Below are 66,945 nucleotides of genomic sequence, written 5' to 3'. Positions count from 1 at the left end.
GGATCCTCACGAGGGGAGAAGAAGTAGGGGCCATAGGGCGGAGTGCACTCGGGACGGTGGTACGCGATTTACCCAGCTTCGGAACACCCGCACGATGACAGGGGCCTACTGCTGCTTGTCTGGAATTATCTGGGCGCTTTCGCGTTGTTACAATGAGTTGTGGTTGTGCCTCTAGGGCTCCCGGGATCCGGCTTATATAGGCGCACGGATCTAGGGTTTACATGGAGAGTCCTAGCCGGAATACAAGTTACCTAACTACGGTACAATATCTTGCCGTGTACGTCAAGGATCCGCCTTCCTTCTAGGCCGTGCTGGATCCGGATACTTTATGGGCCTCCACGGATCCGGCCTCCTTCGTAGGTCGGTTAAGATCCGGCTCCTCGTTCCTGGACTGGACTTCATCCTTCACGATCAACAGCAACTGGGCCGCCCGATGGGCCACATGCCACCATCACCATCGGTGGGCCACCCGGGCTTGCCGGATCCAGGCCATGTCGTCGATATACCCATAAAGTATACCCACAACACCCTCAATGATATTCTTATTTCCTCCATGTTTAAAGAGGTTCATATTGAACAATTGGCACTAATATTGGAAAGTTTTGAGAACCATCCTTGTGTCATCACGAAGTATGTGTTCTGGATGTTGGAAGTGACCTTCTCTGGTTCACGTGCATTTGCTGAAAGATGTCGCCGTGGATCTGAGTTGAGTTCCCTTTGTTTTCCTCGGGAAGCATCGCAAGTCGGTTAGGCATGTGCGAAGTATTCTTTAGATGGAAGGTTGTTACCTCCATTCCTTGAAACGTTCATCTATGCACCCTAAGCCACTTACTGGTTTGTTCAAGAAGGATACGAAGCTTAAGAACTTCAAAATCTTCTTTGGTGTCCCCATAAGGACTAACTTGTGTTACGCTGCAAGTTCATGTGCAAGCAATTGCCTTTTCAGTCGCAACCACATGTATTACGCAATCTAGCTCAATCCTTCAGAGCTTGACATTGTAGGCCATATCTTGAGAATCCATCGACTCTACCTTGGTTGTAACTGTTGAAAATTACTAAGTGGACATGCTGAGTCTGAAATATGTTTACACCTAACCTAAGCTGATTCTCAAGCGGCAATGATGGGTTAGTGTTTCTCAAGGATTATCGACATAGGTCTCTTTGGAAATTCGGCAAGATTGATGTCGTGGTTAACACAATTAGTCGGAATGCCTAATGTCATAATCTCTTGAATTAACAAGAATAACCACTCTCCATAAGGATTTTGTGCGACTTATTCTAGGAGTTCCCCTTATGATGTCTTCTCATTTCAGAAGTCTGACCTTCACTTGATAACCTATTGAAGGCTATTCAATAGCCTAATATTGGTGTCTAGAACATCAAGGAGAACACCATAAGCAGTGTTGCTAAATGTCTTTTGGTCAATCCCTCGAAATCATTTCTCCGGTGACAGGAACTTCGTTCGGAGAAATTTCAGTCCCCACAGCTGATCTTTGGCACCTCCCTAGACGGTACCCTTCTCTTTCCTTTGGTTAGTACCTGAAGTTCCAATCAATTCACATGTTGTGTGAATTCATCAGCCATCTATGGTCCCCACCCTTTTGAATATACTTCAATCGTTTCATGTACCCATACAAAAAGAGTGACTATGATTTTGAAATCCAAAGTTTCTCTCGTTGGGTAACCATTTGTGCTTCTACGAGTTACCCTCTCTAAGAGTGCCTCGTCATGATATCAAAGGCAGTTTAACCTCGCTACCTTGTCCCTTCGTAATCTTCCCAAGCATGGAGAAATTGCCTACCAAATTTAAAACTTCTTCGGTCTCCTCCATTACCTTGACGTGTTTCATGATTGTCAGCTCAAACGTTGTTTCTGAACACTCCTTCCATGAGTTGACCATGAGATACTCGGTCTTTGTGAAGATCCACCGTCCAGTGTCATTCCCTCTTTCCTTTATGGTAAAGAAAGCAAAGTGAAGAGTTCTTCATGGTGTTGGGGATCAACTTCTTCATGGTGTCGTGGATCAACTTCTTCAAGAAGATTATCATAGTATCGACAAGCTCGTTGAAGACCGGTGTAGTCCTTGTTACTTTCTCTTTTCCTACCTTAGGAATCTCGGGGACGAGATTCTTGTAAGGGGGATAGAGCTGTAACAGCCCTGTTTTAGCCAACCCTAATTAGGAGTTGTTTTGTGCATCATGAGCATCATGTAAATTGCATTAAAAAAAATTGCACCTTAATTTAAAGTGGAAACCCTAATATATGCATCTCTTCCTCTATTTGAAATATTTCAAACTTAATAAAACCTGAATATGTGGATCCTCAAACATTATTGCGAAGGCCACTAAATATTTTCCCTAAAGTTTCAGAGACATTTTGAATATTTAAAAGTTTCAAAACACCAAAATAGAGTTGTTTTTTCCCCTGTTTTATTTCTTCCGGGGAAACACCAAAGCCGCGGGGGTTTTGGCCAAAATGGCCTGTCTTCTTCGACGGGCGGACAGAGAGCTGCCTGGCTCTCGTCCGGCCGCTCGATCGACGGCCTCGCCGTCGAGATCCTCGCCGCCGCCCCTGGACGGGGATAAGACCTCCACGACGCCCTCTCTCCCGTCCCTATCTTCTCTTCCTCCCGTGCCTCTCTTCCTCTCTCTCTCTGTGACCGCGCGCAGGGAACCCTGGCCGGCTGCAGACCTCGCCGGCGCCGCTGTTCCGGCCACCCCCTCGCCCAACGGCCACCGCCATCGGCTCCGCCTCGCCTCCCCGAGCTACCCCGTCGAAGGAATCGACCGGGGAAGGCTCGAATCGCCCCCAGCGACTCCATCTTCTCCGAGGTCGGCGCAGTTTCCGGCGACCACCGTGGCGCCTCCCTGCCTCCTTCGCCCTCGCCGGCCACCCCGACAGCATCGTGGTGAGCTCCCGGTGCCCCGGCGCCCGCTCCCTTCCTCGCTCCCCCTCCCATACGCCGCCGCGTCGCGCGCGCGTCTCGGGCCGCCGCGGCGCTGCTCGCCGCCACGGTCGCTCCGGCGACCCAAACGGGGCGGCGCGCCTCCCCAGAGGTCGCCCGCGTCAGCGCGCGTCCAACGCGCCCAACCGCGCGTCCAGGCGTGGCCGGGAGCCCCCGCGCCGCTCCTCACCTGCGGCGGCCTGCCGTGGTCAACCACCGGCGGTTGACTCCGGTGGGACCCGTCCCTTTTTTGTTTTTCTTTTTATTTTGTTTTATCGTTTCTGTAAAAGATTAAAATCATGACAGGTGGGTCCCGGCGTGAGAAATTTAATCATTTCCAGTATTCTAGATAAAGAATAAAACTATGACAGTGGGCCCCTATGTCAGAATTTTAATAATTACTAGAATTTCAGAAAATGACTAAAACTTGTAAATTCAATAACTAATTCATTTTAATTCAGAAAAATGTGTATAATATATCAAAATCTTCAGAAAAATGAGATCTACACTTTGATATCAAAAGCATGCATTGTTAAACAACTTTAATCCTTGTCCTTAATAGAAGAAAAATATGAACCCTTTTCTTTATTTATGTGGGTTATGGAAATGCTAACCATAGGGCATTCCAAACCCATTTAAATTGCCTTTCATGTTTAGGGATGATTTCAATACCTATTAACGTGTCATATCATCATCCTTGTACGCGCATTGCATCGATGCCATGTATTGAATGTTATTTCTCTATTTCTAGTGTTTGCTTCTTCGCGATCGATAGAGCACGAGTCTGAGACGATGAAGATCGACAGCACCGAAGGTCAATACTTGTCCACCGACAAACAAGTCAAGTACAAATTTATCGAAGCTCCACTTCGGTTTGTCGAGGACAAAGGCAAGCCCTAACCTGGTTCATATATGATTTCGAAATGCTTTTACTTCTGGTTCCTACATATTGCACACGATTCAACTATCTTTTATCGATAGGTAGAGTTATGCTATCCTTTGCATGTTCCACCCTTGTAGCCTCAAATACCCGATCCACTGCTCCTAGCATACCTAGGTTTGGCATGTGTGCATCGCTAGGGCCTTTATATCTTTATGCTTAGCCATGCTTAGTTTCTTACGCTATTTACTCCGGTCTTCGGACTGGAGCCTTACAATGAAATGAATCTAGCATGACAGGTTGACGTGGTAAGTATAGAGATGTTGTTAAACATGATTAAAGGCTCAGACGAGAGGCCACATTGGGATGTGGTGGGTTGTTTCGTTTACGCCGACCCTAGGAACCGAGTTCTCGCCTCTTGAACCAAGACCGAGCGTACAACCACACGAGGCCCTATTATGGTACCCTCTCGACTCACTAACTTGCCTAGTAGATTCCATGAGTCACATAGTTTGCGCGTTACCTGGTCATATGCATTGCATTTTTGCTTGGGGGTAAAGGTACATAACAGGTAGGTAAGCGTGGCCGTGGTGGCTGGGGGTTGCTGTAGGATAACGTTGCATAGAAAACAAAAATTTTCCTACCGCGAACACGCAATCCAAGCCAAGATGCAATCTAGAAGACGGTAGCAACGAGGGGGTATCGAGTCTCACCCTTGAAGAGATTCCAAAGCCTACAAGATGAGGCTCTTGTTGCTGCGGTAGACGTTCACTTGCCGCTTGCAAAAGCGCGTAGAAGATCTTGATCACGATCGGTTCCGGCGCCACGAACGGGCAGCACCTCCGTACTCGGTCACACGTTCGGTTGTTGATGAAGACGACGTCCACCTCCCGTTCCAGCGGGCAGCGGAAGTAGTAGCTCCTCTTGAATCCGACAGCACGACGGCGTGGTGTCGGTGGTGGTGGAGAACTCCGGCGGAGCTTCGCTAAAGCTACGCGGAAGATATGGAGGAGAAGGGGCGGCTAGGGTTTGGGAGGGGGTGGCCGGCCACTTCAAGGGGGTGGCCGGCCCCCTCCCTTGGCCCCTCATTATATAGGTGGATCCCCAAGAGTTGGTGTCCAAGTCTTCGAATAAGACCCGAACCAAAAACCTTCCAAAGGGAAGGGAAACCTAGCCAAGCTAGGACTCCCACCAAAGGTGGGAGTTCCACCTCCCATATGGGGGGGTGGCCGGCCCCTAAGGGGGAGTCCACTTGGGACTCCTCCCCCACTAGGGTTGGCCGGCCATGGAGGTGGAGTCCCATGTGGACTCCACCTTCCTTGGTGGTTTCTTCCGGACTTTTCTAGAACCTTCTAGAACCTTCCATAGAACCTTCCGCGACATTTTAATTCACATAAAATGACATCCTATATATGAATCTTATTCTCCGGACCATTCCGGAACTCCTCGTGATGTCCGGGATCTCATCCGGGACTCCGAACAAATATTCGAACTCCATTCCATATTCAAGTACTACCATTTCAACATCCAACTTTAAGTGTGTCACCCTACGGTTCGTGAACTATGCGGACATGGTTGAGTACTCACTCCGACCAATAACCAATAGCGGGATCTCGGAGATCCATAATGGCTCCCACATATTCAACGATGACTTTAGTGATCGAATGAACCATTCACATACAATACCAATTCCCTTTGTCTCGCGATATTTTACTTGTCCGAGGTTTGATCTTCGGTATCACACTATACCTTGTTCAACCTCGTCTCCCGACAAGTACTCTTTACTCGTACCGTGGTATGTGGTCTCTTATGAACTTATTCATATGCTTGCAAGACATTAGACGACATTCCACCGAGAGGGCCCAGAGTATATCTATCCGTCATCGGGATGGACAAATCCCACTTGTTGATCCATATGCCTCAACTCATACTTTCCGGATACTTAATCCCACCTTTATAACCACCCATTTACGCAGATGGCGTTTGGTGTAATCAAAGTACCTTTCCGGTATAAGTGATTTACATGATCTCATGGTCATAAGGACTAGGTAACTATGTATTGAAAGCTTATAGCAAATAACTTAATGACGAGATCTTATGCTACGCTTAATTGGGTGTGTCCATTTACATCATTCATATAATGATATAACCTTGTTATTAATAACATCCAATGTTCATGATTATGAAACTAATCATCCATTAATCAACAAGCTAGTTAAGAGGCATACTAGGGACTCTTTGTTGTTTACATATCACACATGTATCAATGTTTGGGTTAATACAATTATAGCATGGTATATAAACATTTATCATAAACATAAAGATATATAATAACCACTTTTATTATTGCCTCTTGGGCATATCTCCAACAATCTCCCATTTGCACTAGAGTCAATAATCTAGATTACATTGTAAGGAACCTAACACCCATGGCATTCTGGTGTTGGTCATGCTTTGCCCTAGGGAGAGCTTTAGTCAACGGATCTGCTACATTCAGATCAGTGTGTACTTTGCAAATCTTTACTTCTCCATCTTCGATGTACTCGCGAATAGGGCTGGAATTCGAGCCGAGCCGAGCCAGCTCGGCTTGACTCGCTAAAGCTCGGTCAACAATCGAGTTAGCTCGACTCGACTCGTTTAACAATCGAGTCCGGATTTGAAACTCGGCTCGACTCGCAAAGCTCGCGAGTAACTCACGAGTAGCTCGTTTAAAACTGTCAAATAGAACATGTAAAATGTACAATGCATTTTCCCCGAATATTTGAGCATAAAATATGAACAACAAGCATTAGGACTATGGTACCACAAAAATATAAACTACAACGATCAATATATCATCGGCATAAGATTGCCAAGTTGAGAAACCACAAATATACATGCGCATTTTAGTGGGCTTATGCCGACTTCATTTTTATCGAGCTAAACGAGCTACTCACGAGTTCGATGAACTCGGCTCGTTTAGCTTGAACTCGTTTAACGATAAAATATGAAACTCGGCTTGGCTCGTTATACACCGAGTTCGAGTTGAGGCGAGTCGAGTCACGAGTTACTCGTTTAGCTCACGAGTTTCGAGTTTTATTTCCAGGCCTACTCGCGAATCGAGTGGTAACGCAGCTTGATATGCTTCAGCCTCTTGTGTGACCTTGGTTCTTGTGCATTGGCGATGGCACCCATGTTGTCACAGTATATGACTAATGGGTCCAATGCACTAGGAACCACACCGAGCTCTACAATGAACCTCTTCATCCATACCGCTTCTGATGAAGCCTCTGAAGCCGCTATGTACTCCGATTCTGTTGAAGACTTCGCCACCGTGCACTGCTTCGAGCTTGCCCGGCTTACTGCAGCACCATTCAATATAAACACGTACCCCGACCGTGACTTAGAGTCATCGGGATCAGTGTTCCAACTTGCATCGGTGTAACTTGTTACAACGAGCTCTTGGTCACCTCCATAACAAAGAAACATATCCTTAGTTCTTTTCAAGTACTTCAGGATATTCTTGACCGCTGTCCAGTGTTCCATTCCTGGATCACTTTGATATCTCGCTAGTCAAACTAACGGCATGCGCTATATCCGGTCTTGTACATAGCATGGCATACATAATAGAGCCTCATCTGCCGAAGCATAGGGGATCCGATTCATCCTTTCTCTTTCTTCTGCCGTAGCCGGTCCTTGAGTCTTACTCAAGACCTTGCCTCGGTAACATAGGTAAAAACCCTTTCTTACTTTCGTCCATTCTAAACTTCTTTAGAATCTTGTCCAGGTATGTACTACTGTGATAGCCCTATTAGGTGTCTTGATCTATCTCTATAAATCTTGATGCCTAATATATACGATGCTTCACCAAGGTCTTTCATTGAAAAGCTGTTATTCAAATAACCTTTTACATCTGGTTAATAGTTCTATATCATTCCCAATCAATAATATGTCATCTACATATAATATCGGGAATGCTACGAGCTCCCACTCACTTTCTTGTAAATACGAGCCTCTCCATGACACTCGTATAAAACCGAAGTCTTTGATCACCTTATCAAAGCGTCGGTTCCAACTTCTTGATGCTTGCTTTAGTCCATAGATTGAACGCTGAAGTTTGCATACTTTGTCGGCATTTTTAGGATCGACAAAACCTTTGGGTTGTACCATATACAACTCTTCCTCAATGTCTCCATTAAGGAACGCCGTTTTGACATCCATCTCGCCAAATCTCATAATCGAAAAATGCAGCTATTGCTAACAAAATCCTCACAGATTTTAGCTTCGCTACGGGTGAGAAAGTCTCATCGTAGTCAACTCCTTGAATTTGTCGGAAACCCTTTGCGACAAGTCGAGCTTTATAGACAGTAATATTACCATCAGCATCTGTTTTTCTCTTGAAGATCCATTTATTCTCGACGGCCTTTCGGCTATCAGGTAAGTCTACCAAAGTCCATACTTTGTTATCATACATGGATCCCATTTCGGATTTCATGGCTTCTTGCCATTTGTTGGAATCTGGGCTCATCATCGCTTATTCATACGTCGCGGGGTCCTCATCATTGTTATCCACAATCATGACATTTAGACAAGGATCATACCAATCAGGAGTGGCACGTTCCCTTGTCGATCCGCGAGGTTCGATAGTTTCCTCGTTCGAAGTTTCATGATCATTATCATTAGCTTCCTCTGTTGCCGGTGTAGACGGTACAGGTACAACTTCCGATGCTTGCGCTACTGCGATCAACGAGTATAGATTCATTAATCTCATCGAGTTCTACTTTTCTTCCAATCACTTCTTTAGTGAGAAATTCTTTCTCAAGAAAGGTTCCGTTCTTAGCAACAAAGATTTTGCCTTCGGATCTGTGATAGAAAGTATACCCTATAGTTTCCTTAGGGTATCCTATGAAGACGCATTTCTCCGCTTTGGGTTCTAGCTTGTCCGGTTGTAACTTTTTTACATAGGCTTCGCAACCCCAAACTTTAAGGAACGACAGCTTAGGTTTCTTATTAAACCATAATTCATACGGTGTCGTTTCTACGGATTTTGATGGTGCTCTATTTAAAGTGAATGCGGATGTCTCTAATGCATAACTCCAAAATGATAACGGCAAATCAGTAAGAGACATCATAGAACGAACCATATCTAAGAGAGTTCGATTACGACGTTCGGACACACCGTTTCGTTGTGGTGTTCCCGGCGGTGTCAATTGTGAAAGTATTCCGCATTTCTTTAAATGCATGCCAAACTCATAACTCAGATATTCACCTCCACGATCAGATCGTAGAAATTTGATCTTCTTGTTACGTTGATTTTCTACTTCACTTTGGAATTCCTTAAACTTCTCGAAAGTTTCGGATTTATGTTTCATGAAATAGATATACCCATATCTACTCAGATCATCTGTGAAGGTTAGAACATAACGATAACCACCGCGTGATGCTACGCTCATTGGTCCGCACACATCGGTATGTATGATTTCCAATAATTCATTAGCTCGCTCCATCATACCAGAAAATGGAGTCTTAGTCATTTTTCCATCAGACATGCTTCGCATCTATCAAGTGAGTCAAAGTCAAGTGATTCAAGTAATCCATCAGTATGGAGTTTCTTCATGCGTTTCACTCCAATATGACCAAGACGACAGTGCCACATATAAGTAGAATTATCATTCAATTTAATTCGCTTAGCATCAATGTTATGTATATGCGTATCACTACTATCGAGATCTAATAGAAATAAGCCATTCTTTTCAGGTGCTCGACCATAAAAGATATTATTCATAAAAATAGAACAACCATTATTCTCAGACTTGAATGAATAACCGTCTTGCATTAAACAAGATCCGGATATAATGTTCATGCTCAACGCAGGTACATAATAACAATTATTTAGGCTTAAAACTAATCCCGAAGGTAGATGTAGAGGAAGTGTGCCGACTGCGATCACATTGACCTTGGATCCGTTTCCAACGCGCATCGTCACTTCATCTTTCAACAGTTGTCGTTTATTCTTTAGTTCCTGTTTCGAGTTACAAATATGAGCAACCGAACCAGTATCAAATACCCGAGTACTAGAACGAGAACCGGTGAAATGAACATCTATAACATGTATATCGGATATACCTTCTTTCTTCTTCTTGACAAGGCCGCTCTTCGGATCTGCCAAATACTTGGAGCAATTACGCTTCCAGGTGTCCCTTCTCCTTGCGGTAATAGCACTCGAGCATCGGGCTTAGGGCCGTTCTTAGGTTTCATAGGAGGCGTGGCAGCTTTCTTGCCACCCTTCTTGAATTTTCCCTTAGACTTGCCTCTGTTTCTTGAAACCGGTGGTCTTGTTGACCATCAACACTTGGTGCTCTTTCTTGATCTCAATCTCAGCAGCTTTTAGCATGCCAAAGAGTTCGAGGTAACTCCTTGTTCATGTTCTGCATATTGTAGTTCATCACAAAGTTCTTGTAACTTGGTGGCAGTGATTGAAGGACACGATTAATCCCCGATCCGTTAGGAATCACTATTCCCAAGTCACTGAGTTTCTTCGCATGCCCGGTCATGGCGAGCATGTGCTCACTAATGGAGATGCCTTCTTCCATCATACAGCTGAAGAAATGTTTCGATGCTTCATAGCATTCCACGGCCGCATGAGTCTCAAAAATAGCCTTCAGCTCATTCATCAACTCATGAGGATCGTGGTGCTCAAAACGTTTTTGAAGATCGGATTCCGGACTGCACAGGATGGCACACTGAACTTGAGAGTACCGAGTTTTCCGAGTCTCGTAAACAGCTTTTACTTCATCGGTTTCAGTTTCTGCAGGAGGGTCACCTAGCGGTGCATCAAGCACATATTGCAGATTTCCGCCGGAGAGGAAGATCCTCACATGACGGAACCGGTCGGTGAAGTTGCTACCGTTGCTCTTAAGCTTTTCTTTCTCTAGGAACTGGTTAAAATTGATTGGGGACGCCATCTCTACAACATATATTTGCAATAGTTTAGACTAAGTTTATGACAAAATGAGTTCAAATTTTAATTCAACATAATTAAAAATCTAGGTGAACTCCCACTCAAAACAATATCCCTCGCATTGTCTTAGTGATCACACGAACCAAATCTACCGCACCTAAACCCGATCATCACGAGAAAAGGTGTGATTTCAATGGCGAACACTCAAAGTGTTCATCATATCAATCATATGATTCATGCTCTACCTTTCGGTATCATGTGTTCCGAGACCATGACTGTACATGCTAGGCTCGTCAAGGCCACCTTAGTATCCGCATGTGCAAAACTGTCTTGCACCCGTTGTATGTACTTATTGAATCTATCACACCCGATCATCACGAGATGCTTCGAAACGACAAGACTTGATAACGGTGCTACTAAGGATGAACACTTTATTATCTTGAGATTTTAGTGAGGGATCATCTTATAATGCTACCGTCGCGATCTAAGCAAAATAAGATGCATAAAAGGATTAACATCACATGCAGTTCATATGTGATATGATATGGCCCTTTTGTCTTTGCGCCTTTGATCTTCATCTCCAAAGCACGGACATGATCTCCATCATCTTCGGGCATGATCTCCATCATCGTCGGCGTAGCGTCAAGGTCAATGGCGCCGTCTCCATGATTGTCCTCCATGTAGCAACTATTACAACTACTTTGAAATACTACTCAACATGAAATATAAAGACAACCATAAGGCTCCTGCCGGTTGCCACAATACAATAATGATCATCTCATACATATTCATCATCACATTATGGCCATATCACATCACCAAACCACTGCAAAAACAAGTTAGACGCTCTCTAATTTGGTTTGCATATTTTACGTGGTTTAGGGTTTTCGATATAGATCTAATCTACCTACGAACATGAACCACAACGTTGATACTAATGTTGTCAATAGAAGAGTAAATTGAATCTTTACTATAGTAGGAGAGACCAGACACCCGCAAATCCTCTTATGCAATACAAGTTGCATGTCGAACGAGGAACAAGTCTCATGAACGCGGTCATGTAAAGTTAGTCCGAGCCGCTTCATCCCACTATGCCATAAAGATGCAAAGTACTCAACTAAAGATAACAAGAGCATCAACGCCCACAAAACCATTGTGGTCTACTCGTGCAACCATCTATGCATAGACACGGCTCCGATACCACTTGTAGGATAACGTTGCATAGAAAACAAAAATTTTCCTACCGCAAACACGCAATCCAAGCCAAGATGCAATCTAGAAGACGGTAGCAACGAGGGGGTATCGAGTCTCACCCTTGAAGAGATTCCAAAGCCTACAAGATGAGGCTCTTGTTGCTGCGGTAGACGTTCACTTGCCGCTTGCAAAAGCGCGTAGAAGATCTTGATCACGATCGGTTCGGCGCCACGAACGGGCAGCACCTCCGTACTCGGTCACACGTTCGGTTGTTGATGAAGACGACGTCCACCTCCCGTTCCAGCGGGCAGCGGAAGTAGTAGCTCCTCTTGAATCCGACGAGCACGACGGCGTGGTGTCGGTGGTGGTGGAGAACTCCGGCGGAGCTTCGCTAAAGCTACGCGGAAGATATGGAGGAGAAGGGGCGGCTAGGGTTTGGGAGGGGTGGCCGGCCACTTCAAGGGGGCGGCCAGCTTGTGGTCTTGGGGTGGCCGGCCCCCTCCCTTGGCCCCTCATTATATAGGTGGATCCCCAAGAGTTGGTGTCCAAGTCTTCGAATAAGACCCGAACCAAAAACCTTCCAAAGGGAAGGGAAACCTAGCCAAGCTAGGACTCCCACCAAAGGTGGGAGTTCCACCTCCCATATGGGGGGGTGGCCGGCCCCTTAAGGGGGAGTCCACTTGGGACTCCTCCCCCACTAGGGTTGGCCGGCCATGGAGGTGGAGTCCCATGTGGACTCCACCTTCCTTGGTGGTTTCTTCCGGACTTTTCTAGAACCTTCTAGAACCTTCCATAGAACCTTCCGCGACATTTTAATTCACATAAAATGACGTCCTATATATGAATCTTATTCTCCGGACCATTCCGGAACTCCTCGTGATGTCCGGGATCTCATCCGGGACTCCGAACAAATATTCGAACTCCATTCCATATTCAAGTACTACCATTTCAACATCCAACTTTAAGTGTGTCACCCTACGGTTCGTGAACTATGCGGACATGGTTGAGTACTCACTCCGACCAATAACCAATAGCGGGATCTGGAGATCCATAATGGCTCCCACATATTCAACGATGACTTTAGTGATCGAATGAACCATTCACATACAATACCAATTCCCTTTGTCTCGCGATATTTTACTTGTCCGAGGGTTGGATCTTCGGTATCACACTATACCTTGTTCAACCTCGTCTCCCGACAAGTACTCTTTACTCGTACCGTGGTATGTGGTCTCTTATGAACTTATTCATATGCTTGCAAGACATTAGACGACATTCCACCGAGAGGGCCCAGAGTATATCTATCCGTCATCGGGATGGACAAATCCCACTGTTGATCCATATGCCTCAACTCATACTTTCCGGATACTTAATCCCACCTTTATAACCACCCATTTACGCAGTGGCGTTTGGTGTAATCAAAGTACCTTTCCGGTATAAGTGATTTACATGATCTCATGGTCATAAGGACTAGGTAACTATGTATTGAAAGCTTATAGCAAATAACTTAATGACGAGATCTTATGCTACGCTTAATTGGGTGTGTCCATTTACATCATTCATATAATGATATAACCTTGTTATTAATAACATCCAATGTTCATGATTATGAAACTAATCATCCATTAATCAACAAGCTAGTTAAGAGGCATACTAGGGACTCTTTGTTGTTTACATATCACACATGTATCAATGTTTCGGTTAATACAATTATAGCATGGTATATAAACATTTATCATAAACATAAAGATATATAATAACCACTTTTATTATTGCCTCTTGGGCATATCTCCAACAGTTGCGGCCTCTGGGGAAACCCACCTCGCCTCACATCGTTAAGGACCGACTTCGGGACTTGACCCGTTACGGCGGAACAATCCTTAGCGCGTGACTCATGGTCTCGGTGACAACAAGGTAAAGGTCGTGGTCAACCACTCTCTGCCGGCTTTCCAAGGAAGAGAGCTAATGTACTGGCACTAAGAATCGGTTGGCACGTGTGGGTAAAGTTGTGCACCCCTGCAGGGTTAAATCTTTTCGAAAAGCCGTGTCCACGGTTACGGACGACTTGGGAATGGATTCTGTGATCATAGACAACTTGAACTTGATCGTAAAACTTGGCAACCAATGTGTGTTTACGGATACCTTCTCCGGGTGTTGAGGGGGTAATCCGAGGATAGTGGTTCGAGATGATGAAGATTGGTGGATACAATATGATGATCAATAGAGTTAGAGATGTCGCTCTCTTATCCCCTTTTAAAGGTTCTGAGTAGTCGAGCTTCTCCTCTCTCTTGTCTTACAAAGGAAAACTGACTTTACGCAAAAGAAGCTCCACAGAAAGCCCGCATACCCGCTTTGCTAAAAGGTTGTACTAAGTCTTGCTGAGTCCCTGTACTCAGCTTTGCATGCTTTTGTTTCAGAAGAAGTCGCTCCAACAGATGGTGGTTTCTAGGTCGACATCGACGAGTAGCTTGGGGTTCCCAGGTGGCAGCCTGGAATCTATGGGCTGGGACGTCGCCGTTATGCTCCTGGCCTCTTAGGCCTTTTTGATATCTTGCTATGTCTAATAGCATAACTTCGCTTCCGTTGATTGATGTTTGCCAGGTCAGTGACCTCTGCTTGTAATACTTTGGTTCTTCGCTCAGTTATGAGCTTGTATTACTTTTTGAGTCGTAGAGTCACTGTTGTGTTATCGATTCTCTCACTGTAGTCTCTCGAGCTCTAGGTTAGGCTTATGTCAGACGAAGATCTGGTATCTGTCTAACCCTGATCCCGGGGGTGCCACACTATATCTCGCTTAGTTGCTTATCTTGTCATATAGGTAAATTCACGTAGTTGTATATCTAGAGAATTAACTTTGTGTCAAGCCTAAATCGAAAAAAAACTAAAAATTGGTTAGCACCTATTCACCCCACATGTCAACACCGTGCCACGTTTGCATATACGTACATGTATCGTAGCCAGTGACCGTACGCGAGCGGACAACGCATATTCCATGACTGTAAATTAATTTTTTTTTAATACAGTGATTAAACTGATTTATACAGACAAGTTCCATAATGTACCATGTATTTTACTCGCCAAGTAATACAACCCAATTCTGTAGCCACGAAAGCATCGCTCTGGCTGTCTCGTAGATTCGCATGGAGACAAGAACAGACGCACAGCGCACAGGCGGGTGGCGGCAACCCTACGCAAGGCGACCCGACGAGAAGCAGAGCATGCAAGCGGCGGCCGGCGGGAAGTTGCGGAGCACCGGCGAGCGACAGCAAAGAAGGCTGCAACTTGCAGCCTGCAGGGACCGCGAAGGAGCATCATCAACGGCCAGGACAGCAGGACCTAGGACGCCAGTCGCCAGGTGACCTATTCCCCTGATCCCCTATTCCCCATTTTCCTTCAGATTTTTTTATTTGCATACCCGCATCAGATCAGCACTTAGCGATACAGCAGTACCATATTAGCTGTTTGCAAGTTTGTAAGTTGTAAATATCAGATTAGCACTTAGCAGTACTGCAGTACCATATTAGCTGTTTGTAAATTTGCAAGTTTGTAAGCTGTAAACATCTAGCCCATGGTCTTAACTATTATGTACTGTTACTTGATTGAAATTTTTTATAGTCTAACTGAAATTATTATGGCCATATGTCGTGTATATGGTGGTCATTTTTGTTCTCATATTGCTTCGAGATTTTTGTTTACAATGAATAACCGGTCCCTAATTCCTGGCTTCACCACTGAGTCGTGTGAATCAGACTGTGTAACACTTTCAGCATATCGTGCGATTCGGACAGTGTAACGGTTCCATCATACTGGGTAATGATGGACGTTTCTTTTACATGTAAAGTGTCAGGACCGGCTGACGTTTCCGAGATCCCCATTTACCTCTCTATTTTCTTAGTTATAATTTTTGGTAAAATGATGATGACTTGGCCTAGATTGAACGGGTATATGTTGATTGGGGCTACAAAATGTGATCTACATAGTGTTTTGCTCAATTATTAAATTGCTTCTCCATGACAAAACTTGAAAGAACACTGATTTGGTTATATTAGCAGTTGTTTCGGGTCATGTCCCTTTGGAGAAGTGAGCAATGCTATAACACTCTATGAGCCAATGCTGAAACATCGCACAAGTGTTGATCTGAAGAAAGCCCTTCTGCATCTGATGATTCAAGCAATCATTTTTGTAAAGCATGGCAGGAAGGCCAGCAGGTAAATGCCCATATCCTGCTAAGTGTTAACTACGATTGTGTGTTCTAATTGTAGTTAGCTCCCCCGCTCCGTGCTTCTTACATTTTTTGTGAATTTATGCAGCTATCATGGTCCTGCTTTCCGTGATTGGATGGATGCTATCAACGCTCGCTCCATTGAGGATCACCTGGCAGATGAGTTCTCAACCATGATGCTCCATTTGATGTGTTCATATTTTACTTGTGCCACCCGGCGACAAAGTGTTGGCTACTGTATCACCACCACCTCTGATTTTAGTCGTGAAAAGTTTTCCTCAGGACCATTCTGTAGAAGTACTACTTTTCATAGTTATCTTATTCCGTTCTCCTTTTCACTAAGTTACTTTCAGTAAAAACAGTTGCGTGGAGCTACTTATAGTTAGAATCAGTTAATATGTATACAGTGTGGTCGTGTAACTCAGATAATTAATATCAAGCACAGGCGTAAAAGAAATAACTTGAATATAGCAGTACAATTATTACAAAAATGTCACATGGACCGTGCATATTACACAAGGTTAAAAAGCTGAGTGGACAATAAACTTTTTATTTTGTAGAGACATAATTCAGACTAATAGGACACCCGAAGTCAGGTTCGGACCACCAGAGCAATCTGAGAGGCTTTACAGCCTCCCGAGCCGAAGGTTCGTGTAGTACCGTATGGTCAGCCATTGTCGTAGAAACGTCATGACACGGGTTAGTATAGATAGACGAGTTGGGCCAAGTGTTAGACGATAAGCTGCTAGCTCAGCAGCTACTGGCTCAAAGACAATATGGTTCTCGTCAGTTGATTTCAAAACTCCTACAACATTTAGAAAACAGAAAGGGTTAGAATACTCATGTATATTAACTATTAAGCAGTTTAGTAAAGTAAACACTACATTCTAACACACGTTGTGTCATCTAGCAGGTGTAAACTGCAACTTACTACAATTTGATGATATAGCGCAATATCGTAGACTCCAATTAGTGATCAGAAAAATGTGTGTCAGTTCTTGTGTACGTTGTTGCTGTACTGTAAAGATGCCTCTCAATGCTTGCCTCTCATTATCGATGAAAAGCTTTGACTTCAGTTTGGTGAGTAGCCCATACAGAGAAGTGGGTTGCAATATTAACTTGTATGAACCAGAACCTATATCTGGGAGTTTAAAAGTGTGTTAGATTTTTAGTTGCATTATGTGTTCCCATGGTCATGCATCTGCTGTGGTGTCTGCATTATAAGATCATATGTCATACCTATTGGTGTCTGATCAACTGAATTTTGTAGGTCTTCCTGTTGCTTACCAAGAAATTTTGAAGAGCAGATCGATTTAGTGTGGCAATTCTGTAAACATGCTGGCAGTGTTCCTTCCATGGCTTTCAACTTCCGCTTCATCCCATGAACATGAAGATATTCGTAACTGCTTATGTAAAATAGTACCTGAAGAGAAACTTCTTCAGCAGGTCTTCAAATTTGCGACTCTTTACAATTTCAGGCAGTAACTTACTTGCTGTCGTGCTAAATTTGAGTTCCTAAATTTGTGAAGGTTGTATTTACTTGGATCAAAGGGAAAGCAAGCAGAGAAGTGGTGCAGGGTAGAAGTCATAGCTGCAAAGATGCCTCCGTTGTTGATCAAGCTGATGGTTAGGCTGCTAAGTCAAGAAACTGCATCCTTGACCATCTGTATTGGATCAGAATGAACACTTACTGACATTTTTCATTGGGTTTTCAGTTTCTGCCACTCTAGGAGTTCATGTATGAGATAACTTTCAGAAGCTACTCCAGGAGTAGAGTATACCTGCATTTTGACTATGATCGTCCTCTTCTTCTTCATGTATGTTGAGGTCCTCTTCTGGTGGAGGAGTGCAATTGAGGTCCAAAATTGATAGTGCCATTCTTGCTGATGCCATTTTATTGCTGATCCAGATTTTATTACTGGACAATGGCTGTCTTCGATACAATCTGGAGGTAATTTCTGAATATTATTAGTTTTTGGAGGGAAACACATGATGTAGTCTTTAATTTGTTCTTCGTTCGTCACTTCCATGGGTAAAACGGTTGTGCCCATCTATATCAAGATAACCAAGAGTTAGAAAATAAAAAGATAGTCAACAAGATCATATTCATTCACTTAGTTCTTGAAAGGACCATTCACTTAGTTCTTGAAAGGACAACTATGCGAACATTCCCCACATTATTATTTGTTGCATCCAGAGTACTATGCCAGATTTTACTTGTTGAGAGACTATGTTAAAACCATGGTGCTAGTAAGCCTTAGGATAGGACTGATTATTACACTTCTTTTTTTGCTGTCTAGCCCAGCGTAGCCTTATCTTGACTAAGGTTGAATGTCAATAGAAAAAGTAGCTTAGTAGGTGTATAGGATCCAGCCTAATCTACATGTTACACTATCTCTACGGAAGTTCCAACTAACATATGCTTTTGAGAGAAAATTTCCTGATGTGCTTTATATACTCCAAATTTAGCACATGGATGGCAAATGAAATAAATCAGTGAATTAGCACATGGATGGCAAAATTAATCTGTGCATGTGACATTCAGATGACTTTCCTCGAAGTTGATCATGCCAAAGTGTCAACATCATGTTATTTGGGTACAGAGAGATGTAGGAGATGAAACAATTATATAAGATAAACATAAAGTTTGAAGCAATTCCATGAAAGGTATATCTTTCTTTCCATCCGAAAGCATGAACATAAACTTTCAATACTCAGGCATCTACTTTCCAACAAATTTAGAGGGGAAACAACCATCATGCCAACCAATTAAGAGGTGTGATCAGCTTATCTCTACTATCTAAAAAATAGGTTACTCTCTAGATGTAAAAGGAAACATTGATTAGTCTAGAGGCATTTCCTACATTATGACTGTTCATCTTGAGGATGCATTGACGCTGGCAAATAATGGTGGGACATTCGTCTCCTTTGAAATCCTAGAGTTTTATATGATGAATCTCAGATCGAGTTCTTTGATTTGTTGGTGCAGATAAGTAGTGTATAAGCGAGCTGTCGCTTCAGCAGTAAGGAGACGCCGTAGCAACAACACATAATAGTGCTCACAGGTGAGGGGATTCCCATTAGTTTGCATGTTGCAGCATTCTTGAGATTTATTTATTGCAAATTTCCAGTGTTTTATGGCCTGTTTGGAGGATTATATTGCTACTTTGTCATCTAGACCCTTTTATTCACGATCCAATTCGACATGAATAGAAGAAGTGAAGGTTTATTAGGACGTGCCTAACCTGAAATCCCACATGATTTCTGTGCACCATATGCATTTTTCAAAAGGTGCTGATCAATAGAAATTATCTACAGATCAGGGTGCATAGGAGTAACTCATACACGCAATTCCTACAGATTACAATGGAGGGGCGAAAGACCGAGATACTACTTTTGTCGAATGCATGCAGGAGAAAGAAATACACTACTTCCTCCGATTCAAATGATGGGGAATTCGCTCTGATGACAACCAATTTCAGATGGGCATACAGCTTAGAGGTGTGATTACGTACCTTCACTCTCCTTGATGATCCGAACACAGATTGTAAACTCTCCCAGATGATCCATACACCTTTGTATTAAAGGTGTGATTATAGGAGGTCTCTCGCCCAGCCATGCTTGAGGGTACCCTTTATATGCACTCACCAAGAAATCTGATGGACTTCTCTGGTTTGGAGATGTGAAATTGTAGAGATCCGGGGCAAGTACTGATCTAGTTGGTGCGAAATGATGTAGTTTCGTTTCTTCTGTGTTGATGCGAAATCCCTAAAATCCCTGAAATGATGGAGTTTCTAGTGATGCGTTGATTATGTTGCCTTCAAAAGGTGTAGTTTCCTTTCTCCTCCCTGAAATCCCTGAAATGATGGAGTTCCCGTTCGTCTGTATGGTATTGCGTTTGGTGCGAAATGATGTAGTTTCCTTTTTTTTTATTTTGAGAAACACAGTACAAACGCAGGCGCTCACATACACGCGCATACATCCACCCCTATGAACGCACACACGCACACCCTACCCCTATGAGCACCTCCGGAAGACTGAGCCGGCAGATTGGATCTTGAAATTGACGAAGTCACTACAGGCGCCTCGCTGTCGACGGGAACGTCGCCTCCCACTGAATGAATATTCCGCCTTTATGAGACACACAGATGTCAAATCTGGGATTTAAACTCTGGTGGGCTGGGGTACAACCACCCTCCTAACCACCCAACCTCAGGTTGGTTCTCATGATGTAGTTTCCTTTCTTATGTGTTGATGCGAAATGGAGTTTCCTTTCGTCTTTATGGTAATGTATGGTAATGCGTTGATTCTATTGCCTTCAAAAGGTGTAGTTTCCTTTTTCGTGTAAGGTATTGTGTTGATTCTGTTGCGTTCAAAAGGTGGAGTTTCCTTTTTCGTGTGATTGCGTTGATTCTGGTGCGTTGGAAAAAATGATCATATTAAAAATATGTAGGACGAAACCCTAACTCCCGCACCCTCCCGCACCCCTCCCAACCCTAACCGCCGCCGCCGCCGGTAGCGCCGCCGGGGCAAAGACCGCGGGGCGTGGCAGAGGCGGGGGCCCTTCCCCGTTGAAGCGCGGCGGACGGGACCCCTCCTCCTCGAAGCTGCGAGCGGTCGGTGCGGATGGTGATGGGCGGCGGCAGCATTCTGCGCTGTGCCCCCCTCCTCCCATCGGCTCCCTTCGTAGCACGCCGGCAGGGGCTGGTGGTGCGCGGCGGCAAGGCCCATGGTCTGCGCCATTTCCCCCCAGCCTCTCACCGGTGTGTGGAGATGGTCTCGGGCTTCTCCCGCGACACAAGGTCGCCCGGGGCAGCAGCCTTGTGTTCGACGGTGGAGGCGGCTCTCTTCTTCGTCGGAGAGGGTCAGCCTGCGGATGGTGGTGCTGGATCTTTCGATCTGTCATCGCGTTCCGGCGGCGAGGTGGAGAGGTGTGGAAGCCGGCGATGGCTGATGTCGCCGGTGGTGGGCTGACGTTCGGCTGCGGAGGTGCCCAGGGCGTGTGTGGTGTCTTCGGACAACGCGATTTGCGCTTGGTGTCTCCGGCGGCAACCTTGGCCGGTCTGGGATGGTCGTCGACATGGGGGCGCGACCTGAATAAAGGCGGCGGTCCTAGGATTCTTTTTTGTGTCAAGATGATGATCTGCCAGACCTGTGTCCCCATTGATCTGGCTAGAGTGACGGGTTCCGGGAGGCGCCGCCGGCGATCTTCCATGGGCGATTCACGCCTGGAGACTGCTGGATCGGGTGGGACTCGGTCGTGCGCACCCATATTTTACTCTGGTCGTTTGGTTTCAGAGGGAGTGATTCGAAGCTCTGCTGGCTGTTAATATCATGGGGCATGTTCTCGTTCCATGGTCCTGACAGAGAATGGCATGAAGGCCGATATCTGAGGACTAGCAATGGAGGATCCGTTATGTGGGGCGAGGAGGAGTTGGCTTGGTGGTTCATGACTTGGAGCAACGGCATGCAAGTGGGGGCGACTGCACAGGAGAAGACCAAAGTCTTATCTTTCAGGGTAAAAATCTAAGGTCTGGCCTTAATTGGTTGTGCCTGGCAATGGCCTTGTTGAAGGCATTGTTTTGAGAGTGATGACCTTCTTCAGGGTGAAAACCCAGATCTTTGATCGGGCGACGACATCGCTTGTGCACTGTTCCCTTCTTGGAGGCACCGCTTTTGAAGAAGTTGGATTTATGATGTTGTCTTGGTGGTGTTAGTGCTATTGTTTCAATGTTTAAACTACCGTAGCGGGATTTTTCTTTTTTCCTGTAATTCTTCTTTCTTTTTTTCACTGCGTACATCCGTAAGGCCGCTAGGACAATGCGTTGTTGTAGAGGCTGGATATAATTGGTATCTTCGATATTAATATATGCTGTTGTCGAAAAAAAATAGAACAGTTTTGGCTTTTTATAGATATAGAGATACTGGTACCGAATAATGGGCTGGATAGGGCTTTCGATTGAGAAACATGGGCCGAACCTGCTGGAGAGAGATGGTAGTCGAGAAATCAGGTGCACGCTGCCTTCAGTTACAACTTGTAATTCCACACATAAAAAAATAGGTCGGAGCCAGCGGCGGCGGCGGAAGGCGATCGAGGAACCCTAACCTAGAAGTTGGAAGAATCCCTAAAGTAAGTACGCTCACCACATCCCATGAATTCTTGTGATTTTTTTCCCTAGCTGGGCCGGACTCGGATTGGGGTTTCATGGTGGGATTAGGAGACGGTGGTCGTGATCTTGACGGACTCGGAACACAGTTGCCGACTATATAAAGAGCCTAGATTCGCAATCTATTGATAAAATTGCACAACACAGGCGAGACGAGGCGAGGATCAGAATCAGAAGAGAGCGAGAACGGCCATGGCAGCGGCGATTCGGTATGCGTCGAGGAGGTTGGTTAGCTACGTGCTCCAGCGAACCCAAACAGAGTTGCCAAGGAGGCTCATCCACAGCGGTCCGCCGCCTGCAGCCTCTTCTCGCCGGCCTATTCCTTCCGGTGCTACCCACCCACCAATCAGCAACGCTGAGGTACAAGAATCACATATTCTTTTCGATTGGCAACTAGTTACTGTGCTCTGCAAACTGTAGGTCTCATAATTGAAATTGTTTTCAAAACAACAAGATGGGGATTACTTACCCCAGGATTATATACGCCTCCTAGCTAGTTTTTTTTATAATCCTAATTATGGCCATAGGACATAGGTTAGTAATTCTTTGCGGATGACATATGTATCTCTTATGAACACTTGATACTCTTCCTATGCAATGTTAAGGAAATCGGTAATCGTTAACTGCTCGGTTGGCTTGGGAGTAGCGATTAATCGGAATTCGGATGATTAACTGATTTAATCGGGCGGCTATTAATCGGTGCAACCTACACAAATTAGCACTTAAAACAATTTATATAAGAAAAAATAATAGTATATGAGCCTCTATATGTCTCTCCCTACTTCTCTAAAGCCTAAAATCCTAGAAAAACTTGTACGCTTCTCCTCCATGACCTAATCTTTAAGGTCAGGAGCGAATCAGGATCCACTAGCCGAAGCCGCGTTCATTCCTTCCACTTCTTCTCCTCTCACCTCTGAAGTTTATATTCTTCCACCACCTACCTAGGGTACGACCCCTCTTACACCTCAACCACCTAACCTATTGAAGGCGTCCTCCAGTTCCTGGACGAGCTCCTCATGGTGATCGAGCTCCTGTAATATGAGGTCTGGGAAACTATGAGTAACTGGTCTAGGAGGGCAAGAAACTATTTGGCAATAGTGGAAATGAAGCTATTGGAGGCTTCCATCAAGCGGGACCCTTGCAAAATCTACTTTATTGGGGAGGGGTAGCGCCTGTATTTGCGATACGCATTGAAAATATTGTAACTTTTTTGACCAGGTGTGGTAGTTAATCGGGAAAATACCTAGTAATCGGACTTTCGGACTGATTAATCGGGCTAAAGGATTAACACAAGAGATTAATGGTAATCGACACGGTCAAGCCCCTAGTAGCGATTAATCGGCCTAGTAATCGTTGAATCGGCCTAGTTTTTGAACAGTGTTCCTATGTGATAGGGATGTCCCAATCAAATACATTCCAGAACTGTCATAGCCACGATCCATCTATTGAATCGGACTAAAAGCAAAAAAAAAAACATATAGCATCTCATCCATGAATCTGTCGGTAGTTGTTTTTGTGAAGGAAATTGCAGCACTTAGTGTTCTTTTTATCCACTATCTGCTGCTAGTATTCTAAGCTAATTTTGTACCTATTGCCAGCTTCCTGCTGCAAGGTCTCAAGATGGGAAAATGGATGCCTTGAGGCAAATCAGAAAGAAGAAACAAGAGTTGTACGATCAGATTGCCATGACCGAACGAAGATATGACACGGGCCTTTGGGGGGAAGGCTTTCAGAACAGACAACTGCTCCAGCATCTTTCTGTGCAAATCGAACCTAAACCTAACGACCCTGTGTGGTATTACCTCAAACACATGATCATTTTTTCTTTTATTTTTTGCAACGATTTTTCATTCAATTAATCTCATCTCATGGACATGCAGGCGCTCAAACAGAAGAGCAAAAAGGATAACGAATGTTATGATGTTTACACTTGTTAGTTTATCAACCTATACGCTGGGGACTGAGTTGCTGGACTCACACAAAGAGGCAGGTGCACCAACTGGCAAGATTGCTCCCGCTGTGAACAACCCATAACAGTCAACTGGAGGACCAAGCATATTCTCCCTCCGTTCACAATTACTTTGGTTCTAGGTTTAGTCAAAGTCAAACTCTTAAACTTTGACTAAATATTTACGAAAAATATTAACATCTATGATACAAAATTTATTGCATTAGAATCAACGTAAAGTATACTTTCGTATTATCTGTATTTGGTATGATAAATATTGATATTTTTTCTTATATTTTTGGTCAAATTTTACAAAGTATGACATTGACTGAACCTAGAACACGAACTACATAAAAAAAAGGAGGGGAGATGTGTCTAGAAATGGTTATTAATGCTAGCTCTTGAGTAGGAAGTCTCTTGTTCCTTTGTAAGACAGAACTACCAATGGCAGGCGCGGCGGCATGTTTGCATTTTAGATTAGGGTGGCGATATGGAGGTGTGGTGGGATTCGGGGGATAAACAACATAAAAAACCATCCAGCACAATGATGTTAGGTAGTGATTGACAGAACATCTAACTTGCTCCATGAAAACCAATACAAAGCCTCGGCCACTTTAAAAATCAGAATCTAAATCTACTTTGTAAATGGCAATGTGATGCAATACTGACAGCAGGAAAAAAATGTCATTCCATAATTTAGATATTATAACTGGAAACATGTTCCCATTACATAGTGTAATACATAGGCAAAGAAAACATACTATGCAAACTATCCGTGCCTCCGATTACAAAAGATCTAGTGCACTGTATGAACAATTTGTGCCTCCTGTGAGGTGATGCGGACATCCTCAAAGGCCTTGTGGCAGTGGTGTTCACGGCGGCACGCCGCAGCAGTTATATGATTATTTGGTAGATGCACTACCGAGTAGGACCACTCTCTGCTGAATGCACATTCCTTTGATCCATCTCTAGCATCCATTTTATTCAACTGAACACTGCACAGTCGTAGCAATGAATTGTTCGAACCAAGTAGTCCTTCAGCCATAACTAAATTCTGAGCAGATTTGCATGGCCATGAACTCAAGTAATTCTATTCTATTCTACTACTAATAAAAGCCCCAGAGGGGCTGATCCGGACAATTTGGGACGTACGATCACTTTATCCAACGCACCACATCGTCTCCATGTTTGATGGAGCGGAACACCCGTTTCCACGCACAGACTCTGTTTTCCAATCGGTACACCTCACCCACAAACAACCAACCCACGCACGCACACCATGTCTAACAAAAAAAAAACGACTCACCCCAACCGTCCCGATTGCTAGCACGCAGCGCTCCCGCTCGCCACCGCTCGTGCTCGCCGCCGCAGCACTCCTGCTCCCTGCCGAAGCTCTCCCGCTCGCCAGGTACCATGATCGCCGTCGTAGCACTCCCGCTCGCCAGCACTCCTGCTCGCCACCGTAGCGATCCCGCTAACCAACAACCACGATCGCCGCCAAAGCGCTCCCGCTCTCCAGCCTCCACGATCGCCGCCGAAACAATCCAGCATGACAACATTCCCGCTCGCCAATCGCCGCCGGAGACAATCCCACACGCCGATCGCCGTCGGAACACTTCCAGGCGCCGTGGAGACAACATTCTGCCGCACACACCTGCAATTCCTTTAGGTCAGACAACTTGAAATCTCCCTCAATGCATGTATCTACAACTTCTTTCTTTTTCAATCAATTTCCTAGCTTTGTATACCTGTTAAGCATGGATGCCATCTAGAACCAGGAGAATCGATTTTCACAACTGAATGCTCTCTTAACACTGCAGGCAAAATAATCAGAATGAGTTAGAAACTATGAAAGGGAATTCTATAAGACAACTCTTTTATATGTAATTGAGCAGTCAACTTCTGGTGTAATAAAATCAGTTTCATAACTGAGTGCTCTCTTAGGACTGAAAGAACTGGTATATATAATCGGTTTTCAGAACTAAGTGCTCTCGGTCAATATTGTCGTACTAAGAATTCAGATTCAGGAATCACCTTCAGTAGAATAGCTTCATTCGGGCTTAAACATATCAGTATTAAGTTGGCCGAGATTGTACCACATCGATTACGATATTCACCAAACTACCATGCGCCCACGTGGATTTATAACTGTGAGATTTAAACAGATTTGTGGAGAAGCATTAACACTATCTTAACATGGACTACTATGTCAAAAAAACTCCAAACACATCTAGGCCATAAGCTTAGGATGAGGATACAAATGCTGACTGCCAAAAACATACATGCCTTCCAATCACAACTCATCCACTTAGGCAAAATTTTAGAACAGGAGGACTGCAAGTTAGAGTCTATTGTCCATCAAGAAATATATGCCAAACAAATTAATTCATCCTATGTGATGAAAAGGCATCAGAGTTCAGAAAAATGCAGAATTCACATTCGACAAATAACAAACTTTAAATCTCACAAGTTTTAGCATGCATTTTTCACATTGAATATTTCATACTGATGTGCCCTATCCCTGCTACAATTTCATACAAATATCATGAAAGCATTGTGTAATTTTTTTAACGCAAACCAGGGCTGCACGCACTGATTACCTCAAATCAAATATTACCGGCTGAAACCAGAGAGACCACATGGAATCTTTCTTATTTTCTACCCTGCAATGTATGGGAAAGACACATTGTGTCAGGTTCCAATATAAGTAAAAGGTAAAAAAAAACTTCTGAGCATATCATGCCCTCCATGTTACAAAAAGGTAGCCTCAATCTAACTTCTTAAATGAAATGATACATAATAAAAAAATGAAATACAAAAGAGGGATGCCTTTTTAGATGAAAACGTAAAGTTGTATTAAATCCAAAGCCTTTTTAGATGAAAATTGGACAGCATGGTACAGATGTGTGTACCACGCCCAAAGCCATTCATCTAAGCAGTAGTTAAAAAAATATGAGAGTGCAAATAAAGATAGGCAGATAGCATACGGAGGTTCACGGTTACCATGCAAACATTACCAGAAACTATGAACCACATGACCATAAGGGGATGAATAATAAACATGCGCTGACCTGCAAACATTACCAGAAACTATGAACCACATGACCATAAGGGGATGAATAATAAACATGCGCTGACCTGCAAACATTACCAGAAACTATGAACCACATGACCATAAGGGGATGAATAATAAACATGCGCTGACCTGCAAACATTACCAGAAACTATGAACCACATGACCATAAGGGGATGAATAATAAACATGCGCTGACCTGCACCTGTATCTATACTACATGCTTAGCCCTCTTTATTGACCAGGTGAGGACCCAGAATATATACCCATTCTCAACAATCCCGACGAGAGTATTTTCACCCTTTCTACTGACTTTTTTTTTTGACTCTAACCTTTCATGAGTTGTTGCAAGCCTGATAGAACGTTCAGATTTGTTACTCTTTTATCCAAAATGTATTAATGCAACTAACTCTGAAACAACCAAATATGCTTTACGAAGGGTTTTGCAATATATGGTCATACTTTGTTTATCATAATGCTTTGCTACAATTGCAGGATAGTGCAATCAGATATCCATATGTCATCATCCAACCGCACTCCATTTCAGGATATAACCAACAAGCAAAGCCAGGGTAGGTAAAAAAATTGCAACGGTGAGCACAAAATTATGGTGGTATACTAAAGTGTGTGCATATATTGACACACATATTTGAAGTAAATCTATTCTATCCTTTACTGATTTGCACAAACCCAAGTAAAATTACCATACCAAGAATAGACCGTCTCAGAAAGGTAATTAACCACAAGCATCAGTTCAACAGCCTGATGACGGCAGAGTGTTAAAAATAGATACATTTATGAGAATAAAACAAAGTACATGAAAGTGCAGACAGTGAACATGCTCTTTCCGGGTTATAACAACAAAGAGTAGATATCGTCTAAGTACTTTTTCATGGTACTTGTCCTTATTTTATTAGCAGAGGAGGAGTGGGATGTTGACCTCATCAGAGATTAAATCTAACCAAGTATATATGCCAATTGGCAAGTAATGTTCAAAAGCAATTCACTGCACAATCTAGGTAAATTTCTACAGATTCATAGCATATCCTGATTTTTTTATCAAAACCAATTCACCCCACAGTCTCACAAAATTACTAAGATGAGCGCACACGACAACCCAACCACAGGTACACACACACAACACACTTGCACATGCGATTGTCGATCTACACTTGCAGCCTTGCAGTTGAGAACGATTAAAGTACACACTGTCCAATTATCACAAAACTCATTCCTTGGTTTGACATGAACCAAGCAAGAGAATAGACACTACGACAGCAAGTATTGTGATTATATAGCAATTTATCCAAGTAATTGGCAAGACTAGAGGTCACAATGAATCACAATTAAAGGGTGAAGGGCCAGTCAGAAATATATACCTGCGCATCGTCGACCAGTGAGCTGCAGGGTGATCAATAGTTCAACACCATCAACTTGGAGGGGCGCTGACCATTCGCTGGAGCAAGGGTGTGGACCATTCACCGGAGAAAGCGTCCCTCCGCGATTGCTCCGGTTCATCAGCTTGTACAGCAGCAGGAAGAGGCGGGCTGTGTGGGTCCCCCGAACGCATGGTGGCCGCACAAGGTAATCCGGTGGAGAAGTGCCCGCGCCTGCTCATCCATCGGTGCCTACGCTGGGTCGCCCGCGAGCATGCTGCCGAGCTCGACCTGGCGGCGATGTTGGGGAGTGAGGACCAGACGAGGCGGGGATCAGCGGGGAGATAGGCGAGGGGACGCAGGACCACGCCGGGGCCGTGGGGAGGCAGGTGAAGGGGCGACGGACCTCGCCGGGGCGATTTCGAGGCAGGTGAGGAACGCAGGACGCCGTCGCCAGAGCGGCATGGAGACAGTGAAGGAGACCAGGATCTCTCCGGGGCACGAAGGGCAAGATGAGGGTGAGCCAGAACTCGCCGTCGCCGGAGCAGCCGGGAGACATGGGAGGTGGCTCAGGGCGTTGGTAGTTGGTAGGTAGGTGAGGTGGATGGAAGGAGCTGGACACGGTGATAAGTACGGTACTACCCAGTGAGGAGCGGATTTGCATACAGATTGGTGTGTGGGGGATTTGCAAAAAAAAAAAAAAAAAAAAAAAAATGATTGGAGTGTGGGGCTTGTCTAATTTTGTGTGAGCGATCGAGGGAGATAATGGGAGTAAGGGGCGCAGGTTTGCAAATTTCTTTTCTCGGGGAAATTTTTGGAGGAGTCCGGCACACATGTTTGATCGTATGCGCGTGCGTGTACTTTGAAAAACAAGGTGGCATTTTTTTTATTCCGTGGAGGGCAACTTTTAAGGATTAAAAAATGTTACGGTACGATTATTTGATGAATTTAAATCTCCTTGATGATATTTGTAATGAATATTCTAAATATTTATTCATGGAGTACGTCACGTGAGATATTTGTACAATTCATACAGGGTTGTCGTTGCATTACACTTATTTGATTTATTCAATCCACAATGTAGCATTTCATACATGTGCGCTGCTCTTTACGGCTATTTGGTTTTTAATCTCATCACTCTTACATGAAGCGCTATATTTCCCAATACCCAAGGCTAGCATTTTACATCATGCTCATTTGTACAAACTTTGCACATCAAATTTTATGTCAACGTTGTACAATGCATACGTTGGATGGTTTAAGTCGCTGGTAGTACATATTTTGAAGTGTGAAAGGAATGAAGCTATAAATTATATATATTCCTGCCAACAACGAAGCATTATTGATTGCATAAATAGGTGGACCTTTAAAACGAATTATAAAAAGAGAATAATAATGATTGGTTGTTGAATTTAGTATTTTTCATTAAATTAATTTATATAAAAAATATGCATTACGGATTTTAAGTGATGAGATGTCGGATCATGGGTATGTTTACATCGCCGAGTCATCGGAACTATTTAAGTGGCGTTGGTAAAAATACATGCCGAAAGAGAAGTAAGATTTACAAGGCATATTTGTATCGTAGATTTTTAAGACGTGCGTTGCACGTGCACCTTTACTAGTACTAGTGGTTGGGGCGCCCCATGGGGCGCCTCCTCGCCGGTCAGGTGCATGCCAATCAGGCGCCTGATGGCATTAGTCATAGAAACATACATAGCTGGAAGGGAGTAAGTTAGGTATACATCGACCGAGTACTCAACAAGTAATGAATTACAACTTAACCACAATTATCTTGAATGAGTGTTGGTGTAGCTACAAACGTAAGATGAATGTATGAAGTAAAATACACCCAAAAAAAGTAGCTATAGGTTGAGTATGGTTCAACAGATATTCGCAAGAATATCATGTTGACCATTCTGATCAAGAGCAAGAACAATAAATATGTGTCTAATGAACTCCGATGCAGCATCGCCTTTATGTGTGAGGACCAGGCTCTCCATTTGAAGATTCAACTGACTCGGACTTGCCTTTTCCTTTGATGTGGAGAAACATGTCATTCACAACCGTCAGAAGCTTTTCTGCAAAGTATTGAAAAAAATCATTTGGATCTTGGAATGAAGATGCTATATCTGCACCTCGAATGAAACATACTACCACGAATGGTTGAGCGAGTTGTATGATTTAGCTAGGAAGACCGATACAGAAATGGTACGTACTTCTGTACCAATGTGTTCAAGTTAAACATTCTAGACGTACTTTCGAACTTACTCTAAGTACATGTATAATTTAATGTTCAAATTCACTGCAGGTTAAGAGAAACATAGGTGAAAAAATCTGCCAACTGACAAATCAAAGTAAATGAAAGGACAGATATGCACAAAATTTCATGTCCAAATTCACAGAGAATATGTATATATATTTTTGTTTCAATAATAAACAAGAACCTACCCATTTATAAACCTAAAATACCAAAAAATAGACAGACGATGCACTCAAAGTAGAAATAATTCACTCGAATTTACTCGATGTAAGAATTTACCTTGGGACGCCTCCTCGCCGGTCAGGTGCATGCTAATCACAACGCCTGGAGATGTCAGTAGCTGCATCAAGTTTGTCTTCACGGGCAAGAGGCAGATGTACCTGGACCTAGGGTCAGATAAATAGATGCAAGCACCAGCAGTTCCCAATAGCAAGCTAGGGCTTGTTGCACAACTTAGTAAAACGGTACTTCGAGACACTAAGAAACCCCGGCAGCAAAATGAAACAATAGAGCAACACAAATAAGAAGGCAGGTATAAAAATCATGGCATAAGATATAGGTACATTTCAATAGTGGTAATAGAAAATGGCACGCGAAATTGCCCTGTAATACAATGTTGTGTAATAGTATAATTGTGCATGCTTCTTTTGTTCAAAGTCACAAGATTTGCACTGTAGTATGAAATCTAGTCCGTATCTGCTTATGATCAAACTTACAACAATATGCAAAATGAACAGGTAGCATCAAAAAAAAATTCTGATAGGTAAATATAGTTACACTCTATAGTAATTCCCAGGACAATGTGAAACAAAATAAAGAGCATCGGCCTTCCTCGTTTTCTCCAGTGTATTGCAAAATCTTAGCTAGGCGACGGTGACAATGTGCTACTGGTCTCCATATCTTAGAACAACCTTTCCCATCATAGCCATATTCTTTGAAATGATTCAGAGTTGTCGTTGTTTTGTCCTTGCTACTTCTAATGGAAGGGGTCTAGGAGTCATTACAGATGGTTTTAAAGAGCAGAACCACCTGTTGATACAGACTTGCATGTCAGCTGGTCATAATATGGTTTAAGCATCTAGCTAGTTATTTTCAAGTCCGCACATATAGCCGTAGTCTCCTATATGAAGTCATCAGCAAGAAGTTTGAGCACTCCCCGCACATATAGCCGTAGTCTCATATATGAAGTCATCGGCAAGAAGTTTGAGCAATCCAATATAGTTGAACAGAAGGTCGTGTTTCCCTCTTCATAGGAAAGAATACCTTGGCTCACTGAACATCAACAACAACTTACGGTGCATAACCTGTGGGATAGTTGGTCCATGGCAAGCTTGTTTCTAGAAATGTGCATTGAATAGCTGCGCGCTACGTAAACTCATGTTGCGCCAATCATATAAATGATAAGAAAATTACAGTGATGAAAAAATTAAAATTTTATTGTGAAAGTATGTGTGTGCTACTCTGTGCCGCAAAGAATTAAAATATACCCACTTGCAGCAGACCATTAAACTAAGGCGTTGTATGTACACATCAAAAATTCTCATGCGATCCAACACATTTAACAGCTCGGCTAAATAGAAAAATCACTGGTTTTTTGATGCAGCCAATTTAACAAATATATGATTAATTTTACTCAAGAAGAGTATTTACTAACAATACTATTATGCGTCAGTTTTGTAACACTGAGAATTGATAGGAGAGGCAAAACACACTAAGTTATGGAAAATGAGTAACAAACCAAGACATAAACAGTCCCTTGATATGATCTAAACATGATACAGTATATCTCTTCAAATTCCAAAAGGAAGCATTGGTGCAAACATTTAACTATTGTAGGGGAACATAAGAAGTTGTATATGAGTTGAAAAGAGTAGGGACCAACACTGTCTCATATTCCTCCAGTTCTATGATTATTCGATAGTTTTTGCAGTACAATAAATTACCTGGTCTATGATAGGAATAGCTGTGATTTCCTACCTTCCAATGCCCATGGAAAGAATCCTTGGTAAACATCCAATCTGGCAAATATACAAACTTGCAATCACCAAAGGCTAACAACTTGGAATCTAGACCAGAACAATCAGAAGAAAATTAAAAGAAAGAACCAACTGACTTGAACTTGTTTAATTGTATTGATAAATTGTTGTGTTTCTCTTAGAATGAAGTACATAACTTTCTTCTTAACACTTAGGCAGGTTACAAAATATTCTCCGGCCATTTCAAAATCCCATAATTTAATAGAATACTCAAATCTCTAGAGCAACTTCATCTTTCATCATGAACGTGAGAAGTTGCAATCTACCTCTTTTCAGTAACAATATAAAGAGCTATTAGATGTGTAGAAAGAGAACTGACAATGTCTCTCTCCATTTAGTAGTGGCAGAACAGGTTAAGCTGAAGAAGAAAACACCACAGCATGCTACAAGAGGTGAGCTACACCACAGAAACTGCACAAAATTAAGTTAATCAGTTAGCGAAATAGTGCCAATACAGCCAACGACTCTCCAGGTTTAGACTTTATCTAAATGTAATCACGAGACTAAAAGAGTGCCAATACACTATACTCGTACTGCTAGAAACAAGAGATATTTTCCAAACAAAATACAGACTAAATACATGAGGCATGGCCTGAACATAACATGACAAATCTCTGGAAAAGTGTCCCTGAAGCTTACATATTTGCTAGCTTCCTCAGATTAGCTGTAACAGCTCCATTGAAGAAAAGGTACTGTTCAAACACAAGGGCACATCAAACCGGTTGCAATCTCACAAACCAACTTTCAGATGTGAAGGCTCTAGAATGAGTGAAAATACTATTTTAAAACATATGATAAAACAAAATTCAGAGCAACCTAAACCTCATTAATGAAGAGGTTTTAGAAGGGAAAAAAAGGAAAGGTGACATGAGTAATGTGTATCTTGAAGTTCCAAATGAACATACTGCAATATCGACACGAAAAAATGTAAAGCCGCAAAATACTCTTTGTTCTAATTATATGAATCAACTACATGTGATACGTGATATTGGTGTATCATAACAGCAAGTTATGTCACCAATCACGGGCAGAAAACGGTAATACTTCTTCTAATCAATAAAAATTTAGGAGTTATGTCAGCAATCAGGTTCAGAAAAAATGCATTCCGGTATTACTTATTCTAATGAATAATACTTTCCCACAAATAGCTTTGTGTTTCTACAAACGTAGAGTAGTATATTGAGCACATGAGTAGCTGAGCCGAGCACTTGCCGAATATTTATAACTGCAAGTAAATGAAAGAAAAATGATGCACTCATACCTTCTCTGACACGAATTGCTGAACAGGACGCTTAATTCCAAGAATATACAGTGGATTCATCAACATTCATTGTTGGTACTGAATGCACATAATTAATCCCATCACCACAAAAGCTTCAGCACGTGAATCTGTTTCAAAAAATCGAACATGAAGCATAATTAAGATATTGTTGTCCCACTTAATCCAATCATAGCATCTGCTCCAACATTAATTTTCTTTACCATTTGAGTAAATTTGAAAAGAACCTAAAGAATAGAAATTGGGACAGTCAATTAATTTTGGATCAAACAGTTGAGAGGAACCACAAACTCAACCAAATAAAAAATGGATTCATGGCCAGTAGGAAGGAAAAGAAAAATCTGAATAAGATGGGAGATGGTTACCTACCACGCTAGGGTTTGCCCTCGCCACAGCGGTGGTGTTCTTTTCCCCATCGACTGAATCCATCGGTACGCCGCCAGGAGATCCAGCACCAATGGCCTCGACCCCTCGTCGCCTTTCCCAGTCACTACAACCTACTGGAGGATGGGGCAGACAAGATCTCATTAGTACTGGATTGAGGATGCGAGACAGGGAGGGCTGGGATCCATGGAGAAGTTGGGGAGATCGGAAGAGGATGCACCTGAGGAGAGACGACGGAGCAGCTGCTGCGCTGGGAGGGGATGGAGCGGCGGCGGCGGCGTGCCATCGGGTGGGGAGAGGTCGCGTGTGAACGAGAGGTGGCGTGTGAGAGGAGAGTTCTGGCATATTACGGCTGAATGTGGACCAGTAAAAAAATAGCGAAGTCCAGCACCGAACCCCTTCGCGCGAGGTGTCTATCGTGGAGCGCTCTCGCATAGGGCAAGCATAGACGCACTTGCTTGTTCTCAATGGGAAAAGGCGATAGAGATGGCCATGAAGTACTTTGTTCTGCCCAAAAGAGGAAGGGATGCTCCAGTCGATTTGTTGGCTTTTAATTGCTGCAAAAGAGAATTTATATTGGTTAGTTGCAAGTGCATGGGTGTATATTATGTGTACAAATTACTTTTAATGGTCGACAGTTACACATTGAGGACTGAGCTGGGAACAACTCCTTCAGGGCGATTGGTTCAAAGATACCCCAATTAAGGTTTCATTTTGTTCATAAGTTAACATATGCATATCTTGCTAATTAAAGTGACCTCTCTGCCTATATGATCTTTGTAGATTTCATCCAAAATGAGCATAGTGTGCCGGTGCATTTACATATCATTACTGGAGTATGAAGGGCTAGGAGAGTACAAAAGAACGTCTAACAGCTAGTTAGATAATGAAATGGTCTAGTTGGCAGTACATTTTTTAATGCGTTATGTGAAACTGGACCAGGTAATAGGCTAAGTAATTTTTCTACATTCTTTTTTCATGGTCATCCCATATTTATTTTTCTCTTATTTCCACATTCTCTCAATCTTCCCTCTCTGAACCTGCCAATGGCACGCAATCTCGACGGGCGGCGCCCCGCTCCAAATAAAACCAGACTTTGAATTGCAACTTGACAACTGATAATAATGTAAGTATTAAAATATTACTTTGGATCGAATAAAAACTAAGAAAATAAATATCTACTAAAAATTAAGCCATACCCAATTGCATAGAGTATTAGACTAATTGGTGGATAGTAGATTGAATGTTGCTTTGCAGGGAAGCTTTATCCATTAATTACTAAGATAACCATACATTTCTTCTACTCACATATAAGATAATCATAATTAGAAAGAGATATCACATCTAGTTCTTCGGCACAAACGACCAGGGAGCTCGAGTTTACTCGAAGACATGGACAATATGTGCCGCACAATGTAGATAAGGGGATGTGGCGATGGCCATCCGCCTAGCCTGGCTATACCGAGAGGATAAAATGGGGAGTCTAGATACCTTGACTGGCAGCCCGGGTAATTGTAAGTCTGCGAATTCAAACGAACATGCACCAAGAACTGAAACCCACCATCGGAGATATCACTTGTCCCATGGTAGCCGCAAGACAGAACCATAAAGCAAAAGAGCAGCGCTATTGAACTGCTGCCAGGAAGCAAGGCATTAATATGTCCTTCCAAGTAAGAATGCATTTTCTCCAAAAGAAAAAAAATCAGTAAAAATACAATACTGTCCGTATCCTTCTCCTCTGTACTATACACATCTATGTGTCCTCTTTCCGCTTCCGTATTCTTCCCCAATTGCGCTGTATGAACTCGAGCTAAGCAAGAACTGAAGCAGCCGATGGAAGCTGAGCCCTATGTTCATTCAATATATCAATGTTTTGTTTCGAGATGTTCACTGCACTTTATATGTATTGGAGTGTCACTTCATCATTGTTACTTCAAAATTATGCAGTAGCTTAACGAATATTATCCAGTGAGCACAAAACAAAATGGAAGTTAAAATATGGAAGACCTAAAGACACATCCTCTTACCTGCAGGAACAAAAGGCTTCTAAACGGCCTATTTCTGTGGAGATCTATCAACCAAGTAACTACAGGCACAACAGGAACACTCACATACTAAATAAAATGAGAAATCTTTGTAAGTAATACGAAATACTCAAAAGTTAAAATATGGAAGATCTAGAGACATCCTCTTTACTATATGCATCAAAGAACCTCTAAACAGCCTAACTTCACGGAAATTTGATCAACTACGCAAGCACGATCCTCTCTTGACTATATGTATCAAAGAACCTCTAAACAGTCTAGCTGCACAGAAATTTGATCAGCTACGCAAGCACAATCATCTTAACTGCAGGCACAAAGAGAACACTAACATTCTGAAGCAACTTAGAGATCTCTAGAAGTAAGATGAAATAATCAAACTGATAAATAAGGAAAAATGTCCAATCGCCCCAAATGAGCAAGACAATGGTCTGATGTGATTCCGGAAGTAAATACCAATGGATCTATGTTAGTCCTATTTTACCAATTGGCTAACCCGGTAGTACATATGTAATATGAACTATAGCTTCTAGTATTGTATTGAGAAATAAAAGAGCGAAACAATGTATAACGTATTTGTTAGCAGTATTAGTGTAATACTGGTGAAACAATGCTCAAATTTAGGACTTTGCCTTACCAATAATCATTTAAAGCAGGATTATACGAACAGAAGAAAGTTGGTTGTTGAGTACATTTATCGAAATGTAGAGTACCAAGATCACATGCAGAGTGCAATCAACAGAACTAACAACATATTAAATTTGATTATTAAAGTTGACACCAGGGATTCCGGCGCCAACGTGGAACCTACACAACACAATCAAAATACTTTGCCCCAACTTAACAGTGAGGTTGTCAATCTCACCGGCTTGCTGTAAACAAAGGATTAAACGTATGGTGTGGAAAATGATGTTTGTTTGCAATGAGCAGCAGAGAACAATGATTGCAGTAGATTGTATTCATATGTAAAAGAATGGACCGGGGTCCACAGTTCACTAGTGGTGTCTCTCCAATAAGAAATAGCATGTTGGGTGAACAAATTATAGTTGGGCAATTGACAAATAGAGAGGGCATAACAATGCACATACATATCATGATGAATAATATGAGATTTACTTAGGGCATTACGACAAATTACATAGACCGCTATCCAGCATGCATTTATGCCTAAAAAGTCCACCTTCGGGTTAGCATCCGCACCCCTTCCAGTATTAAGTTGCAAACAACGAGACAATTGCATTAAGTATGGTGCGTAATGTAATCAACACAAATATCCTTAGACAAAGCATTGATGTTTTATCCCTAGTGGCAACAACACATCCACAACCTTAGAACTTTCTGTCACTATCCCAGATTCAATGGAGGCATGAACCCACTATCGAGTATAAATACTCCCTCTTGGAGTCACAAGTATCAACTTGGCCAGAGCCTCTACTAGCAACGGAGAGCATGCAAGATCATAAACAACACATATATGATAGATCAATAATCAACTTGACATAGTATTCCGTATTCATCGGATCCCAACAAACACAACATGTAGCATTACAAATAGACGATCTTGATCATGATAGGCAGCTCACAAGATCTAAACATGATAGCACAAGAGGAGAAGACAACCATCTAGCTACTGCTATGGACCCATAGTCCAAGGATGAACTACTCACACATCAGTCCGGAGGCGATCATGGTGATGTAGAGTCCTCCGGGTGATGATTCCCCTCTCCGGAAGGGTGCCGGAGGCGATCTCCTGAATCCCCCGAGATGGGATTGGCGGCGGTGGCGTCACAGTAACTTTTCTCGTATCGTGGCTCTCGGTCATAGGGTTTTCGTGACGGAGAGTATAAGTTGGCGGAAGGGCAGAGTCGGGGGAGGCACGAGGGCCCCACCCCATAGGCCGGCGCGGGCCCCTCCTTGGCCGCGCCGCCCTATGGTGTCGGCGCCTCGTGGCCCCACTTCGTATCTCCTTCGGTCTTCTGGAAGCTCCGTGGAAAAATAAGACCCTGGGCTTTCGTTTCGTCCAATTCCGAGAATATTTCCTGTGTAGGATTTCTGAAACCAAAAACAGCAGAAAACAGGAACTGGCGCTTCGGAATCTCGTTAATAGGTTAGTGCCGGAAAATGCATAATAATGATATAAAGTGTATATAAAACATGTGAGTATTGTCATAAAATTAGCATGGAACATAAGAAATGATAGATATGTTTGAGACGTATCAAGCATCCCCAAGCTTAGTTCCTACTCGCCCTCGAGTAGGTAAACGATAACAAGGATAATTTCTGAAGTGACATGCTATCATAATCTTAATCAATACTATTGTTAAGCATATGAGATGAATGAAGTGATTCGAAGCAATAGTAAAGACAATGACTAAACAACTGAATCATATAGCAAAGACTTTTCATGAATAGTACTTTCAAGACAAGCATCAATAAGACTTGCATAGGAGTTAACTCATAAAGCAATAAATTCTTAGTAGAAAGTTTTGAAGCAGCACAAAGGAAGATATAAGTTTCAGTAGTTGCTTTCAACTTCAACATGTATATCTCATGGATGTATATCTCATGGATGATTGTCAACACAAAGTAATATGATGAATGCAAATAAGCAAGTATGTAGAAATCAATGCACATAGTTGACACAAGTGTTTGCTTCTAAGATAGAAAGAAGTAGGTAAAATGACTCAACATAAAGTAAAAGAAAGGCCCTTCGAGAGGGAAGCATGGGTTACTATTTTTGTGCTAGAGCTTTTATTTTGAAAACATAGAAACAATTTTGTCAACGGTAGTAATAATTCATATGTGTTATGCATAAGACATCCTATAAGTTGCAAGCCTCATGCATAGAATACCAATAGTGCTCGCACCTTGTCCTAATTAGCTTGGATTTCCATGGATTATCATTGCATTACATATGTTTCAACCAAGTGTCACAAAGGGGTACCTCTATGCCGCCTGTACAAGGGTCCAAGGAGATAGATCGCATTTGATTTCTCGTTTTTGATAGATCTCAATTAAGGACATCCATACCGGGACAATATAGAAAACAGATAATGGACTCCTCTTTAATGCATAAGCATTCAACAACAGATAATATTCTCATAAGATATTGAGGATTAATGTCCAAACTGAAACTTCCACCATGATTCATGGCTTTGGTTAGCGGCCCAATGTTCTTCTCTAACAATATGCATACTCAAACCATTTGATCATGATAAATCACCCTTACTTCAGACAAGACGAACATGCATAGCAACTCACATGATATTCAACAAAGGTGTAGTAGTTGATGGCGTCCCCAGAAACATGGTTACCGCTCAACAAGCAACTTATAAGAAATAAGATACATAAGCTACATATTCTTTACCACAATAGTTTTTAAGGCTATTTTCCCATGAGATATATATTGCAAAGCCAAGGAATGAAATTTTTAAAGGTAGCACTCAAGTAATTTACTTTGGAATGGCAGAGAAATACCACATAGTAGGTAGGTATGGTGGACACAAATGGCATAGGTTTTGGCTCAAGGTTTTGGATGCACGAAGAATTCCCTCTCAGTACAAGGCTTTGGCTAGCAAGGTTGTTTGAAGCAAACACAAGTATGAACCGGTACAGCAAAACTTACATAAGAACATATTGCAAGCATTATAATACTCTACACTGTCTTCCTTGTTGTTCAAACACTTCACCAGAAAATATCTAGACTTTAGAGAGACCAATCATGCAAACCAAATTTCAACAAGCTCTATGGTAGTTCTTCATTAGTAGGTGCAAAGTACATGATGCAAGAGCTTAAACATGATCTATTTAAGCAAAACAATTGCCAAGTATCAAATTATTCAAGACCATATACCAATTACCACATGAAGCATTTTCTGTTTCCAACCAAATAACAATGAACGAAGCAGTTTCAACCTTCGCCATGAACATTAAAAGTAAAGCTAAGAACACCAGTTTTTATGGAAGATTGTGAAGAGGGCCGAGCTTCTCCTTCGTGGAGCTTCCCATTTCCGGAGTGGAGAAAAAGCTAGTTATAAGGGAAAGGCCTTTGTCCTTCGTGGTATTGGCTTGAAGAAGAAGGTGAGCCTTCGTGGCATTCGGGAGACCTTCGTGGTATCCCGCATCTCTCCAACAGGACGTACCTCACCTTGTGTGGGGGAACACGGGAATACATCTTCGTCTCCGCGTGCCTCAGTTATCTCTATACCCGAGTTTACTTTCCTTGTGATAGTCATCGTGCTGGAAGTACATATATCTTGCTATCACTTGTGCTACATATATTTTGTGCCTATCTTGCTTATCTTAGTTGTTGTTGCTGCACTTAGTTGAGCCTAGCATATTTAGGTTTTGTAATTGTAAAATAAACGTTAGCTTAATTCCAGCCAAATCCGTAATAGTTTTTAAAACACCTATTCACTCCCCCCTCTAGGTGACATCTCGTCCTTTAATTAAGCATCACCGCCGCCCACGGAGGCAACCCACGGCTTGCAGCAACATCCGCGGAGGTGCAGGGGGCAGAGGGCGGCGGAGCGACGCCGATGAATGCTTCTAGCAACAAGGGCATGAGCTCTGGAATGAGTAATCCATGGCAGCATCTGCTGGGATTTGAGATGGGCAGTGGTGTTCACACGAAAGGAAATGGAAAAGATAAAGATGGAGGAAAGAGAAAGCAACGTGGGTGGATCTAGAGGGCTGGAGGCATCCTTAGACTAGTCATAGTGGGGAGTAACATAGAGTAGTAACATGGTGCACATTACTACCCTATGTTACTACCTCCATAGTGGATAGTTACTTATACTACCTCTGTCCCAATGAATAAGGCGCACGCGTATTCCAAGACGAACTTTGACCATACAAATTGAGCAACAAAATCTTGGTTATATTATATGTAATTACTATCGTTTGATTCGTATTGAAAAACACTTTCTAATGATATTAATTTCATACAAATAATATTTATATATTTGAAGTAATTCTTAGTCAAATGAAAAGCACGTAAAATGAGGGCACCTTATTCTTTGAATCGTAGGTAGTATGTGGTATCATGCATTTTATATTTATTAGATTGTGGAATCATCTTGTCTTGAGGAGTGTGATGTTATGGTAACATAGCTAGTTACCATCTCACTCTCTTTGTTCATTTATTATCATACCATGTCACCAAAATGCTTTAGGATGCGTGATGTTACAAGCTATGTTACTCCTACTATGAGTAGTCTTAGAGCATCTCCAGCCGTTGGAGTGTCCCGGGCAAAATTCGGATGGAAATTGGTTCGGATTGGATCTATTTTTGGCACGGGGAGAAACAATTTTCCAGCCGTCCCGAGGAATTTGCGTGGGCCAGAGCGCGAAATCTTCACTGACAAGCGGGCCAGAGTGCGAAATTTGCTTCATCCGGAGTCCCCAGCAGCACCCCGGGAAACCGAGGATGGCCTGAGAGTCCGGACGGATTTAGACCTAAATTCAGACGAAAACGACAAACTGGGGGCATGACTAGACCATTTTCGTCCATCCGGATGAAAAAAAGAGGTCCTCGGGGATTTTCCCGAGGACATGGCTGGAGAGAGCAACCGATATTTTGCAGTTGATCGGTCCGCGAATACCAAGCATTTTCGTTGGGGCCAACCCATGGCGCCCTACATTTCTCCAATTCGCTAGAGGGATTTTATAATTTACCACATTTTTCCTTGCACTTCTATCATTTGACATTTTACGTATTACTGATAGGTGGTGGTTATGTGGTAAATAATAGTACTTTGCAAATCATAAAATATATTCCAATTCGCTAGGGACAGCAAAAAAAAAAAAAAAAAAAAAAAAAAAAAAACAGTTCCGTCTCCGCAAGATACACCAGGTCCCAGAAAGCTGAAAACAAAGCTTCATGCGCCGTCAGTATATATAATAAACCCGGCCCTCGCAGCCTCGCCTCCAATTTCAGAACCTCACCGCGCTCGCGTCCCGATCTCTCTCTCCTGCGACTCAACCACCCCCGTGCCCTAGACAGAGCGCAGGCGATGGCGTCGTTGCTCCGGATGCTGCTGGCGCGCTACCGTGAGTCGGTGCTGGGGCGCCCCTACGGCGGCGTTCCGGGAGGTGACGGGGCCCGGCGGGGTGCCCGCGGTCCTCGCTCTGGCCGTGCCAGCGGAGGAGATGCCGCTGGACGTGGCCGCTCTCGGGAAGGTCGGCGCGCTGATTCCGCGGGAGGCGGTCGCCGCCAGAGGCAACGCGGCGACGACGGCCGCGCCGCCGAATCAGAGTCGTCTGGGGAGCAGGAGCGCTCCTTCTGGTCCCGGATTCGCGAGCGCCTTCGCGGGGTACTTTTCTAACCCAACTCGCGATACTGCTCGTCTTATTTTACCTTGCATCTAAAGGGGCATTGCTGTTAGAGGCCTGAATGTTGACTGTCCCTGTACCATATCTGAAGGGCTTCGTCTCGTTAGGGTGTTGTTACCGATCAGGCGGATCTGTTCTGTAATTGATTTCAGTTGATTGTGTTTGTCATCTAGGAGTTATAGTTGGTACCTGGATGAATGGTGCCATTTTTCTGGTCTGTTGGATTTTAATGATACAATGGTCCTCTTGTGTGTTTATTGTTCTAATTGTTTGCTTGATCTGGTAACTTAATCTTCTTGAGTAGGCTGGTAATGGTGCGCGTGGGCTTATCTTATCCTATCGTGGGGTAGTTTTTATTTACTAATCTGGCGACATTGCTTCTCTTATTTATTGTGCATCTGATTACTGAGGGTCGTTGTACGGTACAGGAATGCCTGATTTAGTTAGTCTTATTTTACTTCTACCAGTGTTTTTACATAATCTGGGTACTTGAATCTGTCATGAGGTATGAGAGAAACTACAGGACAGTAGTGTTTCATTTCTGGTATAGCAGAAAGTTGGCAACGTTGTCGTGCTTTATATGGTATTGCATAGCTATAATTCACAATAAATTCGCAATATATATAGTTTTGGAGTCAATAGTATTGCTGTCCTGCATTACATATGGTATTGCATTTAGTTTTGGAGCTCTAACCTTTTATCCTGGCTTAGTATTGACAATGGCTAGTCACAGTCTCTGTTTGAACGTGGTTCTGTGAGAAGTGCTGCAAAAGAAAAAATGGTTCTGTTGAAAAGTTCACTACCATTAACTGCTTGTGTTCTGCGAACTGCTGTGTCAACCTGTAGCTTGATTGATATCTGGGGGCAGGTTCGGTGGCACCTGCCGTGTGGCGTTCATGATATGCTCCAGTGACTTTGCTGGGATGATGCAGCTTATTTTGGGGATTTCTGTCGTGTGCCAGTTGCTACCTTCCTTGGCTGGTCTCATTTTGTACATGGGGGTCGTTGGATAGTAGGAGCCTATCGAGATACTAGTAGGCAAATCAGGATCGGAGGACGCAACTCTTTACCGCTTAACTTGCCTTCCCTTGCAGTGCTGTTTATACATTTTAGTACTCGTCACTTGACCTAGGTAACGTGTTGCCACGCTTATGCTTTGCCATGAAAAGTTTCTATGAGCTTCTGCTGGTTATCATGTTGTGGTTGCTTGTCCACCAAAATTCCTGTAGGTGCTGTCCGCTTCATGCTTGCTGCTCTAAGCTCACAGGGTTCTGCTGGCCTGTGGTTGCTCGAGCGAGGCGGTTCGGTTTTAGCATACATGTCAGCGCCTTAACGCTTCGTGTTGTAGCTGGATGTCGGCGCAAAGTCGTTTGTCGATTGTGTTTGACCGAGGAAGTATCCTGTTGTTACCCTTGGTAGGGCTTACAGCATAACACTTGATTGGGTGTCTTCAGAATGTAGAGCTTACAGTTATTTATTCGATTCTAAAGGATGCTGTAATACTTCAGTATCCAATCAATTTGCTTGTGCCATCGCCTTCTGCTATAGTGCTATGCATGCAGTTCAAGTGTCACCTGCAGAAGATTTTCTGTCATCGTCTTACTTTATTATGCATGTGATCTAATATTGCCCCATTTTTCAGACAAACTCAAGCGATATTCGTGAAGCATTTGAAGACCTTGAGGCTAACGTGGAGGTATGTTTTATTAACTGCCAGAAATTGTTGATTTGTGAATAGTCAGATATCATTTGTGACTCCACTGCTTGCTGAAAGGAGTCTTGCCATTCTATAGATTCCTCAAAACAGTTTATGTCTCTTTGTCCATTATGCCAGCCTTCCCCTCTTTGATTCTTCACTAAATCAGCTATATATAAAATATCCATTCATAGAGCCTTTCGTATCTGCTTCCCCGTTTGCAATATAAAAACAAAGCAGGTTAGTAAGATATCTATGTTCTCCCTGTGGTCAAAGCAAACTGGGCCCATTTTGCTCTTGTTTTGGGTGAGCGGCTGTGATACAATATATTTGTCGTTACTTTCTGTATGTATTAACTTCAGCAGTTTCTCTTGTGCTGCGTTAACATGATACATTTTGTTTTGGTTGATCAATGATGCTAATTATCGCTTTGACTACATTCAGCTGAAAAAGCACGTACTGTAGAGTATCTAGTATTGTGTGATAATTTATTGATTCTTTCTCTTAACCTCTGTACAGATGCTAGAGAAACTGGAGGGCATGCCTGGCCGCGTTTACAACTTGGCCAAAAAGATTCAAGAGCATATGGTTACAGCTGGTGTTTCCTTGGGGGCCGGAGCCATTCTTCTTAAAGGGAAGCTTCAAGATACCTTCGCATCCGTCAAGGAAAAGGTCTCCTCTGTGAAGGAGACGGTAATGGACCGGCTGTCACCAAAGAAGGTCAGGCCTGCGCTGGAAGGGGATGATGCTTCGACAAACTACCCTGCACCTGGCCCCCTGGACTTCTCTATGTAGAGAGCACAACCTGAAAAGGGTTGATGCATGTTTTCACTGATTACCTTGTGTACTCTGTGTTTGGACCCCTGGACTTCTCTATGTAGAGAAGACAATATGGAAAAGGGGTGGTGCTGCAAGGAGCTTATACCCGGGAGTTCATTTGGTGGGTGGTATAAGTAAAGATATTGATATCTGTGCGTTCTTCGTTTTTAGTTGTAGGGGAAACAACTTGAGGACAATTGATTTTGTATGGCAACGGTGGCTTGATTTAGGAGAAACTACTAGAGGACAAATGTGTATGGCTAGAGTAAGGTTTCATTTTGTACTTGACTTAGTTTCAGAACCTAGAACCTGATGTATGTTCTGTTTCTGCACAGTGATTGCATGATATTGATGAGGAAGGTGTTATGTGGTTTGGTAATCTTTCATTCTTTTCTATTTCAGTCTCTTGGAAAAAGTCCATATTAACTTTGGCCAGTGTCTAAATTGAACCTTGACTTGCTTTGGCCCCTCATCTTGATAAACCGATCCACGTTGATCCTCGCTGCTGAGTATCAGGTTTTCACTACTTGACCATGGCCACTTCACCAGTTTAGGGTGCCAACACTTCACGTAATCTAACATGGCATCGTAATCAAATAGAATCCTGGGCTGACCGGATTAGTGCAGATCAGTCCCGCGCTCTTGGAGGCAGTTGGCCTCACCTCTCTTATCTTTTTTTCACCCTGTGAAGAACCCTAGCAGATGCGAGGCTGGTGGCCGAAGTGAGCGATTCAGTGTCTGCTATTCGATGAGTTCCATAGCAAAGCAATGTGTCGCTAGTTTAGTTGATGGAATTGTGAAGTCAATTTTCTCCTGATGTTTAGGATTTTAGAGATGGACGAGTTTGTTCTGGTGAGATTTCATTGGGGTGGTTCATTTTTGCATGATGGAAAACAGCTGGCATATGTGGGTGGATCAGGCCATCTGGGCGACTCATCCCACGCCCGCGCGTCCGAGTGAGCCAAACCGGACGAAAATGTGGTTCAGTGCGCAGACGCATCCCGAAAACGGATGGCTGCGGCGTCTGGGATGATCAAAAGCCGACCTAAATCTGGGTCAAGTTTGCGTGACCGCGGACACCGAGGGCTGGCCTCTCGCGTCCTCCCTTGGTCCGCATGTCTGCTTCCCAAAACACAGTCAGTCCAGTCCAGTCCCCCCAAACCTAGAGGATGGCCGATGAAGCTCCCGCCACCGCCACCATCGGAGACGAGGCCGAGGTCACGACCGTTGTCGCTCCTGTCGTGGAGGAGGCCCCGAACGTTCTGGTGGTCGCGCAGCCCGTGGCGGCGGCGAAGAAGGCGAAGTCCAAGCTCACAATGGAGCAGAGGGCGGTCTAGAACAAGAAGCAGGCCGTGCGACGCAGGCGCTCGACCAACGGAAGAGGGAGGCCGCTGCCGCGGAAGAGCGACATAGGGCGACCGAGCAGCTCCAACTCCTCCAAACGGAGGCGAAGGCGAAGGCCATGCAAGAGCATGCCATGCTCTTTTACGACCACACCACGCTCGTGCAGCTGGCCGCGACGGGCGCCGGCACAGCCTCGGCGGGAAGCTCGGCTCGTCCATGACCCAGCCTCCCCGATCAACAGCCCCGCCGACTGCCCCGTTTGGGTACCCGCCCGGTGCGTCCGAAATGATGGCGTCGGCGGAGCGGTTCTTGTACCCGCCACAGGATGGGTCTCCGGAGGTGGGCTAATCCATGACGGGCCCATCGCCTTCGTCCATTGACCTCAACCGTGCGCTGGCGGCGCACTCATAGGCCCCCAGGCAGCTGCCGACAGCTGCGATGGCCGGTGCGCCGCCATCTATGCAGGTAGCGGCCACGATGCAGGCCCCTCCGTCTTACGCGCCGACGATGCTGACCACCATGCCACCTCCGTCGACCGAGCAGGCTCCCCCGCCACCTCCCATTGACATAGAGGATGACAACATTGGTAATGCCGACACCATGAACATTGACAAGGAGCCGTTGTTCGTTGACGAGCTCACACAAGCCGCAGCTGCACAAGGTCGAGGTCGCCAGGTTAGCAAAAGAACCAGCAGCTACATGGAGCTATTGGACAAAATGATCATCGAGGGGTGGTTGGCCATTGGGCAAGATCCACTGAAAGGTGCCGAGCAGAAGGGGGCACATTCTGCCGCCCGATCCATGGCTACTTCCATGAGCATCGCCGGTACGGGGAGAACCGATTTGACAGCGACCGAAATGACTGCTCTCTCCAAAAGAGGTGGGGAACAATTCAAGTGGAATGCAACAAGTTACAGGCGGCATATGATCACGTGAAGCGGGTGCCCGTTAGCGACATCGGTGTCAAGGACTTGGTATAGTTCTCAACCTCAACTTGTTCTTTCGTTGTTTGCACAGACGTTTGTCATTGTTGTATCTCTTTTCTCTAGGTGTGGCAAGCTATGGATTACTTCAAACGGTGAATGAAGGAAGGACCTTTGCCTTCTCTCATTATTGGAAGGATCTCCGGGACACCCACAAGTTCAACGAGGGGTACGAGACGTACATGGCAAGCTTGATTGGCAGCAAGACTGCCAAAGATGCCACGGTCGTTGACCTTGATGGTGGTCAGCCTTGCGGAAGTTCCACTTCTCGTGCAAGCCGTCCAAGAGGCCACAAGGCAACCAAGGCTGAAATGAAGCGTGGTGCTTCGGCCATGCATTTGGTCGGCACCTTGAAGGACTTGTATGCTGAAAAAGAGATGTTCACGGACAAGAGGGATGAGAGGAAGCGCCAAGAGAAGGAAAAGGACATGAAGAACTACTACGATGTCCAAAAGAGGAAGCTTGAGATTGATGAGACCAACCAAGACGAGGGCTAGGGAAGTGGAGCTCGAAGAGAAATAATTGGAGCTCATTGCAGCGTCAAGGGACAAAGAGGTGGAGCTGAAGGAGAAAGAAGTTGAGCTGAAACGCCAAACCGAGGACCATATGATCATGACCGCCGACTTGACCGCCATGAACGAGGTGAAAAGAGCTTGGTTCGAGAAGAGGCAGAGGAGATCCTAGACCGAACAATTGAGTTGACAATCTCAATTTGTAATTTTCATATTTGTTCCTTGTTGTAACTATGTCACATTTCGTTTGTTGCTAATGCTACATTTTATTTGATATTATTCTATGTTTTTTTAGATGTTATTTATAAATTTGTGTGGCTAAATAACCTAGTTTTCAAAGAAAGAGATCACATATTGATCACATTGGCAAAATGGGTGGACGCTGCGTTACACTAGTAGAAAACATGTCTTTTGTCCGGCACCCCCGGGAGCTTTAATCCCGGTTTAAAAATGAACCAGGATTAATGGGGGACATTGGTCCTGGTTCATCGTGAAAACCCTTTAGTCCCGATTCGCCTTTTTTAGCACTATAAAATATAAAATAAAATGATAGAAAATTCAAACAATAAAATCTTTTGAGATTCCTGTACGTTACGAACCTACTATTCGTTGAAATTAAGAAATTCGAATTTTCACTTTTTTTGCAAAAAAAGTTTGAAAAATGCGACGTTGGAAAAAACGTATAATATATCAAAATCATCGTGGGAAAAAGTTACATCCGAATTCACCAGAGTTTACCCGGTTAGCCAATTTTTAGATTCTCAAAATTTCAAATGAAAATACGAAGCTGGAATATTTTAGTTTTTGGCAGAAATTCAGGATTTTATATTTTCTAAAATTTTAAAATAATAATTACATCATGCATAAAGATCACTATTACTTAACCATAAAGTTAGCCAATTTTAGATTTTCAAATTTTCAAGTTTGGCAAAAAAATATTTAAAAATTAAAAATTAAAAACAATTATAATACATATTGAAAATTTAATATTTAAATTTTTTTAAAATTATAATACAATTACCACAACATGTTATTACGACATTATTTTTGTTTATTAAAATAATTATTTGGAATTCAAACAATAAATAAGTGTGATATCGACCAACATGTTAATAGGATTGATATGATACTAGTATCACAAAATGCGCGCGAAGCACTTGGAAACGGGACGGGAAATGAACTTGGAAGTTAAGCATGCTAGTGGTGGATTAGTGGGAGGATGGGTGACCGAGCGGGAAGTTTGACCACGGGTAAGTAATTTGACTAAAGATTAAGTGTAGTTAGAGACTAAATTTGTCAAATAACTGAAATTCTAGAAATTCTCAAAAAAATAGAAAAAGGGGAGCGAAAAAATAATTAGAAAAATAAAAATGAATAAAAAAATTAACGAAATAGCTTTTAGTCCCGGTTGGTGTTACAAACCGGGACTAAAGGTCCCGTCACATGGGCTGCGGGCATGCGTCGAGAGAAATGAACTTTAGTCCCGATTTGTAACACCAACCGGGACTAAAAGTATTTCGTTAAAAAAAATATCCATAACCTTTAGTTCCGGTTTGTTTTACAACCGGGACTAAAGGATCGAGCCTTTAGTCCCGCCTATTTGGTCCAGTTCAAAAACCGGGACTAAAGGCCCAAATGCACCGGGACTGAAAGTCCTTTTTCTATTAGTGTTAGGTGCACGATCTAGACAGCCGGACGGACTCCGGCCACTGTCCACGCACCCACCCAAACAAACGTAAACGAACCCACGGGCGTGCCCATTTGAATCGTCCCGTTGGAGATGCCTCAGAGGGGACCTCTTCAATTGAGGTTGACAAACTTGGACTGCCCAGATTACACTTAAGGACATGTTGATGCATTGGTGCCAGCCAGGAAACCAATCGTTGGATGGGTTGACTATGTTAAATCATGACTCGGCATGTCAATGAATGGGTAATGCAATGCAAGGAATTGAATGCTGACATATATGCAGAGACTTTTGCTGCAGAATACTACGAAGATGGGGTTCAAGAAATTGTGGATTATCATCTCTGGTTAAAATAGCCGCCTATAGCCGATAGCCGCGGATTTTTTTGAAGCTATGAAAGGCTATAGCCGGGCTATAGCGGGCTATAGCCATACAACCGATTTGCTAAATGTAGAATAGTTATTGGAGATTGCACAGCACCAATAGGGCCGGCTGCTCATGTATATATAGGCGGACACATGTACAATTACAGGTACAATCCTGAGAAAACACGGGGACCTATACCTATACAATATGTTACTGAACCCCCCCCCCCTCCCCGCAGTCGAAGGGTCGGCACCGACACATAAACTGGAGCGAAACTCAGGAAAAGTCGTGGATGGCAATCCCTTCGTCATGATATCGGCAAACTGCTGAGACGTCGGTACGTGAAGAACTCGAACGCGACCGAGGGCAACTTGCTCACGAACAAAGTGGATGTCCAACTCTATGTGCTTGGTGCGCCGATGATGAACGGGGTTGGCGGAGAGGTAGACCGCTGACACGTTGTCGCAGAAGACCACCGTAGCCTTGTCAACAGGACAAGAGAGCTCGGACAGAAGCTGACGAAGCCATGTGCACTCAGCCACAACATTAGCCACGGCGCGGTACTCGGCCTCAGCACTGGAGCGAGACACGGTGGGCTGCCTCTTGGAGGACCAAGAGACGAGTGACGAACCGAGGTAGACGCTGTAACCGCTGGTGGAGCGGCGTGTATCCGGGCAACCCGCCCAGTCCGCGTCCGAGTAGGCGACGAGGTCAGTCGACGTCTGATACGTCTCCGACGTATCGATAATTTCTTGTGTTCCATGCCACATTATTGATGTTATCTACATGTTTTATGCACACTTTATGTCATATTCGTGCATTTTCTGGAACTAACCTATTAACAAGATGCCGAAGTGCCGATTTTGCTGTTTTCTGCTGTTTTTGGTTTCAGAAATCCTAGTAACGAAATATTCTCGGAATTGGACGAAATCAACGCCCAGGGTCCTATTTTGCCACGAAGCTTCCAGAAGACCGAAGAGGAGACGAAGTGGGGCCACGAGGCAGCCAAACCCTAGGGCGGCGCGGCCCCTGCCTTGGCCGCGCGGCCCTATGGTGTGGGCCCCTCGTGTGGCCCCCTGACCTGCCCTTCCGCCTACTTAAAGCCTCCGTCGCGAAACCCCCAGTACCGAGAGCCACGATACGGAAAACCTTACTGAGACGCCGCCGCCGCCAATCCCATCTCGGGGATTCGGGAGATCGCCTCCGGCACCCCGCCGGAGAGGGGAATCATCTCCCGGAGGACTCTACGCCGCCATGGTCGCCTCCGGAGTGATGAGTGAGTAGTCTACCCCTGGACTATGGGTCCATAGCAGTAGCTAGATGGTTGTCTTCTCCCCATTGTGCTTAATTGTCGGATCTTGTGAGCTGCCTAACATGATCAAGATCATCTATCCGTAATTCTATATGTTGCGTTTGTTGGGATCCGATGAATAGAGAATACTTGTTATGTTGATTATCAAAGTTATGTCTATGTGTTGTTTATGATCTTGCATGCTCTCCGTTACTAGTAGATGCTCTGGCCAAGTAGATGCTTGTAACTCCAAGAGGGAGTACTTATGCTCGATAGTGGGTTCATGTCTCCGTGAATGCGGGAAGTGACAGAAATCTCTAAGATTATGGATGTCTTGTTGCCACTAGGGATAAAACATTGGTGCTATGTTCAAGGATGTAGTTACCGATTACATTACGCGCAATACTTAATGCAATTGTCTGTTGTTAGCAACTTAGGGGGTTCGGATGATAACATCGAAGGTGGACTTTTTAGGCATAGATGCATGCTTGGATAGCGGTCTATGTACTTTGTCGTAATGCCCAATTAAATCTCACTATACTCATCATAATATGTATGTGCATGGTCATGCCCTCTTTATTTGTCAATTGCCCAACTGTAATTTGTTCACCCAACATGGTGTTTATCTTATGGGAGAGACACCTCTAGTGAACTGTAGACCCCGGTCCAATTCTCTATACTGAAGTACAATCTACTGCAATACTGTTCTACTGTTTTTCTGCAAACAATCATCATCCACACTATACATCTAATCCTTTGTTACAGCAAGCCGGTGAGATTGAAAACCTCGCTGTTTCGTTGGGGCAAAGTACTTTGGTTGTGTTGTGCAGGTTCCACGTTGGCGCCGGAATCTCTGGTGTTGCGCCGCACTACATCCCGCCGCCATCAACCTTCAACGTGCTTCTTGGCTCCTACTGGTTCGATAAACCTTGGTTTCATACTGAGGGAAAACTTGCCGCTGTACGCATCACACCTTCCTCTTGGGGTTCCCAACGGACGCGTGTTGTACGCGTATCAAGCTCTTTTTCTGGCGCCGTTGCCGGGGAGATCAAGACACGCTGCAAGGGGAGTCTCCACTTCCCAATCTCTTTACTTTGTTTTTGTCTTGCTTAGTTTTATTTACTACTTTGTTTGCTGCACTAAATCAAAATACAAAAAAATTAGTTGCTAGTTTTACTTTATTTGCTATCTTGTTTGCTATATCAAAAACACAAAAAAATTAGTTACTTGCATTTACTTTATCTAGTTTGCTTTATTTACTACTGCTAAAATGGCCACCCCTGAAAATACTAAGTTGTGTGACTTCACAACCACAAATAATAATGATTTCTTATGCACACCTATTGCTCCACCTGCTACTACAGCAGAATTCTTTGAAATTAAACCTGCTTTACCGAATCTTGTTATGCGAGAGCAATTTTCTGGTGTTAGTTCTGATGATGCTGCTGCCCATCTTAATAATTTTGTTGAACTATGTGAAATGCAAAAGTATAAAGATGTAGATGGTGACATTATAAAATTAAAATTGTTCCCTTTCTCATTAAGAGGAAGAGCTAAAGATTGGTTGCTATCTCTCGCCTAAGAATAGTATTGATTCATGGACTAAATGCAAGGATGCTTTTATTGGTAGATATTATCCCCCTGCTAAAATTATATCTGTGAGGAGTAGCATAATGAATTTTAAACAATTAGATACTGAGCATGTTGCACAAGCATGGGAAAGAATGAAATCTCTGGTTAAAAATTGCCCAACCCATGGACTGACTACTTGGATGATCATCCAAATCTTCTATGCAGGACTAAATTTTTCTTCGCGGAATTTATTGGATTCAGCTGCTGGAGGTACCTTTATGTCCATCACTCTTGGTGAAGCAACAAAGCTTCTTGATAATATGATGATCAATTACTCCGAATGGCACACGGAAAGAGCTCCACAAGGTAAGAAGGTAAATTCTGTCGAAGAAACATCTTCCTTGAGTGATAAGATTGATGCTATTATGTCTATGCTTGTGAATGATAGGACTAATGTTGATCCTAATAATGTTCCGTTAGCTTCATTGGTTGCCCAAGAAGAACATGTTGATGTAAACTTCATTAAAAATAATAATTTCAACAACAATGCTTACCGGAATAATTCTAGTAACAACTATAGGCCATATCCTTATAATAATGGCAACGGCTATGGTAATTCTTATGGGAATTCTTACAACAATAATAGGAACACACCCCCTGGACTTGAAGCCATTCTTAAAGAATTTATTAGTACACAAACTGCCTTTAACAAATCTGTTGAAGAAAAGCTTGGGAAAATTGATATACTTGCTTCTAAAGTTGATAGTCTTGCCTCTGATGTTGATCTTTTGAAATCGAAAGTTATTCCTAATAGGGATATTGAAAATAAAAAATTTACTACAGCAAATGCCATCCAAGTTAGAATGAATGAGAATATAAGATTAATGGTTGAACTGCGTGCTAGGTGGGATAGAGAAGAAAATGAAAAACTAGCTAAAGAGAAAAATGTAGCTAAAGTTTGGACTATTACCACGACTAGTAATGCTAATGCTACACATGTTGCTGCACCTCCTACTATTAATAATAAAAGAATAGGTGTTAGCAATGTTTCCACTTCTAATGCAAAGCGCGAGAAACTGCCCGAAACTGCTAAAACTGCTGAAACTGCCTGTGATAAAACTGCTGAAATTTTTTCCAACATTGGGGATGATGATCCCATTGCTTTAGATTATAATGGTTTGAATTTTGATGATTTCCACATCTCTGAAGTTATAAAATTCTTGCAAAAACTTGCTAAAAGTCCTAATGCTAGTGCTATAAATTTGGCTTTCACGCAACATATTACAAATGCTCTCATAAAAGCTAGAGAAGAGAAACTAGAGCGCGAAGCCTCTATTCCTAGAAAGCTAGAGGATGGTTGGGAGCCCATCATTAAGATGAAGGTTAAAGATTTTGATTGTAATGCCTTATGTGATCTTGGTGCAAGTATTTCCGTTATGCCTAAGAAAATTTATAATATGCTTGACTTGCCACCGCTGAAAAATTGTTATTTGGATGTTAATCTTGCTGATCATTCTACAAAGAAACCTTTGGGGAAAGTTGATAATGTTCGCATTACCGTTAACAATAACCTTGTCCCCGTTGATTTTGTTGTCTTGGATATTGAATGCAATGCATCTTGTCCCATTATATTGGGAAGACCTTTTCTTCGAACTCGTTGGTGCTATCATTGATATGAAGGAAGGTAATATAAAATATCAATTTCCTCTCAAGAAAGGTATGGAACACTTCCCTAGAAAGAGAATGAAGTTACCTTTTGATTCTATTATTAGAACAAATTATGATGTTGACACTTCGTCTCTTGATAATACTTGATACACACTTTCTGCACCTAGCTGAAAGGCGTTAAAGAAAAGCGCTTATGGGAGACAACCCATGTGTTCTTACTACAGTACTTTGTTTTTATTTTGTGTCTTGGAAGTTGTTTACTACTGTAGCAACTTCTCCTTATCTTAGTTTAGTGTTTTGTTGTGCCAAGTAAAGTCGTTGATAGTAAAGTTCATACTAGATTTGGATTACTGCGCAGAAACAGATTTCTTTGCTGTCACAAATCTGGGCTGTTTTCTCTGTAGGTAACTCAGAAAATTATGCCAATTTACGTGAGTGATCCTCAGATATGTATGCAACTTTCATTCAATTTGAGCATTTTCCTTTGAGCAAGTCTGGTGCCTCGATAAAATTCGTCAATACGAACTGTTCTGTTTTGACAGATTCTGCCTTTTATTTCGCATTGTCTCTTTTGCTATGTTGGATGAATTTCTTTGATCCATGAATGTCCAGTAGCTTTATGCAATGTCCAGAAGTGTTAAGAATGATTGTGTCACCTCTGAACATGTTAATTTTTATTGTCCACTAACCCTCTAATGAGTTGTTCTAAGTTTGGTGTGGAGGAAGTTTTCAAGGATCAAGAGAGGAGTATGATGCAACATGATCAAGGAGAGTGAAAGCTCTAAGCTTGGGGATGCCCCGGTGGTTCACCCCTGCATATTCTAAGAAGACTCAAGCGTCTAAGCTTGGGGATGCCCAAGGCATCCCCTTCTTCATCGACAACATTATCAGGTTCCTCCCCTGAAACTATATTTTTATTCCATCACATCTTATGTGCTTTTCTTGTAGCGTCGGTTTGTTTTTGTTTTTTGTTTTGTTTGAATAAAATGGATCCTAGCATTCACTTTGTGGGAGAGAGACACGCTCCGCTGTAGCATATGGACAAGTATGTCCTTAGGCTCTACTCATAGTATTCATCGCGAAGTTTCTTCTTCGTTAAATTGTTATATGGTTGGAATTGGAAAATGATACATGTAGTAATTTGCTAAAATGTCTTGGGTAATGTGATACTTGGCAATTGTTGTGCTCATGTTTAAGCTCTTGCATCATATACTTTGCACCCATTAATGAAGAAATACATAGAGCATGCTAAAATTTGGTTTGCATATTTGGTCTCTCTAAGGTCTAGATAATTTCTAGTATTGAGTTTGAACAACAAGGAAGACGGTGTAGAGTCTTATAATGTTTTCAATATGTCTTTTATGTGAGTTTTGCTGCACCGGTTCATCCTTGTGTTTGTTTCAAATAGCCTTGCTAGTCTAAACCTTGTATCGAGAGGGATTACTTCTCATGCATCCAAAATCCTTGAGCCAACCACTATGCCATTTGTGTCCACCATACCTACCTACTACATGGTATTTCTCCGCCATTCCAAAGTAAATTGCTTGAGTGCTACCTTTAAAATTCCATCATTCACCTTTGCAATATATAGCTCATGGGACAAATAGCTTAAAAACTATTGTGGTATTGAATATGTACTTATGCACTTTATCTCTTATTAAGTTGCTTGTTGTGCGATAACCATGTTCACTGGGGACGCCATCAACTATTCTTTGTTGAATTTCATGTGAGTTGCTATGCATGTTCGTCTTGTCTGAAGTAAGAGAGATCTACCACCTTATGGTTAAGCATGCATATTGTTAGAGAAGAACATTGGGCCGCTAACTAAAGCCATGATCCATGGTGGAAGTTTCAGTTTTGGGCATATATCCTCAATCTCAAATGAGAAAATTAATTGTTGTCACATGCTTATGCATAAAAGAGGAGTCCATTATCTGTTGTCTATGTTGTCCCGGTATGGATGTCTAAGTTGAGAATAATCAATAGCGAGAAATCCAATGCGAGCTTTCTCCTTAGACCTTTGTACGGAGCGGCATAGAGGTACCCCATTGTGACACTTGGTTAAAACATGTGCATTGCGATGATCCGGTAGTCCAAGCTAATTAGGACAAGGTGCGGGCACTATTAGTATACTATGCATGAGGCTTGCAACTTGTAAGATATAATTTACATGATACATATGCTTTATTACTACCGTTGACAAAATTGTTTCATGTTTTCAAAATCAAAGCTCTAGCACAAATATAGCAATCGATGCTTTTCCTCTATGGAGGACCATTCTTTTACTTTCATTGTTGAGTCGGTTCACCTATTTCTCTCCACCTCAAGAAGCAAACACTTGTGTGAACTGTGCATTGATTCCTACATACTTGCATATTGCACTTATTATATTACTCTATGTTGACAATATCCATGAGATATACATGTTACAAGTTGAAAGCAACCGCTGAAACTTAATCTTCCTTTGTGTTGCTTCAATGCTTTTACTTTGAATTATTGCTTTATGAGTTAACTCTTATGCAAGACTTATTGATGCTTGTCTTGAAGTACTATTCATGAAAAGTCTTTGCTTTATGATTCACTTGTTTACTCATGTCATATACATTGTTTTGATCGCTGCATTCACTACATATGCTTTACAAATAGTATGATCAAGGTTATGATGGCATGTCACTCCAGAAATTATCTTTGTTATCGTTTTACCTGCTCGGGACGAGCGAAACTAAGCTTAGGGATGCTGATACGTCTCCGACGTATCGATAATTTCTTGTGTTCCATGCCACATTATTGATGTTATCTACATGTTTTATGCACACTTTATGTCATATTCGTGCATTTTCCGGAACTAACCTATTAACAAGATGCCGAAGTGCCGATTCCTGTTTTCTGCTGTTTTTGGTTTCAGAAATCCTAGTAACGAAATATTCTCGGAATTGGACGAAATCAACGCCCAGGGTCCTATTTTGCCACGAAGCTTCCAGAAGACCGAAGAGGAGACGAAGTGGGGCCACGAGGCAGCCAAACCCTAGGGAGGCGCGGCCCTCGCCTTGGCCGCGCGGCCCTATGGTGTGGGCCCCTCGTGTGGCCCCCTGACCTGCCCTTCCGCCTACTTAAAGCCTCCGTCGCGAAACCCCCAGTACCGAGAGCCACGATACGGAAAACCTTACTGGGACGCCGCCGCCGCCAATCCCATCTCGGGGGATTCAGGAGATCGCCTCCGGCACCCTGCCGGAGAGGGGAATCATCTCCCGGAGGACTCTACGCCGCCATGGTCGCCTCCGGAGTGATGAGTGAGTAGTCTACCCCTGGACTATGGGTCCATAGTAGTAGCTAGATGGTTGTCTTCTCCCCATTGTGCTTAATTGTCGGATCTTGTGAGCTGCCTAACATGATCAAGATCATCTATCTGTAATTCTATATGTTGCGTTTGTTGGGATCCGATGAATAGAGAATACTTGTTATGTTGATTATCAAAGTTATGTCTATGTGTTGTTTATGATCTTGCATGCTCTCCGTTACTAGTAGATGCTGTGGCCAAGTAGATGCTTGTAACTCCAAGAGGGAGTACTTATGCTCGATAGTGGGTTCATGTCTCCGTGAATCTGGGGAAGTGACAGAAATCTCTAAGATTATGGATGTGCTGTTGTCACTAGGGATAAAACATTGGTGCTATGTTCAAGGATGTAGTTACTGATTACATTACACGCAATACTTAATGCAATTGTCTGTTGTTAGCAACTTAGGGGGTTCGGATGATAACCTGAAGGTGGACTTTTTGGGCATAGATGCATGCTGGATAGCGGTCTATGTACTTTGTCGTAATGCCCAATTAAATCTCACTATACTCATCATAATATGCATGTGCATGGTCATGCCCTCTTTATTTGTCAATTGCCCAACTGTAATTTGTTCACCCAACATGCTGTTTATCTTATGGGAGAGACACCTCTAGTGAACTGTGGACCCCGGTCCAATTCTCTATACTGAAATACAATCTACTGCAATATTGTTCTACTGTTTTTCTGTAAACAATCATCATCCACACTATACATCTAATCCTTTGTTACAGCAAGCCGGTGAGATTGACAACCTCGCTGTTTCGTTGGGGCAAAGTACTTTGGTTGTGTTGTGCAGGTTCCACGTTGGCGCCGGAATCTCTGGTGTTGCGCCGCACTACATCCCGCCGCCATCAACCTTCAACGTGCTTCTTGGCTCCTACTGGGTCGATAAACCTTGGTTTCATACTGAGGGAAAACTTGCCGCTGTACGCATCACACCTTCCTCTTGGGGTTCCCAACGGACGCGTGTTGTACGCGTATCAACATCGTGGGTGAAGCATGCAACGACAAGCCGTAGCCCATGGTACCACAGACGTAGCGGAGAATCCGCTTCACCGTGGCCCAATGAGCATCCCGAGGAGCATGCATGTGCAAGCACACCTGCTGCACGGCGTACTGGAGCTCCGGTCGCGTCAATGTCAAGTACTGGAGAGCACCAACGATGGAGCAGTAGAACGGAGCCTCGGACGCCAGCGACCCATCACTGGCGGAGAGCTTGGCCTTCGTGTCGACATGAGTAGGCGCAGGGTTGCAGTTAAGCATCCATGCACGCTCGAGAAGCTCGTGGGCATACTTCCGCTGATGACGGAAGAACCCGTCCGCACGCCGGACAACCTCGATGCCGAGGAAGTAATGGAGCGGGCCAAGATCCTTCAACGCGAACTCAGCGCGAAGACTATCGGTGAGCTATCGAAGAAGACCAGCGGTGGAGGCCGTCAGGATGATGTCGTCGACGTACAGCAGTAGGTATTCCATGTCGTTGCCGGTCCGGTAGACGAACAGATACGCATCGGAGCGCGTGGAGCGGAATCCAAGCTGATGCAGGAAGCCGACGATGCGCTGGTACCAGGTGCGGGGCGCCTGCTTCAGTCCATACAGGGACCGAGAGAGAAAGCACACGTTATCGGGGCGCTCGGTGTCAACGTAGCCGATGGGCTGCTGACAATACACCTGCTCCTGCAAATGGCCATGAAGGAAGGCGTTGGAGACATCCATCTGATGAACCGGCCAGGCGCGAGAGGCGGCGAGGTGCAACACTGTGCGGATCGTGCCCGGTTTGACGACCGGGGCAAACGTATCCGTGATGTCGACGCCAGCGTGCTGCCGAAAGCCGCGCACGACCCAGCGCGCCTTATAGCGCTCGAGAGTGCCGTCGGAGCCGAGCTTGTGCTTGAAGACCCATTTGCCGGTGATGACGTTGGCGCGAGGGGGCCGGGGAATGAGCTCCCAGGTCCTATTGCGCTGCAGCGCGTCGTACTCCTCCTGCAAGGCGGCGCGCCAATGCGGGTCGCGCAAGGCGGCGCGAGCCGAGGTGGGCATCGACGAATGAGTGGTCGCCCGGCCGGTCGCCGAGCCGGTTTGGCCGGGCGGCAGGCTGGGCGTGCCGGCCGGGGGGCCGGTCTGGCCGGGCGGCAAACCGGGCGGAGAACCGGGCGGCGCGCTGGGCGGTCGTCCGGGTGGACCGGCCGGGGGGCCGGTCTGACTGCGCAGCAGGCTGGGTCGCAGACCGGGCGGAGAACCGGGCGGCAGGCCGGGGTGGCCGGCCGGGAAACCGTCCAGACCAGGCGCTGGGCCGTGTCGGCGGCTGGGAGGAGCTCCGCCGTCGTGCGGCAGGACGCTGTTGTCGCTGGCCCAGAAGGCAGACGCGGCGGACCGAAGCGCCACACAGACGTACTGGTCGGCTGGGTAGCGTGTAGACGGCCGCCGCACGCCCGCACGTGCGCGGGTAAGCATGGGCCCGGGGACCGCAGCGACGGGCGGCGAGGCAGGCGGCGAGATGGGCGACGAGGCGGCCGATGAGGCGGCCGATGAGGAGGCGGCCGAGGGAGACGCCGCGGGCGCGGGGGGCGCCGCGGGCGACGGAGACGCCGAGGGACCAGGCGGGGCCGGCGCAGAGGGCGCCACCGCGGTCAGTCATCGGCGCGCGGCCGCAGGAGGCCGGCGGGCGCCGGGGGCGTCGGAGGAGGTGTCGCTGAGAGTCCCTGGTGAAACGGAAAAACCAACTCGTCAAAGTACACATGCCGGGAAGTGAGGACACGATGGGAGACCGGGTCGTAACAGCGGTAGCCCTTGGTGTTGGCGGGGTAGCCGAGAAACACACAAGGGAGAGAGCGCGGCGCAAGCTTATGCGCGGCGGTGGCAGGAGTGTTAGGATAACACCGGCAGCCGAAGATGCGAAGGTCATCATAGGCGGGCGGCGCACCATAGAGAAGGTGATGAGGCGTGTAGGACCAACACACACGACACGAGCGGATGTTGACGACGAGAGTCGCCGTGGCTAGAGCATCCGGCTAGAATCGCGGGGGCATGGAGGCGTGGAACAGAAGGGTGCGGACGCAGTCGTTAAGAGTACGAAGCATCCGTTCGGCATGGCCGTTCTGTGAAGAAGTGTATGGACACGTGAGGCCGAAGACGGCGCCGTGGGTGGCGAGAAGTGAGCGAATGGTGATGTTGTCGAACTCCTTGCCGTTGTCGGTTTGTAAGGCGTGGATGGGCGACCGAACTGAGTGGAGACAAAGGCGAAGAAGGCGGTGAGGGTGGCGGCGACATCTGATTTACGGCGAAGGGGAAAAGTCCATACAAAATGCGAGTAATCATCAAGAATCACAAGATAATAATTATAACCAGAATTACTCGGAACCGGTGAGGTCCAAACATCACTATGAATAAGTTGAAACGGAAAAGACGCGACTGTGGAGGAGGAACTAAAAGGAAGGCATGTTTGCCTAGACGACATGCTTCACAAGAGTGGGCATCTGTTTTATTACAAGTGAAGGAGAAGCCTTGCATTATTTGACGCAGAGTGGCGGAGCTAGGATGGCCAAGACGGGCGTGCCAAAGGTCGACACCGGCGGAGAGGGCGAGTGGGCGGCCGGTGGTGGTGGAGGCCGCTCCAACGGGGTAGAGATCGCTGGGGCTGTCACATCGGTGGAGGAGCATCCGGGTACGACCATCCTTGACAGAGAAACCAAAAGCGTCAAATTCCACAGTCACAGGGTTATCACGACAGAAAGGCTTAATGGAAACAAGATTTTTAATCAAGTCAGGAGAAACAAGAAAGTTATGGAGAGAGAGAGAGGAGTGGAAGTGGAAGGAAAAGAAAAAAAACCAGTGTGAGTAATAGGAAGAGCATGACCGTTGCCAACGATGATGCGAGAGGAAGTGTAAGCGGGTGTAGAAAATGAGAGGTTACCGGGGTGCGCAGCCATATGCGCGGAAGCGCCGGTATCCATGAACCAGTCGCCACCGCCACCATACGTCCCAGCGGAGGGGGCGCTCTGGAGGGCGGTCAGGAGCGCGGGATCCCACGGGGTCGCGCCCGGGGGGGCGGTGTAGGCTGGGGCAGGCTGGGGCGCCGCGTAGAACGCCTGGTGGGTGGCTGGACGCGGCCCCATGATGCCCGGGTAGGGGGCGTGTGGCACGGGCATGGAGTAGGCGTGAACAAACCCGGTTGACGGGTTGTGACCGGCAGTCCATGGCAGAGGGGCGGTGTACTGCGGGGGACGAGGCGCGGGGGCGGTGGCGTTGGCGCCACCGTTGCCACTGCCGTTGCCACCGCCACGGCGACGACGGCCGCGGCTGCTACCGCCAGAAGGAGCCGGCTGCCCGGTCCAGGGGCCGGTCTGGCCAGCCTGTGCGCCGGCGTGGCCAGTCCAGGGGCCGGTCTGGCCGGCCTGGTGACTGGACTGGCCGGTCCATGGTCCGGTCTGACCGGGCGGCTGGCCGGCGGCGGGGAAACCCGGCGGCGGACCCATGGGACGGGGCGCAGGGGCGCGGGGCGCGTGAGTCTGGGCACCACGGGAGAAGCCAGCGACGAAGGCGGTGTGGGCCGCCCGAGCCCGGAGATGCTTGAGGCGGCTCTCCTCGAGGCGCAGGTAGGCCACGGCCTGCTCGAAAGTGGGCGTGGTGAGGAGCGTGAGGTTGGAGGCGGCGTTGCTGAGATCCTCGCCGAGACCCGCCGACAGGGTGGAGAGCATGATCTTGTCATCGATCGGGAACTCCAAGTCACGGAGCTCGTCGGAGAGGCTCTTCAGCTTGAGGGCGTACTCGTCGAGAGAGAGGTCGTTCTGGTGGGTGCCGAAGAACTCCTGCTGGAGGAAGGTGACCCGCTGGATTTTGTTGTTGGTGAATAGACCGGTGATCTTAGCCCAGGCCGTGTGGGCGGAGTCGCCGTCGCGGACGACGGTGCGGAAGATGTCGTTGGAGACGGTCTGGTAGAACCAGCAGTTGATGGTGGCGTCGATCGCGAGCCACTCGGGGTCGTGCGGCATGGCGAGGAGGTCGATGGTGCCGTCGACGTGATCGAGGAGATCATACTCGCGGAAGAACAGCCCGAAGTAGGTCTTCCACGGGAAGAAGTTGGCACGGTGGTGGAGAGCTTCACCGGCACGCGCTCGGCGATGGGGATGTCGCGGATGACGGCGACAGAGGGGCCGGCGAAGGGGTTGCTGCTGCCGGAGCGGGAGGAGTTGAAGGGGTCGGAGCCGGAGGAGGAGAAACCGGCCATGGCGGAAGCGGTGGTGGTGGTGGTAGGCGGAAGCGGCTAGGGCTAGGGTTGGGAGGGGAGGAGGCCGGCGGCGCCCTAGGGAGGAGGGGGGCGGCTAGGTCAGGGAGGGGAGGAGGCCAGCGGCGCCCTAGGGAGGAGGGGGTGGCGGCTAGGTCAGGGCCGAAGGGCCTCTGATACCATGTAGAATAGTTATTGGAGATTGCACAGCACCAATAGGGCCGGCTGCTCATGTATATATAGGCGGACACATGTACAATTACAAGTACAACCCTCAGAAAACACGGGGACCTATACCTATACAATATGTTACTCAACACTAAATAGTGAAAAAAAATTGGGCAGAATATAGTCATATATATCAATAATTCACAAATTAATAACATAATAACAATTGGGCAGAATATAGTCATATATATCAATAATTCACAAATTAATAACATAATAACATCTTCACATACGAGATACACATAATAGTTCACACATAGTTAAATACATAGTTTTATCCAAATATTACAACATCATTACGTAGTTTAGGACATAGTTATGCTTGCCGCTCGGCTTGGTGGCTATTTCGCCAAGCAAATGGGCCGGCCGACTGAAATTTTTGGTCCAAAATTTTGGACCCATTTAGCGAGAAGTTAGCGGCTATGCAGCTAAATTAAAGCTAAATAGCCTTGGCCGGGCTATTCGCGGCTATTTATGTTTTAGCCTTTAAAACCTCTAGCTATAGTCGCAGGCCTCGCGAAAGGCTATAGCCGGGCTATAGCCGGCTATTTTAAACAGAGATTATGATAGTGATGTGCAGGTGGTAGATTCATTAATTCCTACACAAAACTGGGTGGCCGTTGGTGCAGCGCAGCAGCAAGGAATTGGTCCTCAAGTGGGGGAGTTTGTTGCAACTCAGGAGTCACAACGCAAGTCTCATGCATGGCACAAAATTATAGTTTTAAATAGTGGGCTATAGGATATAGCCGCGATCTCCGAAAAAAGCTATAGCCAACGTGAATGCCTTTAGCCGCACCTTGTTTGAAAGGCTATAGCCGGGCTATAGCGGGACTATAGCCGGCTATTTAAAACTATGCACAAAATATAGATATTGGCAATAGAGCGCATACAGGGTGCTGCAGCCTCTAGATGACGAGTCTGGAGAGGAGGACGAGTACTACCTGCCTATTGACGCAGGTGTATCTGATGAAGACGAGGAAGCCATGCAATTGAGGCAAAAATCAAGGAACTCATGAACTTCAAAGCCATGGAAATGTCATCTCTAGACGACATGACTTTTGATGTCGGGCAGACCGGTAGGGATCATAGTGTAGATGAAGAGGTGCTTTCAGATGATGGAAACGACACTCCATATTATGACACTAGTGATAATGAAGATTCTTTTCATGAAGAAGATAACGGTACCAAGCTTGTTGGAAGGACATAATTGTATGCAAGGTTTGATCCTCAAGCCGAATCAGTATTTAGTCTTGGCATGAGTTTTAGCAGCAAGGTTGAGCTAATAGATGCAACTAGAATGACAAGAAGAGATGCCGCAGTGTAGAAAGTAAGTTTGTGGAGCTCTATTTTACAACTTCTACTAAAATATTGCCTGCTTTGCGCTGTATTTTAGCACGTCTGGCGAACTACCCGCATGTCAAAGAAGTGGATCCAGTGCGCTGCAAACAGATTTTACAACGTCAAAATATAAAGCCTATGGTGGAGATGCTCTAACAAAAGTCTCTCATCCGCTGATATGCCGATGTGTCTTCAGCACGCACCATTCGTGACGAGGATGCCATGTATGAATAGAAATAAAACGCAGTTTTAAGGTTTCTCAGGAACAAACGTAAATGAGAGTGGTGTTTTGGAACATGGGAGCATATGCTCTCTTTATTTTAAAATGCATCTTATATATATTTTAAACTTAAAAAATTGAAACGCAAAATTCTATATATATTTTCACGTGCTACACGCTCACAAAGTTGTTTCATAAAAAATCGAGACTTATCTTGTGACGTGTGTAAAAAGACAAAACTCGGTGCTAAAAATAATGTATTTTTACAAGATAATTTTTCTCTTTTTTACATAGATCACAAAAAATATTGGTTTTATGCGAAAGTTGACGAACACACATATATTATTGAGATGTACAAGTAGAATCTTTTCAAAATATTTTGGCATGTTGAAAACTTGAAATATGATTTTTTTTTGGTAGAGTGAACATATGCATCCGGAAGTCGAATTGAATTTTCGCAAAGACGGGGATAGTATTTAGATGTTGCACCACTTACATAGTGATCGTTCAGAGCATCAAAAGGTTCCGCAAACGATGAATGCAGTGCCTCTTTTGTAACCATGGAAAACTAGCGGCTGCTGAATCTGCGTGACCGAGAGTACACAGTTCAACAACATTTTGTTGGCTAATCTGTCATATTTAAATGAACTAAATGACAAAGTAAAAATAGTCATGAACGGGGGTAGGAACCAACGTTTAGAACCGCTTTGTATGTAACTTGCTCATTCTGGTCGGGAGCCAAAACCAACTTAATGGTTTGGTCTCCTATTACCGTTGCATCATATAAAGGGGAGGGAGAACCTAGCATCGATCAACCTGACTATTTAATTTTATCTTCATCTCAAAGCTTAACGTTATATTATTTTTTAAATGTTAAATTTGATCAAGTTTTTACTAAAAATTATTAACATCCAAAATACATAATTAATATCATTGGATAGATAATGAAATATATTTTTATATAGTATCTACAAAATATCATATTTGTTGACACATTCTTTTAAAAGTTTGATTAAATTTTACTTGGTTTATTTTTTAAAAAATAAGCATTAAGCTTTAGGATGGAGTTTGAAAATCCGTATGTTATCCTCAAACACCAAAAATGGGAGATTGAAAGAACAACTCTCTAATTAAAATTTTGTGTCTTTGATGACAATATGTGTGATACACTAATGTGCGTTGATCTAATACAGAAATTATTTGTGATTCAATTTGTGTTGAGAAACAAGAGAAAGGAAGCAGGAAAATTAATCCAGGCCGGATCATGCGGTGCCGGATTGCAAATATTCAACCCCTGAAAATCGGCTAAGGACTTTGGCGTCGGGCTCTCAGTACTCCCTTGGATCCAGGATGGACATTTGGCCGGATATTTATGTTTGACCCGCATAATTCGAGGGGGGGGGGGGCGGATTATTAACCGGCCCTTACTTAGTGTTGTGGGTATACTTCATGGGTGTACCATCGACAGTTCCTAGATCCGGCAAGCCCGGGTGGCCCACAGATGGTGATGTGGCATGTGGCCCATCGGGTGGCCCAGTTCTGTGTTGATCCTGAAGGATGAAGTCCAGCCCAGGAGAA

General features: G+C 44.4%; 2 protein-coding genes and 3 long non-coding RNA genes across 8 annotated transcripts; 3 read left to right on the top strand and 2 right to left on the bottom strand.

Moving 5' to 3' along the window:
- Positions 1-16,272: 16,272 nt before the first annotated feature.
- On the top strand, positions 16,273-19,889 carry LOC124666953. Its single transcript, XR_006991093.1, has 5 exons — positions 16,273-17,626; positions 17,710-17,806; positions 17,896-18,131; positions 19,170-19,245; positions 19,499-19,889. It is a non-coding gene; the product is annotated as an uncharacterized LOC124666953 (long non-coding RNA).
- Positions 19,890-22,202: 2,313 nt separating this feature from the next.
- Positions 22,203-24,550, top strand: LOC124668027. Its single transcript, XM_047205231.1, has 4 exons — positions 22,203-22,310; positions 22,495-22,707; positions 23,946-24,142; positions 24,228-24,550. Exons 2-4 carry the CDS (start codon positions 22,540-22,542, stop codon positions 24,379-24,381), a joined length of 519 nt encoding a protein of 172 aa, XP_047061187.1. The 5' UTR covers positions 22,203-22,310; positions 22,495-22,539; the 3' UTR covers positions 24,382-24,550.
- A 1,225-nt stretch (positions 24,551-25,775) lies between these two features.
- LOC124666253 lies at positions 25,776-29,001 on the bottom strand. Of its 2 annotated transcripts, XR_006990842.1 has the most exons (4): positions 28,748-29,001; positions 26,896-27,567; positions 26,044-26,109; positions 25,776-25,949 (listed from the first exon to the last, which is right to left on the bottom strand). It is a non-coding gene; the product is annotated as an uncharacterized LOC124666253 (long non-coding RNA). The 2 variants fall into 2 exon arrangements; XR_006990841.1 differs by having other exon boundaries at positions 26,896-29,001.
- A 1,491-nt stretch (positions 29,002-30,492) lies between these two features.
- Positions 30,493-35,056, bottom strand: LOC124668290. Of its 3 annotated transcripts, none has more exons than XR_006991637.1 (6): positions 34,927-35,056; positions 34,692-34,822; positions 34,305-34,432; positions 33,683-33,802; positions 31,287-33,454; positions 30,493-30,825 (listed from the first exon to the last, which is right to left on the bottom strand). It is a non-coding gene; the product is annotated as an uncharacterized LOC124668290 (long non-coding RNA). The 3 variants fall into 3 exon arrangements; XR_006991634.1 differs by having other exon boundaries at positions 33,683-33,735; XR_006991635.1 differs by having other exon boundaries at positions 33,683-33,735; positions 34,692-34,819; positions 34,927-35,054.
- A 7,706-nt stretch (positions 35,057-42,762) lies between these two features.
- Positions 42,763-45,982, top strand: LOC124663809. The gene is made up of 3 exons (XM_047201466.1): positions 42,763-43,062; positions 44,724-44,777; positions 45,297-45,982. The coding sequence occupies exons 1-3, from the start codon at positions 42,763-42,765 to the stop codon at positions 45,570-45,572; spliced, it is 630 nt and encodes a 209-aa protein (XP_047057422.1). The 3' UTR covers positions 45,573-45,982.
- The last annotated feature ends 20,963 nt before the right edge of the window (positions 45,983-66,945 follow it).

This window comes from Lolium rigidum, chromosome 6, assembly GCF_022539505.1.
Source record: "Lolium rigidum isolate FL_2022 chromosome 6, APGP_CSIRO_Lrig_0.1, whole genome shotgun sequence".
Taxonomy (NCBI): domain Eukaryota; kingdom Viridiplantae; phylum Streptophyta; class Magnoliopsida; order Poales; family Poaceae; genus Lolium; species Lolium rigidum.
This window is presented reverse-complemented; position numbering and strand designations above follow the sequence as displayed.

Excerpts from the sequence above, each read along its gene's own strand:
- LOC124668027 (XM_047205231.1), top strand. The coding sequence starts at position 22,540 with ATGGCAGCGGCGATTCGGTATGCGTCGAGGAGGTTGGTTAGCTACGTG. Across the intron at positions 22,708-23,945 it reads CACCAATCAGCAACGCTGAG|CTTCCTGCTGCAAGGTCTCA; the intron begins GTACAAGAATCA and ends ACCTATTGCCAG. Across the intron at positions 24,143-24,227 it reads AAACCTAACGACCCTGTGTG|GCGCTCAAACAGAAGAGCAA; the intron begins GTATTACCTCAA and ends ATGGACATGCAG.
- LOC124663809 (XM_047201466.1), top strand. The coding sequence starts at position 42,763 with ATGGCGTCGTTGCTCCGGATGCTGCTGGCGCGCTACCGTGAGTCGGTG. Across the intron at positions 43,063-44,723 it reads TTCGCGAGCGCCTTCGCGGG|ACAAACTCAAGCGATATTCG; the intron begins GTACTTTTCTAA and ends CCCATTTTTCAG. Across the intron at positions 44,778-45,296 it reads ACCTTGAGGCTAACGTGGAG|ATGCTAGAGAAACTGGAGGG; the intron begins GTATGTTTTATT and ends ACCTCTGTACAG.